This window comes from Papio anubis, chromosome 15, assembly GCF_008728515.1.
Source record: "Papio anubis isolate 15944 chromosome 15, Panubis1.0, whole genome shotgun sequence".
Classification (NCBI taxonomy): domain Eukaryota; kingdom Metazoa; phylum Chordata; class Mammalia; order Primates; family Cercopithecidae; genus Papio; species Papio anubis.
The window spans coordinates 57,517,358-57,589,446 of record NC_044990.1 but is presented as its reverse complement, the minus strand read 5'-3'; the positions used below and the strand labels follow the sequence as shown (position 1 = coordinate 57,589,446).

Genomic DNA, 72,089 nt, shown 5'->3' with positions numbered 1-72,089 from the left:
CTAAATGGCTTGAATGTGTGCTAAAACAAAAACAACGCTTCTCAGATAATTACAGTAGGACTCAGAGTCTACAGAACATCACATTCATCAATCTAAAATTACTCAGATCAAACAAACATAGCAGAAAAAGAACTAATTTTCAAGGGAAAGAAGAAAGAACAGATGCCAAACCCTAGATGACTCACATGTTGAATTAATAGACAAAGATATTAAAGAAGCTATAATGTCTATGATCTATGAGGTAAGGAAAAACATACATTTCAGCAGAGAAAAATTATAAAGGACAACCAAATGGAAATTTTAGAATTGAAAGTTAAATATCTGAAATAAATATTTCACTGAGTGGGTTCGATAGCAGAATGGAGATGACAGAAGAAAGAGTCAGTGAATTTGAAGACTGATCAATAGAAATTATTCAGTCTGGTACACTGTTGTCGGGAATGTAAATCAGTATAGCTACCATGAAGAACAGCATAAAGGTTCCTCAAAAAAAAAAAAAAAAAACCACAAAAAACAGAACTAAAAATAGAACTACGATATGATCCAGCAACCCCACTACTAGGCATTTACCCAAAGGAAAGAAAATCAGTATAGCAAAGAGACATCTGCACTCCCATGTTTACTGCAACACCACTCACAATAGCAAAGATATGGAATATGCCTAGGTGTCCAACAATAGATGAGTGGATAAAGAAAATGTGGTATATATACACAATGGAATACTATTCAGCCATAAAAAGAATGAAATCCTGTTATTCACAGCAACATAGGTGGAACTAGAGGACATTATGTTAATTGAAACAAGCCAGGGGGAGAAAGACAAATATTTCATAATCTTATTTCTATGTAGGAGCTAAAAAAATTTAACTCATTGTGATAGGGAGTAGAATTATGGTTACTAGAAACTAGGAAAGGTAGTGATGAGGGAGGATTAAAGTGATTACTAGAGATGGGAAGGATTAAAGAGGGGCTGATTAATGGGTGCAAAAATACAGTTAGATAGAAGGAATAAGATCCAGTATTTGATAGCACAACAGAGCACTGTAGCCAACAATAATTTATTGTGTATATATATCTATATGTATATATATATATTCATAGAGAAGAATTGAGATATTCCTAACACAAAGAAATGATACATACTTGAGGTGATGAGTATTTAATTACTCTGATTTAATAATGAAAAATGAAATATTTACATAAAAATATATTTACCTCATAAGTATGCATGACTATTATTTTTTTAAAAAAGAAATTATTCAAAATGAAGAGAACAATGAACAAAGCAGATTGAAACAAACAAACAACAAAAAAACACAGAAATTCAGGCACCTGTGGGACAATATAACAAGGTCTAACATGTGAAAATTGAGTTCCAGGGGAGAGGAGAAAGCTTGAAACAATAAACATATTTGAAGAAATAATAGCCAAGCCCAATTTGGCGAACAGTAAAAATGTACAAAACAAAGCTCAGTGAAGAGGAAATAAGATGTATTTTAAAAAATCGGGCTTTGACACATTATAATTGTATCACTGAAAATCAAAAATAAATAAGATGTCCTAAAAGCAGTTACATGAAACAACAGCTTGCATATAGGTGCACAATGATTTGAATTACTGTGGATTTCTCATCGGAATCTATGGAGGCCAGGGGACAATGAGACCTCTTTAAAGTGGTAAAAGAAAAGGGCTGTTAATTTATTAACAAAATTCTAAGTCCTGTGAGATATCTTTTGGAACTTTAAAGATATTTTTGGATGAAGGAGACAAGAAAATTTGTTTCTAGCATACCTGCTTTATAAGAAATGCTAAAGGATGCTTTTAAAATGAAGGGGAAAATGGTGCTAGGCATAAACTTGTCTTTAGGAATGTGAAAAGAACAACATGATGGTATATAGTTGGATAATTATAAAATACTACCATTTTCCTTTTTCAGTACTTTAAAATACATATGACCGATTGAAGCAAACAGTATAACATTGTTGGGTAAGGTTTTCAATATATGTAGATGTAATTCATGTAGCAACTATAACATAGACTTCAGCCAGAGGGAGACTATTTGATTTCAAGACTATTCTATTTTACAGGAAGTAGTACAGTATTAACTCTATGAAGACTGTGAAAGATAAGATACATACATTATAATCCCTAGAGAAACCCCTAAATATAATAAGAGATAGCTAAGAAAGTAACAGATAAATTAAAATTGAATACTAAAAATATTCAAGTAACCGAAGAGAAGGCATGAAAGAAACAGAAACAAAACACAGAGGGAACAACAGAAAACAAATTAAAAATGGTAGACCTAAATCCAACCATATCAATAATTATATTAAATGTTAATGGCTGAAACACTAAAATTAAAAGGCAGAGACTGATATAGTGGATAAAAAAGCAAGAATCTGGGACGTACTCCCTGTAAGAAATGCACGCTAAATATGAGGACATAAATACATACTTGAGGTGATGAGTATCTTAATTATGTAAATGTAATGTAAATAGATGGAATAATATATGGCATAAAAATTATAGACATATCAAGGTTGGAGTGACTTTTTAAAATTTTAGGTTAAGATGATTTCAAGACTCAAAGTATTAGAGATAAAGAGAGATATTTTATAAGGATTAAAAAGACAATCCCTTAGGAAGACAAAACAATTATAAATGTCTATGCATCTAATCATAGCTTTTTAAGTGTAATTTAATTTTTATTATATTTTACTTTAAGTTCTGGGATACAGGTGCAGAACATGCAGGTTTGTTACATAGATATACATGGGCCATGGTGGTTTGCTGCACCTATTAACCCATCATCTAGGTTTTAAGCCTTGCATGCATTAAATATTTGTTCTAATGCTCTTCCTCCCCTTGTCCCCCACCACCCAACAGGCCCCAGTGTGTGATCTTTCCTTCCCTGTCTATGTGTTCTTGTTGTTCAGCTCCCACTTATGAGTGAGAACATGTGGTGTTTGGTTTTCTGTTCCTGTGTGTGTTTTAAGAATGATAGCTTCTACTTCATCCATGTCCCTGCAAAGGACATGAACTCATTCTCTTTTATGGTTGCATAGTATTCCATGGTGTATATGTGCCACATTTTCTTTATACTATTATTGATGGGCATTTCGGTTGGTTCCAAGTCTTTGCTATTGTAAATAGTGCTGCAATAAACATATATGTGCATGTGTCTTTAGAGTAGAATGATTTATAATCCTTTGGGTGTATACCCAGTGATGGGATTGCTGGGTCAAATGTATTTCTGGTTCTAGATCCTTGAGGAGTTACCACACTGTCTTCCACAATGGTTGAACTAATTTATACTCCCACCAACAGTGTAAAAGCGTTCCTATGTTTCCATAGCCTCACCAGCATCTATTGTTCTCTGACTTTGTAGTAATCGCCATTCTAACTGGCATGAGATGGTATCTCATTGTAGTTTTGATTTGCATTTCTCTAATGACCGGTGATGATGAGCTTTTTTTCATATCTTTGTTGGCCACATAAATGTCTTCTTTTGAGAAGTGTCTGTTCATATCCTCTGCCCACTTTTTGATGGGATTGTTTGTTTTTCTCTTGTAAATTTGTTTAACTTCCTTGTGGATTCTGGATGTTTGTTAGATGGGTAAGTTGCAAACATTTTCTCCCATTCTGTAGGTTGCCTGTTCACTCTGATGATAGTTTCTTTCACTGTGCAGAAGCTCTTTAGTTGACTAGATCCCATTTGCCAATTTTTAACCATAGAGTTTTAAAGGTACTGTTCAGATCACCTGGTCACCTTGGGAAAGTCAATGCCAAGTCTGCTTTGTCTCTGTGAAGTATCCTCACTAGCATGGCTTCAGTGGTACCTGATGCATATGGCTCCTGAGTCACAGTTGAGTCTGGCATAGTTACAAAGGCTATGTCCTCTCACCATTAGCTAAATAGTAGTTAACTTTTCATTTTTAATTGTTCAGGTATTTTAAAGTGATGATCACAAATATAATACAATTTTTCAGAGAAATTCAAACTAAAGATAAAATATAAATGAAAATCTTAGCTTTTGAGTTCAGTCTACATAGTCTTAAAATTTTAACAGGCTTTTCTTGTTGACAAAATACCATGCCAAGTGATATAGAGGCAGACAATATAACTGTATGTAACTGAAAAATAATCTCCAGGTGTTATTGGCTGATTTCTGTTCCACCAAAATTCATACAGTGAAGTCCTAACCCCCAGTTCCTCAGAATGTGCCTGTATTTGGAGACAGGGTCTTTCAGTAGATAATTAAGTTAAAACAAGGTGAAACAAGGTCGTTAAGGTAAGGCTTTAATCCGATATGACTGATATGTTCATAGAAAGAGGATGTTGGGACACAGACATTCATATGCAGAGGGAGACCCATGTGAAGACAAGGGAGAAGGTGGCTAACTGTAAGTCAAGGGGAGAAGCCTCAGAAAAAAACAGTTTTCCTGACGGCTTGATCTCAGACTTCTTGCCTCCAGAATTGTGAGAAAACAAAATTGCTGTTGTTAAAGCCACCCAATCTTTGGTACTTTGTTATGGCAACTCTAGCAAACTAATACACTAGGCAAATGCCAGGGAAGGAGCAGGAGTAAAGTGAGATCCTTTAGGGATTAAGCAACACCTAAACTGTCTGCAAGGGAAAGCATTTCCTGCTTTGCAAAGGTGGTCACTCATATCCCAGGATTTTATTATTAATATGTGTGAAGTTTCTCAATATGTATAAGTACATATACAGGATTTTCTTGTGTAATGAGAATAATGGAAGTAAGTTATTACTTCCATAAAATGTTGGAGTGGATGTAATTGTAGCTGAAAGGGTGATTTTATTATATAAGAAAGATAGTGTTGGCTAAAGCCAATTCATTAGAATGGTACACCAGTCTGTTGCTATTATTTTTATTTCTAGTCCTTATAAGATTTCATTCTTTTAGATAAAAACATGCATATCAGCTTTGGAGTTTGATTGCCTTATGGGCATAAAGCTTTGCATATTTACTGCCCATGAATCATACCGGTATGTGAAATACAGAGAAGATTCAATTTTTTCCTGCTAGATGCACCTCCAGCCGTTTAATTAAAATATGTATTATTAATAAAACTATATTTAAGTCATATTTTTTACAGATATGACTGAAACATTAAGTGCAAATTGTTTCATACTTTCATGGTAATTTGCTTTTAACGTTTTGTGCCTTAATCAAGGTAGTACACTAGTCAAAGGTTTGTGGTACTGCAGACTTCTTGATGGCAAAAATTGAGAAAAACAAGTGGAAAGTCGTGATTAATGAAAGGATACATTTACTTTTCAGAAAGACTCTGGTTTTATTGCAAAAGGGTTCTGCACTAAATTGGAAAGAGCAATAAAAGAAAGAGCAGAAAAGAATATTTAATCTCTTTTAGTGCATAGCAATGCCATTTGCCATGTGCATGATAGCTTTGTGCATGTTTCCAACACTGTGTTTCAGCCTGGCTGTCTGCCTTTAGATGTCACAGTTGTTCTGCCATTGAACTGAACTGACTTCGTCTCTGTGTTTTCACAATTCTTCCACTTTCCAGAAAGCTTGTATAATCAGTAACACTGATTAGAGGCGTTATAGCTCACTTACATAATTCTTAGCATGGAATTGATTCACAATAGTTTTATTAAATAGGTGATGAAGGTGATGGCTGGGTGGCTTTGTTAGACACTACGTAGCTTGCTCTAAGAATGTAGCCATGGTGAATGGAGTTTGTTATTACAGATGACAAAATTTCCAAACTCTTGAATTTGGTACAAGTGACGACGGTGGGGAGTGGTGCAGAGTTAGCAGAAAGGAAGAAAGTATGTAATGACTTCCTACTATGTGCCAGGTCCTGTGCTAATCCATTTGCCAGTTGTTATTTCATCCTCATGACATAACTTCAAGGAAGAAATGTACATCTCATGGGGTTCACATGAGGAAATGTAGGCCCTGGGAAGTTAAGTAACTGCCCCAGTTTCGTAGCTGGAAAATGACTGAGTCTGGGATCAAACTTTTGGCTTTTTAACTCCAAAACTCCAGTGGGATCACTGTATAGTCTCTTGCATGTTGTGCCTCTACGAATCTATGCATCTTTTATGTCTGTTTCTAACTAACTGTATGAACATCACCACCAAGCCCTCGCCCCACCATGAGGTCCCCAAAAAATCAACACTGCTCCTTCCTGTGCACTTTCCTACTCCTGTCCTTTCATTATCCTGCAATCCTTCCCATTCTCTCACTGCTTTTTTCTCTACCTACACAAGAAAGTTCTACATTACTTCAAATGGAGTGATGATGACCTTCCTACTTTGACGTATTCTTTACCATAAGAATCATATATCTTCATGTTATTTAGCATTTTCAATTAAATTCTATTATGATAGTTTTTTGCTAAGTGACCTGGCTGCTAAAATTTAATTTTTAGAAGTAATTTATTTGTTATTCTAGACCTGTAATTATAGAGTTCAAATTAATGAAGCCCCCTCCTTTACTTTAAAATGAGCTAGATGGGAAGCCATTAGCTCAGCTAAAATGAAGACAGCATTTTAGCAAGTTTTCTTTCGATAGATAGATAGATAGAGATTCCAACTTTATGACATCTACTTAAATGGCGTTGGATTGGATAATTCTCCTTCGAGAAGAAGAAACAGCGTGGAGCTGACATAGGTCATAGAACAAAAACCCTTACGGAAATGTGTTTGCTGTAATACAGACATCTCTTTTAATACTGAATTCCCATTGCAGAGATACTTAAATATGACTTTTTGCTTTCAATTTTCCCATTTCTTTATGCTAACTATAGAAATTGAACTTAGCATCATGTTGCCTCCAGAAAAAATGGATGCTTCTGTCTTTTCCCTAACCAGTGGGAGAGTTTACCTGTGTTTAAAGTAACAATGATGGCTGTATTAGTCAGGGTTCTCTAGAGGGACAGAACTCTCTATATATGTGTGTATATATATATAAAATAATACTTAATGTAATACTTATAATATTTAATAAACTCATATATATGAGTTTATTTATATATATACATATATATATACACATATATGTGTGTGTGTATATATATATAAGTTTATTAAGTATTAACTCACACTCACAAGGTCCCACAATAGGCCATCTGCAGTGAGGAGCAAGGAGAGCCAGTCCAAGTTCCAAAACTGAAGAACTTGGGGTCTGATGTTCAAGGGAAGGAAGCATCCAGCACGGGAGAAAGACGCAGGCTGGGAGACTAGGCCTGTCTCTCTTTTCACATTTTTCTGCCTACTTATATTCTAGCCACGCTGGCAGCTGATTAGATTGTGCCCAGCCAGGTTAAGGGTGGGACTCCCTTCCCCAGTTCCCTGACTCAAATGTTAATCTCCTTGGGCAACACCCTCACAGACACACTCAGGATCAACACTTTGTATCCTTCAGTCCAATCAAGCTGACACTCAGTATCAACCAGCACAACGACCATGCTTGAAAACAAAGGGAAGCTAAGCAAAATTAGGTCTGATTTTCATTAATAGTAGAAGAATGTTTAGGCAAAGAAGCAGAAAGCCCCCATAGCCCAGGGCAGCCTAAATTCCAAGAAACAAGTGGCAAATCCCGAGTCTGGTTTTGCAGGTGCTGGTGAGTTTCTGTGTTCTGTATATTTTTAAATTTTATCTTTCACTGAGCATCCCTGAAGAGAGTTCCATTGGTTTCACAGTGGGCGTGCTGCTTCTTGACTCCACCGAACTCTTGGCATGGAAATTAACCAAACTTCAGAAGTTCTTTGTGTTCTAGAAAACAAACAAAACATACTCTGAGGGACTTATTTGCAACACTAAAACACATGCACATGCACACACATACTTACACATATTTCAAAATGTGATGACCTATCTTGAAAATTTTGTAACTACCCACCCCCTGCCAAAAGCAGCATGATATCTCTCAAGCCAGTTCAACCCATACAAAGTAGAAGATACCTAAAATAAATACAATTAACTGGGCACCACAGTTGCACAAACACAAATCTTCAAAGAAGAAAAACTGGAGAGGAAATAAACTAGAGCAAGCCAGCAACTCTGGCAGGAGTGGGTAATGGAGAAACCCTTTGCAGAGTGGCAGCTGTTAAAACACTCATCATACCAGACGGTCCAGTTGAGCAAGGCTTGGCCTCTGAAAATATTGCTGGGTTAGGTGGTATTTTTTTCTAAGGTGCCACATACATTTTTAGAACTGAAAGTGACCTAGGAGGACCTCATGACAGCAAAGTGACTGAGATCTGTTAAACAATGTGTTATCTGGTGCTTTCTTTATTTGTAAATTTTCATTCTGGTTTTAGAGCCGGGGGAGATTTAGTAAGTCTCATTTATGGGCAGATACGGATGAGACCAGACATGGAAATTTTACTTGAGCGAATTTAATCAGTTTTGCTTTTAAACTTACACATGGTTAAATAAAATATTTCAAATGCGGCAGTCACTTTCTTTAGGCCTCGTGACAGTCAACCTTGCGAGGTTGGACCATGATCTTCTGATCAATCTGTCTGCCCCGTGTCTGCCCCGTGTAAGTACCTACTGTTGTGCTTACACCCAGAGGGCAAGCAGCAAACAGGCATCATAATGCTTACCTGCGTCCTTGTCCTCTCTCCAGTCTGGTTTTTGGAATGCTAATTTTAAGACTGAAACTTAAAAAATGTAATATTGTGCTGCTATATATTGGTGCTTACCCTAAACGGCTGTTTCCAAAAACTCTGCAAAGTTTTAGGAAGGGCCTTGCAGGAGATGCCCCAGTGAAGTCCTTATTTCTGCTGATGACTCCCAATACAAGTAACTATTTTTTTTTCTTTCCCCTTTTTGGAATTGTCTTGAGCAATGCACTCGAGAAGTTGATAAATTACTTGTGAACTTGTTCTAGCTACTTCAGAAAAAATTCAGAGACATTAAACATTTTTAGTACATTTTGCTTGAATTGTGAGGTTTAGGTCATGTATAGGAAAAGTGATTTGATGCTTTAGGAAACCTGCATAGCCTTTTCTTTCAAGAGCCATTCTTGAACCCCATGCTGAACTAAGTGTCCATCCTCTGTGGTCCCATAACACATAGGGCAAAGCTTTGCACTTCTCACACTTGATTCAATCCATACATTTTTAGATGTATCTCTCTCAGTAGTCTAAAATCTCCTCGAAGACAGGCACTGTGTCTGATTCATCTGTGTGTTCCTATTACCTATTTTGGTGTTTACACATCTTAGCCCTTACGTATTTATTTAACAGAACTGAAATGGGGGCAGAGGATATAGGTAACTACATTTCCCTGTAAGAACCTACATTCATTTAGAAGCATTCTTTATTTAAAAGCTGAGATAGATTTGGCTGCAAATACTTGATAAGTTTTTGTCAGACTTCTCCTATCTCTGGGCATTTGCTGTATCTATTGATTTTTTAAAAAAATTCTCTGGTTGGACAATTTGTTGTAAAATAATGATCCATCATGAAAATTAACTTCTAAATCCTGAAACATAAATTTATAAAGGATTCTTCCACTTAGAAGCACCTCTACTGTGTTCCCTAGGTGGTCTCTACCATCTGTTGAATCCAAGTATACTTACTTGTCATATTCACGTCTAAGTATTTTCCAATTTCTATTATTTTTGTAACCAGTACATTATTTAGCATATTTTTCACTCTTCAAATGATTGTTTATTTAAGCAATATTTTACTATTGATATTGCTATTTATATTGTTGTTAGAGAATATCATCCAAGTGACATGGATTCCTTTTTTAACAGACTTTTAAAATAATTTTTACTTTAAGCTCTGGGATACATGTGCAGAATGTGCAGGTTTGTTGCATAGGTATACATGTGCCATGGTGGATTGCTGCACCTATCAATCCATCATCTAGGTTTTAAGTCCCACATGCATTGGGTATTTGTCTTAATGCTCTCCCTGCCCTTGACCACCACCCCGCCACAGGCCCCTGTGTGTGATGTTCCCCTCCCTGTGTCCATGCATTCTCATCATTCAACTCCCACTTGAGAGTGAGAACATGTGGTGTTTGATTTTCTATTCCGGTGTTAGTGTGCTGAGAATGATGGTTTCTAGCTTCATCCATGTCCTTGCAAAGGACACGAACTCATCCTTTTTTATGGATGCATAGTATTCCATGGTATATATGTGCCACATTTTCTTTATCCAGTCTATGCTATTGTAAATAGTGCTGCAGTAAACATATATGTGCATATGTCTTTATAGCAGAATGACATATAATCCTTTGGGTAAATACCCAGTAATGGGATTACTGGGTCAAATGGTATTTTTGACTGTAGATCCTTGAGGAATCGTCACACTGTCTTCCACAATGGTTGAACTAATGTACACTGCCACGAACAGTGTAAAAGTGTTCCTATTTCTCCACAGCCTCTCCAGCCTCTGTTGTTTCCTGACAGTTTTAGTAATTGCCATTCTAACTGGTATAAGATGGTATCTCATTGTGGTTTCCATTTGCATTTCTCTAATGACCAGTGATGATGAGCTTTTTTTCATGTTTATTGGCTGCATAAATGTAGTAGACTATTTTTTTAAAAAACAGTTTCAGGTTCACAGCAAAATGTAATGGAAAGTAGAGAAATATCCCATATATCCCTGTCCCCCAACATACATAGCCTCTCCCGTTAACAACAACCCTACTGGAGTCGTTCATTTGTTACAATCGATGAACCACACTGACACATCATTATCATCCAAAGACCATAGTTTACATTAAGTTTCACTCTAAATGTTGTGCATTCTATGCATTTGGATAAATGATAGTAACATGTGTTCACCATTGTAGTATCATACAGAGCAGTTTCACTGCCCTAAAAATCCTCTGTGCTCTGCCTATCTATTCCCCCTTCCCCTCTAACCTCTGGAAACCATTAATCTTTATACTGACTCCACAGTTTTGTCTTTTCTAGAGTGCCATGGAGTTGGAATCATGTAGTAGATAGCCTTTTCAGACTGGCTTCACTTAGCAATATGCACTTAAGTTTCCTTCATATATTTTTGTAACTTGATAGTTCATTTCTTTTTAGCACTAAATGAATTCCAGTGTCTGGATGTGTCACAGTTAATCTATTTACCTACTGAAAGATAATTTAGTTGCTTCCAAGTTTTGGCAGTTATGAAGAAAGCTGCTATAAACATCTGTGTACAGATATTTGTGTGAATGTAAGTTTCCAATTCCTTTTGGGAAATACCATAGAGTAAGATTGCTAGATTGTGTGGTGTGAGTATGCTTAACTTTGTATGAAACTACTAACCCAATTTCCAAAGTAGCTGTATCATTTTATGTTCTGCCCAGCAGTGAATGAGAATTCCTGTTGCTCCACATCCTCATCAGCATTTGGTGTTGCCAGTGTTCTGGGTATTGGCCATTTTAATATATGTGTAGCTTTATCTTATTGTTGCCTCAATGTGAATTTCCCTGATGACCTATTTCGCTGATTTTAAAGTTTATACGAAGGGGAAAAACTCCCAGAATAGCCAACACAATATTGAAAGAGAAGAACAAAGTTGGAGGACTGACATTACCTGATTTGAAGACTTAACTATAAAGCAATAGCAGCCAAGACAGTGTAGTATTGAAGAAAGAATAGATGAATAGATAAATGGAACAGAATAAAAAGTCCAGAAATAGACTTACACAGATATAGTCAATTAATCTTTGACAAAAGACCAAAGGCAATACAGTGAAGCAAAGATACTCTTGACATCTACATACCAAAATTAAGATGTACCTAGACACAGACCTCACACTCTTGATGAAAATTAACTCAAACTGGATCACAGACCTAACTCTAAAACACAAAACTATAAAACTCCTAGAAAATAACATAGGAGAAAATCTCAATGCTTTGGGTTTGCAAGGAGTTTTTAGATGCAACACTAAAGGCGTAATCCATGAGAGAAAAAGAGTCACTATAATGGAAAGTTTCTCTTCTACAAAAGACACTGCAAAGATAAGAAAAAGATAAGCCACAGACTAGAAGAAAATGTTTTCAAAAGACATATCTGATGAAGGATTGTTATATAAAATATCAAAATAACTCTTAAAATTCAACATAACAAACAATTGACTGAAAAAATGATGAGAGACCTTTACAGACTCCCCATCAAAGAAAAGGTATAGATGGTAAATATGCATGTGAAAAGATGCTATACATCATATGTCATCAAGAAAATCGATTCTTTTTTATTTGCTGATACTTCATACATGCTCCAGAACATAGCTGTCCACTGATTGTGAGATATGAGGTTCCATATACGTCTAGTGTTGTTCAAATCTTTTCCACCTTTGTTGTTAAAGTATCTTTATTTTTGTTTCTTTAAAAATTATAGCTTTGCTGGCTATAGAATTTTAATTTGACAGTTATTTTTACCAACTATTTGAAGTTAATCTTTCAATGTCTTTTGGCTTCTATCAGTATAATTTCTTTTCTGGCCTTTTTAATGGGTAATTTCCTCCTCCCTCTTTCCAGCTTGTAAGATTTTCTTCTAGAAATTCTACTTAATTAGTCATATTTCATCATGGTTTCTCTTTGTTACATGCTTATTATATTAAGCATATTTTAAATTTTTTTCTTCAAATTATTTTTTTATAGTGCCATTTCTCATTTGTTCTATCTGCTGACCCTCCCTGTTTCCTTGTGTTTTATTGTGTTTGGCAGATAATTTTTTCTCCTTATTTTCTTGGAAAGTTTCATGTGCCTTGGGTTGAATATATTTTCCTACGTTGCAACCACACAATTTTTGCCAAGATATTAGAGATTTTAATTTCTCAGTTTGGGATTCCAACACCACAGGGATAGCATTTAGCCTTCCATAACCGTGCAAAGTATAAGGTTGGAATTTTCATTTTTATGCATATTTTTTTCTCAATCTGCCATGATGTCAACACTGAGACTGAACTATTCTTTAAAAGAGAAAAGAAAGTTTGTGCATAATATTTTATTCAACTATATTAAGAAAAAAATATCTGATCATTTGCTTCTGATTCCTTTTTTTCTTGTTCTTTACCCTTTTATTAATGTAAGCTATAAGAACAAACTGTACTAGCATAATGAAACTTATTTATTGGTTTAGGATAATGGCATTGCACAGTTATGCACAATACATTCTCATTCCAGACCTGGTGAAAAATGACTGATAAGTATCAATATAAATTATGTCCTATGGTTAGCAGAAATTAAGTGAGAGGGTTATAAGACAAACACACACATATGCAATTTGTCTTCAAATACAGTTTACTGTTTTTGTTTTTCTTATCATAACTTCATTGGTAATTAAACTAAAGAACTTCTGCACAGAAAAAGAAACTATCAACAGAGAAAACAGACAACCTAAAGAATGAGAGAAAATTTTTGCAAATTATGCATCCAACAAAGGTCTAATATTCAGCATCTATAAAGATCTTAAAATGACAAGAAGAAAACCAAACAACTGCACAAAAAAAGTGGGCTAAGGACATGAACCGACACTTTTCAAACAAAGGCATACATGAGAAAATAAAAACTCAACATAAATGATCATTAGAGAAATGCAAATCAAAACCACAATGAGATACCATCTAACACCAGTCAGAATGGCTATTACTAGAAAGTCAAAAAATAACAGATGCTGGTGAGGTTGTGGAGAAAAAGATTCTTTTTTTTTTTTTTTTGAGACAGAGTCTCACTCTGTCACCAGACTGGAGTGCAGTAGCACAATCTCAGCTCACTGCAACCTCTGCCTCCCAGGTTCAAGTGATTCTCCTGCCTCAGCCTCCCGAGTGGCTGGGACTACAGGCACCTTCCACCACATCCAGGTAATTTTTTGTATTTTTAGTAGAGACAGGGTTTCACCATGTTGGCCAGGATGGTCTCGATCTCTTGACCTCATGATCCACCCTCCTTGGTCTCCCAAAGTCCTGGGATCACAGGCATGAGCCACTGTGCCTGGCCCCCTTAAAAAAAAAAAAAAAAAAAAAATCAAGAATTCACCAGAAACAGGGACGTATAGCAGTCTTAACTACATCTACAAGCCAATAGTTAGAATTTTAAAAAATTTCTTTTCAGTGACTAGGTGAGCTTTTAAGGATATTGGCTTTATTAAATGATCTTCATCCCACTTCTTCTCCCACGATAACATTTCTTGTCTTTGCATTGTCATTAAAACTGCAATCCTACAATTCTTATGATCATACTTGGCTTTAAAATGCATCCAGCATTTTGAATGAAACCGCTACCCTGGCTTTAAGTTCCCTCTTCACTCCTGCTTCTAGAGGTCTTACCTTCCTTTTCACCTTGGCTACATATTTAAACATAATTTTTAATATCATTAATCTAGTGTCTGGAATTTTATCGCATCTGTAAGTTGTAACTGGAGGGTGTGCCTACTAACCCGATCTGATGTAAGGTTAGCATTGAGGCTAAACTATTATTTAAAGGAAAAACGTTTATGGAAAATATTAAAATATTATATTATATATATGTAATAAGCTTATTAAACATATTAAGAATATACAAGAATAAGTTATTAAACATATTTATAAAAAAGTCTAGTTCTGATTCCATTAAAGAAATCAATTCATCTTGCTTTGAATATTTGCTAAAATTGTTTGCTTTTCTTCCCTGAGAACAACTATCCTCCTCAAGTTCACTTGAGAGGCAAAAAATATTTACCGTTTTTGAGGGGTACAAAGGAACTAATTGGGAGAAATTTGCTGTTATGTTACATTCTACGCTGGAAGAAGGAAGAAATAAATATGTTATAATTTTATATTTGTTTTCTCATTTTAAAATTGCTATCTGAAATCCTCAGTAGTATTTGCTGACAGGAACCATTGGAAGAATCTGTTTTCCAGCTGAAGCCAGTGATGCTAAATACATGCCTAGACTCAGGTTGTGCCCATTTGTTTACCACTCTAATTGCATAGGTGGTACAGTTCTAGCACATGGTAACTTCGAGAAATCTGTCTTAAATAAATACCATTGCATGAATGGATGAATATACCCACAGCAATTCTCCAAGTACAATAGCAAAAATGTGGTACATACACGAGTTATTGCCAGAGAATTGCTGCTTAAGAAACTGTCCCCACAACTCAGTAGTATAAAGTGATATTTATTTTTATATTAGTGTGATTTTGCTCATCTAGACTATGTTCAGCTGGGCACACTTGTGTATCTGTGTGTTGAGGATTAAAAAAAATCTTGGCTGGGCTCACTGAAGGCAGCTTGTATGAGCATTAAGTGTCTTTCTTGGAGCTTCAGTGATGAATTGGCTAGTCCATACATTTCTTTTAAGGTCAATGGCAGAGGCTAGGAGAGCAAGCTAATTGCTGGACTGTTAAGAGACTCTGTTTGCCTCATGTTTGCTGACATCCCATTGGCTGAAACAAGTCACATGGTCAGGTCCAATGCCAATGAAATGGGAAATATGACCCTCCTCTGAAAGTAAGGTAGAGAAAGAGAAAATTTCTGAACGATAATCCAATCTACCTCATGTGGAAGAGTTGAAAATATACTGAAGTCTGTTTCACCCACAGTGCATTTTCTGTTTAAGGGGTCCCTGCTCTTACAGACATCTGTTTGCAATTGCAGGAAGTTGTGAAACTCTCCTTTTACAAATTTGCACTATCTTCTCTTATTATGATGAATGGCTACTCTTTTCTGAGTGCCTACCATGTGCCAAGTGATTTATATATACTTTCAAATTAAATTCTTTAACATTCCAACAAATTAACTATTTTATTCATTGCCATTTTTCATGTTTTTTATTTTTTTTAAGTGTCTCAGAATACTTAGTAACTGGTATTAACAAGTAAATGGTAGAATCGGCATTCAAATTCAATTCTCTTTGAAATCAAAATCCATAATTTTAATCCATGCCATAGCTTAACTTTTATAATCCTAAAACTGCCTCAGAGGAATGAGTTTTGAGCTCTGAGTGATAATGATAAAAAAAAAAAAAAAAAAAACTAACATAAAGATGAGATTTGTTTTTTTAGAGGGCTTTGTTTTCTTAACTCCCAAAGTAAGAATTTTAAAAGTGAAATATCTCTGACATATTATTGGTTAGAATAGAATCAATTACTGGCCTTTTCTACGGCATGTTCAAAGTAATATCAATTTGTTGTTTTAGTTCCTTTTAGCAATACTGTCATCTTATTGAGTATTTCTACTTGATTACCTTTTTTTTCCTGGAATCTTGACTTGCACTTTTAAATACAAATCTATTTTGGTTCAGGATGTCCTGGAAACTCAGGCCTTCATATGTTTTCAGATGTCAAAAATGCAGCTATAATTTTTAAAAGTAATTTTCTGACCATTAAAACATAACATTATAAGTTTTTAATATTTTTCTTGTTGAAAATATCTGCAGTAAACAAATGTTGCCTGACAGTTTACAACTCCAGGAAAAAATGAATGTAGAATTACCAGTGGGGAGATATCTGTCTGTCTGTCTATCTATCTATCTATCTATCTATCTATCTATCTATCTATCTATCTATCATCTATCCATCATGTATCCATCTATCTATCTATCTGGATATTTACCAGTTTTTAAACGGTGAAAATATTAACATTTAATTGTTAATGTTTGAATTGATGATGGAGTGTGAGTAGAGATGTGTGAACTGATGATTGAACAGAGAGGTGAGTATAGAGCAGTAATTCTAGCTATTTTGGTTCTGCTACCAGTTTTGCTTCCAACTAACTCTACAATCTTAGAAAAGCAATGTCATTCCTTCAGTGAACTATCAGTTTACAGCCTCCCCTGTGATCAAGCCATCCTGTCATTTATTTTGAACTTGCTACTAGTTCCTTGCATTACTATTTTTGATGTGGAAAAACTTTACATGGAAAGTTGATCTTTTCTTTAGGCAGAAGGAGATAGAAAGGTCTAAATCGACAACTTAATCTCACATGTAGAGGAACTAGAAAAATAAGAACAAGCTAAAGCCAAAGCTAGCATAAGAAAAGAAATAACTAAAATCAGAGCAGAACTAAATGAAACTGAGACCTCAAAAAAAAAAAATACAAAAAAATAAATGAAATGAAAAGTTTGTTATTTTAAAGGATAAACAAGATAGATAAACCGCTAGCTAGATTAACAAAGAAAAAGAGAGAAGATCCAAATAAGCACAATCAGAAATAACAATGGTGACATCACAGTGAACCCCATGGAAATACAAATGATTCTCGGAGACTACTATGAACATCTCTATGCACACAAGCTAGAAAATCTAAAGGAAATGGATAAATTCCTGGAAATACACAGAGGTATGTGGATGGATAAATTCCTGGAAATACACAGAGGTTGATGGATGGGAAAATTCTATTGAGGTTTTTAAAAGAGCCACATGGATTGGGGGTTGTAGTGTCAGACATGAGGAATTTATTGATTTCAAATGTAGGTTTGTGAGAACACTTAGAGTGCAGAGTATCCCTAGCCCCTGTGAGTCCTACTTTATAACAGCCATTCCCTCTTCTTTCTTGCTAACAGAATTCCAATTTTGTTTGTGTAGCAATATAATAATTCCAGGCTTTTGTCCCGCTCAGATCACTGCTCTCTGAGTGTGAGATTCTTGGAGGTGAAGCAGCTCTCCTTTTCCTGCAAGTGCAAGCCCCATAGCATGGATGCGGGCCCAGCTTCCTGACTTCATTGAGCTCTTGAGCCAGTTCTGGAACCACTCACCTCCAGACTTCTTGTTATGTGAGGTAATCAAATGCTTTCCTTTATTTTAGCTTCTATCAGTTGGGCTTTCTGATATTTGCAGCTAAGTGCATCCTAAAACAAACTGTATGTGGGAAATCTTAATTTCATTGCTGAAGAAGTTTATGTGCGCTCTGTCTGGCCTTTTGAATGCATCATGATTCTTTTCATTTAAGTTCACCTTCTTACTTGTTTGTGAATTGGTGTAGGCAGTGGAAAACATTTGATGAGCAGTTTTGACTCCCCTATTCACCTGGCACTGGGTAGAGTGAAAGATGCCATCATCGTATCATAGTCTTTTTATCAAATATCATAATCATATCAAGAACTTCCAGAATGCATTGAGGACCTGGAATTAAATAATTTGGATAAGAATAAACTAAATTTTTATTTTCTATCTATTTTTTATCTTTTTTTAAATTTATTTATTGAGATGGAGTTTGGCTCTTGTTGCTCAGGCTGGAGTGCAGTGGTGCGATCTTGGCTCCCTGCAACCGCTGCCTCCTGGGTTCAAGCGATTCTCCTGCCTCAACCTCCTGAGTAGCTGGGATTACAGGCGCCCACCATTACACCCAGCTAATTTTTTGTATTTTTGGGAAAGATGGGGTTTCACCATGTTGGCCAGGCTAGTCGCGAACTCCTGACCTCAGGTGATCCACCCTCCTCGGCCTCCCAAAGTGCTAGGATTACAGGTGTGAGCCATCACGCCTGGCTAAATTTTTGTTTTTAAAATCTCAGTTGAAGGTGAATTTATTCTGGATATTCTCTACTATTTATTTATCTATTTTTACTTTAGAGGATGTGTGATTCTTTTTTCCCCTACTATTTTTAAATATTTTAAGTAAAACTAATTGTTAAAATACACCCTACTCCAGAGACACAATTTCCAATCAATTGGAAATTGAGGTGTAGGGAGAATGCAGTCAATACCAGTTTGCCTTTGAGGCAGTAAGCCTGCTCATTTAAATCTATGTGGACCAAATCCCTCTCTTGAAGAAACCTGATTAGATAGATGAGCAATTGTGTTTGTCTGACAGTCATCTTTTGCAGTTGGCTTAATGTGCCACCCAGCAGGTGAGGTTTGTGGAAGAAGACTAGATCTGAAAACAGTGGGAACTGGAATGATCTTTGTATAATGACACTGTACTTATTGCTAATGTGTTCTCTATGCCTATATAAATGGTAATATTTTTAAAAATCCATGGCTGGAATGACACTCAGCATTATGTCTTGGCTTAGTTGTGTCACCCCATGCCACACGTTCAATGAAAATCCCCTGTAGGTTATATATGACAGTTATCAAGTAGTGACTCGGTCTTCCCCTCTCCCGGCAAGTTATCATAATTACACTCACCTTAACGAAAACTGTTTCTCCATCAATCCAAAAGTATTCCTTAAGCCACAGGTTACAACATCATCCTTGAAAAATTTAGTCACATTTTCTGCATCTTTCATATTAAAAGAAGCCTGAAATTTGAAGGCAGTGTTTACCTCAAAGTTGTTCCACCCTGTACCATTCAACAATCAGGTATGAAAATAGTACAGTTTTGCAGGTGTGCTTATATTTGATGGTTCGTAAAGTTGATCATTAGATCTTTCTTTTTAAGTTGTGATTGGATCACCTACCAATATTAGGCATGAAATGGCTTCATGATAAAAGCTATCTGGCTGGGCACAGTGGCTCACCTCTGTAACATCAGCACTTTGGGAGGCTGAGGTGGGCAGATCATGTGAGGTCAGGAGTTGAAGACCAGCCTGACCAACATGGCAAAACCCCATCTCTACTAAAAATACAAAAATTAACAGGGCATGGTGGTAGGTGCCTGTAATCCCAACTACCCGGGAGGCTGAGGCAGGAGGCAGGAGAATCACCTGAACCCAGGAGGTGAGGTTGCAGTGAGCCGAGATCGTGCCATTGCACTCCAGCCTGGGTGACAGATCGAGACTTCGTTTCAAAAAAAAAAAAAAAAAAAAAAAAGAAAAAGAAAAAAAAAAGCTATCTACTAGCTACTGCTTTTACCAAGGACCCCTCATCAGAGGTCCAATGCCAAGGATTTCAGCTCAGATTCTAAGCAGGAAATTACTCTTTCCATCAAAAAAAGTGCTAATTTTTTTCCTATTGCTGTAAAAAAGAATGCTGCTGGTAACTAGGAGGATGCAGGCTGCACTGCACGCTCAGTCAATGAACGTGGGTTTAGACAGATGACCAGATAGCTCTGGCACCATAGGGCTGTTCTTTAGACCTAGTAAGGCAGATGCCAGCATTTTGCAAAGCACATTGGAGAAAATCAAAACTTATTGAAGAGAAGAAATCCTTTCTTGGTATCTGATTGATATAGGCTAAGTACTTAATGACATTGATTTGAACAAATGCATTAGCAAAGACTAGGGAATTTCTATAGTTAGAAATGAAGAGGCCAAAAGTAGATATCCCAGTGTAAGTCAGTGTGAAGTGCAAGAAGCAGTTTAGTACCCACAGAAGAGCATCTATATAGAACTAACACTAAGGGTCATCAACTATTCCTTGTGAGAATGAATAGGAAACTGTCATCAGAGCCCACCATATGTGCTTCATGTTCCGTGTATATACATTGTAGGTGAATTGTAATTATCATTAAAGGATGTGGTTTTACTTTGTAGTAAGATGAATGGAATCGTGACTATGTAGTGTATGTTCCATCATCTTATCATTCTCACATAGTACTAAGTGAAAAGGCTATAGTTTAGAGAATTATCTGTATTGCAGGTGATTTACTGGGGAATGACATATTAAATTTTAACAGAAGTGTTAAGACTTATTTTAAGTCCTATTGTATTTGCCTATGCTACATTTCTAGTTGCCTGCTACTATGCAATGGCATATAACAGCTGAGGGAAGTCTATTCAGCCGGCCTTGAGAAATGGGTAAGATTTGGATGGGCAGTGATGGAGAATGGGCAATTCAGCACTTGTGGGGGTGCACAGTGCAGGAGTCTCCATTATTCAGGGCAAAGCACTGAGCAAGGACATGGTAAGGGAAAAGGTGTATGGAGATGTATGTTATATGTTACACATATAACAGTAGCATTCCCTGCTACTACGCAATGGCATATAACAGCACTATTTTATTTATGCAATTAAACTTCTCCCTACTCAGTGTTACTATCCATTGATTAATGTACCATTTATTTTTACTGCTAATTCATTTAACAAACATTTTTTGAGGTCCAATTATGAGTCCGAAATTTGGTTGTGGCTGTACATCCAAAGGATTCTATGGTCCAGTGTGGAGATAAAAATTCACAAATAATTATGCTTCAGAGTCATATATGCTGATTAACATATGAGCAGGGGCAGAGACACTTCTAAGAGGAAATGATAGTTAAACTTTACTGTGAGTGATGATGAGTTTTAAGGGGGACAAGACAGAGAAGGGGCATAAAGGAAGACGGAACAATAGTGGAGACACAAAAGGGGAGTTAAAAGTTGCATATTCTGGCTGAGATGTTGGCTGCCTGTGGAGGAGGTGACACTGGAAGAAGGAAGCTTACCCCAGGCTCCTGAGATGTCAATCAACTTGTAGATGAGGCTGTGAGATTTGGGCTTTCTGTTGCAGGTGGAGAGTCCCTGAAGGCATTTGTACAGGGAAGAGATATATTTTGATTTGTGTTTCAGAAAGCTGTCTCTGAGGGTAGGATGAAGAATCAGACCTCTAGCAAGCAGAGAGGATGAGAACTTAAATTAAGATGATGGAAATAAGGCTGTCCTAGTTGCATTGTTAGCATATTAGGCTGCAAATAATAAGTACTAAGCATTGGTCCTCCACTGGAACAAAGACTTTTTTAAATATGAGGACTGTATTTTATTCATCTTTGTGTGATCAATAATGGGCGATCCATGGCATGATGAAAAGAGTACAGCAGTTTTGAATCAGACAGGCTCAGGTTCAAATGCCACCTCTATAACTTGGTAGAGTGTATTGTCTTAGCTAAGTCATTTTGCCTTCTCATCTATAAAGTGGGGATAAAAATACTTTTGCAGAGTAAGGACATTATGTAAAATATAATATGCCCATATGTCATTCTTATTATGGCCATAACTATGGTACACTCCACAAGTAAAGGAAAATATTAGGTTGGAACAAAATTAATTACTGTTTTTGCCATTAAAACTAATATTAGAGAATTTATAGGAAAGCCATTTCCCTTTGATATACTTTGCTATTCACTAGAGCGCTCTTGTGTCCAATTTTCTATACAGAAAATGACTTTTCTCTCCATCTCCACCTGTCCAAAAGCTTCCTATCCCTCGTGTTCTTTTTTCCCCACAGATTCTTCTTTTAATTACCTATTTCTTAAAAAGCTGTCAGATTTCCATTTCCTTGGGAGATATTTTCACCGGTTTGTTTTTTGATTCCACAGGTTAAGCTTCTTAAGAATTTCATACATATTAGAAAGATTGCCTTCATTGCTTTCTCGTCTTTTCAAAAGGACACAGGCAGACTTACTAGACTAAAGCCAATGTCTTTAAAGGCATGCAACAAGAACATCCCCACAATGATTGTGAAGAAGCCACTCAAAGTACCAATAGCATCATCAACAGGCATAACTTGCCACTCCTTAGAAAGGATAGCTGAACAAGTTCAAACCGATGTTGTAAAGATTGCATAATACATTGGAGTCACAATGGAAGTGTTGAATACATCCAGGGCCCTATTTAGGTGATTAAGCTGTGTGCTCACACAGATGATGATGCTCAGCAGCAGAACCCAGGCCAGGGGATGCCGCAGCACAGGCTTTCCAGCAAAAAGCTCCTTGCCTATCCCTCATTTTCAAATGCAAATGTCGCCTCCACCTTAGTGGCTTTAGAGCTTTCTGCCTCCCTTAAGCCTCCGTGACTCTCAGAGCGCTTATGGTGCTTCTCACTTCCTACCTAATACCAGAAAGATATTTAAGAACCTAACTTGTATACCTCTGTAACTTTAAGAGGCTTTTCCAACTCTTTCCTTTTCATCTTCACTTGGCACCAAAAGTGGTATCATTCACATGGTAGACATTATGTCAATGTTACATGAATGCAAAGATAATCATTTCTGGGAAGAGAGAGGAAAAAGCTGCAGGAGGGGAGTCCATTCAGCTGGACTTGAGAAATGGGTAAGATTTGGATGGGCAGTGATGGAGAGGGGGCAGTTCAGCACTTGTGGGGGTGCACAGTGCAGGAGTCTCCATTATTCAGGGCAAAGCACTAAGCAAGGATGTGGTGAGGGAAAAGGTGTATGATGAGGGAAAAGGGGTCCTGTGGAGAAAACTGGGAGGAAAACACTTTTGGTCAGTTGGGAAAAATGAGAGTCAAACATGAGGGTCTGGAATAAAGTTTGTAATCTATAGTCAAGTTCAAATCTTGGAGGCATGTGCAGGATAGACTGTGTGGAAGGAGAAAAGATTGGAGGCCTATCTTGGTATATTATGTTTTTACGAAGTAATGTGGGCTGAACCACATTGGTGTGATAAAAATTAAAATGATAGGAAATGGGCTAGTGCTCATGTGACATTTAATAGGAGTTGGTAGGTGATTGCTTGGGGGAAGAGAAAAGGCTGGAGACGTTGAAGTGAGGATGATCGTGCCATTAGGAGAAATAGGAAATTTTCTGGAAGACATTTGTTCTGTGGAAGGTGATGATTTCTGTCTCCAATAGGTTGATTTTGAAGTCATCGTGGTAGAAATCAAAAAGGTAATGGGATTTTGGGAGAGAAATCAGTGCTCAGGTGAAAGTTTTGAAAATCTTTTGTATTGACATTATGGTTGAATGGCAGATAGTCTCAATTCAGACACCTGACTCTCATGGTGGGTGTGCCTGCGAGTGGATTGCCAGTCGGTGGAATAAAGTGGGAGAAGCTTAAACCATTTGTGATTATTCTTGGATCTTGTTCAAGGCTTTCTGTATTTCTTTAGCACCTATATGCTGAGGGTGCTAAACCTGGACTTACACATTTTTATAAAGTCCACATAAAAAAAAAAAACAGGAAAAAAGTTTCTTTCAACTTGGATGGAACTAACAGGGCTACCGAGAATCAGAAATTATCCTCAATTCCCTTAAGCCTTAGCTTCCAGAACTTATGTCTTCCACATTTGAGGAAGATGTATGACTTTTGGGGTATTAGTATTAAACATTTATAATATAACTCTCAATTTAAAAACAAATTCCCTTTCTCACTTTGGTTTTCTCCAGGAAAACACTCCTTAGGCATATTCATGGGTGAAGTTCTCTTGATAAGCTGTTAGCTTCACCAGAAATTTGCCTGAGCAGTCCCCAACTCTAATATTGAATAGTTAGTCCCCGCTGACTCTTATCAATTATGCCTTTAATGCATAAAACTGTTTTTGGTGGTTTTGTTTTAACCTTGTATTCATAAATGAAATAGTACTCAAAATAAAGTCTAATAATAAAGAATGTGAATTGGGAACTAATGCTTGACTTTTGAGCAAGTATTCTTTTTATTAACGATTGAGAGAATGCTTAGTGATTTTAGTTTACCAACATTGAGGACAGTCATTAAAAGAAAAAAATGAAATACTGAGTTCATATTGTCCCAATTATGTTACTATGTCATTTTTTCTGTTTTTGTTTTTTTTGATGCATTCAAAAATTTTATTTTTCTCTAAGAAATGCCCTAATCAAATCTTTTTCTAGGACAAAAATAATTTTTAGATACTACCAAACACAAGTAGAATTCACATTTATTTTATTTTGTTGTAGAAAGGTTTTTATTTGCTTATTTATTTTCTTCAAAGAATTTGAGGCTACTAGGTCAAATTTAAAGACTTCTTTTCTTTTCTCTCTTCTCTCTCTCTCCCTCCTTTCTTTTTCTTTATTTTTTCTGAAGACTTGGGAGTGTCTGGACTATCTATGTGAGAAGTAGGACCAGATGCTTTTGGAGTTGCTCATATGCTCTGGGGGGAAGAGGAAAAGTCCTTCATTTGAATAATTTGGTCCTTGCTCCTTTAATCAATTCAACGTGTAATTGTAGGCTCACTTGAGAACAGTAGATTATTTATTTTGACAAAACAGTGGTCTGTAGGAAGCATACAATACTTCCTCTGCCTTTTTAACACTTTAGGTCAAGAGATCTACAGTTTGGTAAGGTCCTTGACCTGGGAGTTAGTGACCTGGGGTCAGTTCTGACCTAGACACATCTGAAGACCCCAAGGAGAAGATTCTCTTTCTCTGCTTCTGTTCCCTCTTCTGTAAGTTGAAGTGGTGGGATTCAATGATCTATGATCCTTTTTGTTTTTACTTTTAAAGATTCTTTGAAGGTATGGTTTCCAGGATAGCTGGAACTTTTCAAGATGATTCTCTTCCTTCCTCCCTCCCTCTTTCCCTCCCTTCCTTCCTTCCCCTTCCTTCTTTCTTTTCTTTTCTCTTTTCTTTTCCTTTCCTTTTCTATTCTTTTCTTTTTGATTAAAGCAACAGCGCTCATTCTGAGGAAAGAGGAAAGACCCTGGCTAGATATTCCCAGGGAAAGCAAGTTTCAAAGTGTACTCAGAAATCTGTATAGACAAAGCAGCTTGACCCATGTCATTGTAAACCTTGCTAAAATGTATTACGAGAGGAAAATGATCAGCCAGGAAGATCCTTCTAGATTTACTTCTTAGTGCTTACATTAAAATGTGCATTTTAAACTTGATATTAACATTTAGAATCTAGATTCGTACCTGATAGAATATTGCCACAATTAGCTAGTTATTTCCATATTAGAGAGATGGAAAATTTCTTCTCTTAGGGTTTGCTGTTTTTACAGATGCAGCTACTGGAAATTTGAAATGGGTCAAACTGCTTTTAACCTGGCTACCATTGCTCAATTTTATCAATTCTTCATTTTGTATTAGCAGAAAATCTGTTTCATGACTTCAATATATAAAAGAACACAAAGCAGCCTGAAGCAGATAAATATTGAACTAGTCAAACACACATGCTGCTGAGAATTAGAATAACTTGTATTTTTGCTCTGGGACTAGGCCGGGAGAATATTGAGGCTATTCATACCTAACTCACCTTTCTCGATCTATTTTACCTGCTTCCATTTTTTTTTTTTTTTGTTTAGTAAACATCTGCTTTCTATTAGATTGTTTTATCCCCTTAACCTTCATAAATGACAATTAAGTCCATCTAGTCTGTCAATAGCATGTCATTTATTTGTTGCTACAGCTGAGCCTGACCTTCATTGATTTTATTGGAGTAATTTGCTGGAAATGATTTTTTAATGTTAGATTTATTGCCCAGGCACTTCATTGTCAGATAATTGAAGTAAATTGTATTTTTTTTCAAACCAAATGCAAGAAGTGCAGGAAAGAAATATACGCTATTTTGAATAATTGTTTCCTATTGGGAAATATTATTATTGGGGTAGAGAGACATTAAATGTGATGTCATACACTTTTCAAGTTTGCAAACATAGATTGTTTTTGAGTCATGTACATTTCTCTCCCTTTTTGGCTTTTCCTTAAGGATAGCTGAGGTAGAAATAGGAGTTGGTAATGAATTACAATCAAAAATGATGTTGCAAATTAGATTTGATATATACATAAATCTATCAAGTAGCTACAACACCACCTCTTACATAAAGTGCCTTGCTATTTTGATTTAACTGCAGGTTAAATTATAAATATGCTGATGTTGCATAGTTAATCTTAGCTTTTACAAGGTATCATCTTATTCCCTCAGTATCAGTGTTAACAAGGCTTTTTTATGTTGTGCGTTTGGTTCTCCAAAAATTTTGATTGTCTGCCCAGATGATAATTGTATTTCAGTCCCTAAATGAGACTGTATTGGTATTTGTTTATTCTGGTGGTGTTGTACTATGTTTATACAGTAAAGGAGATACTGAGCGATGTATTTTACATTTGGAAAAGTGTTGTGAATATATGACTTTTTCCTTGCTGTGCTGTTGTGTCCCGGTGTTAGCAGGGACATGTCAGGAAAGGTTTGACAGCAAAGCTGCTGCTCTTGTTATTCAGAAAATGGACTTGGTTTGACATAAAGGAGATCAACCTTTGAACTCCACTTTAGATACTAGCAAATGAAACATGCTACTATTCACACTCTAAATGATCATGCATTTTTGAGTAGGAAGTTTTCCAACATATTGAAACTAGTTAAGGAAAAGTGGATAGAACTTGAGTCATATTGTTTAAATGAACTTGTTGGTTTTTGTTTTTTTCTCCCGTGTGAGCAGAATCAAAGAAAGTCATCGTGTAATCAAAAGCAGAAAGAACACTGGATCAAAATTCTCTAGAAATCTGTTCTAATGGCTGCAATTTCTCCATGTATTCATAATTGTTTTGAAGCCCCAAAAAAGTAAAAACTATAATTTTTAAGGGTTTAAAAAACATTTTATATAGTTAAAAGATTTTTGGAAATAATAGCCCTGTTGTCAGTTTATAAGCTAAAACTATAACAATATGAATGGACATTGGTGATGCAGTGGTTCTCACTCATGTTGCCAATAACTTCCTCTCCTGCTGTATTCTTTAACGTGAACTTCATGTCAGTTTTAATGAAGAACAGATAGATTATCACATTCCCAGGTTTTTTAAAATTCAAACTTGCTGCATCTGGAAAGGCAGTTATACATAGGCTTAGGAATGATTGTTCCAAATAATATTCCTGGAATAAAGTTCAGTAAAAGTAGAATCTGCTTACAAATTAGGAGTCTGATGTAGTAATTTCAGAGTAAAGACGGTAAGCAGCCAACAGTGTCCTTCTCAATAGAGTGGACCCTGAGATTCAATTTGAACAGAAATTGTGGGGAGAAAGGGCTGCAAAGACTTCAGGGAAAAACTTCTTGCTTTTAAATTGTCACGTCTCTTTTCTGTCACTGTTCCTGTCACTATTATTGATATAAAGAATCCATCAACACATTTTTATGGGGTGATTAGGAAAGGCTGACCTTTCTTTTGCAGGTACAAATAGGTAGTTCTTCAGAGGCTGTTACTGAATGACAAGATAATTCTATCCATTTAATATTGAAGTGATGTTGATAGTATCATTCTTCTGGAGTTGGAAACAGGACAGTGTAGAGGCCTTTTCTGCTTCAGCCTGTTCTGCCCTGGGTGATGGATTTTTCCTCTGACTAATCGCTGTCACATTAACCCGCACTATTTCATCCTTCAGAGCTGTCAAGATAATGACGATAATCCAAGTGGCTCATTGTAGGTAAAGGAAATTATATGAGCAAAGTAATATCATAAAACAGTGTTTAAATATTTTAATTTCATTTGTCAGGGCTGCCCCAACACTTCATTACACATATAACCATCTCTCATCAGTGGAATTAGTGCATTATTCATTACTGTTAATTATTTTCACATAATGGCTGCCCTGATATATTTAACCTCCACATTATATCTCAGATAATGGGTCTGTAAAATTGAATTGTGTGAAGAGTGGAGTTCTAAAGCTCATTTGCAGAACATCAAAGAACAAAGAAGAGGAAAAGAATTTTAAATGGGACATTTTGCCCAGCTGGGGCCAAACATTTGTTTCTGTCTGATTTGCATACAGAAAATAGGTGGTGTAGAAGTAGCTTAACACTATATAGGCTGTCTGCTCCTATTACGAAACCAATTAGGATTTGTTACTATCACACATGTCAGAAGCAACTTGAGAATTATAATATGGAAAATGAAATAGTTCAGAGGATACATAATATATACAAAATGTAATTTCCTTTTTGAGACAATTGTAATGGGCAAAAAAGAAGAGAGAAAGAGAGAGAAGGAAAGGATATTATCAAATTTTAGATTAATTATTTATTTTTATGAATGACTTTAATAATAGACACTAAGTTTTGAAAAGTAGTAAAACCTAAGAATAACCGTAAAAGTCCATTTAGCTTTTAGTCACTCATTCTTATCATGGCTAGTACAAAATTTGCCGCTTGTATTTATGATGATACTTTCTCAGTAACTTAAAGCCTTTCAACATTCATGCAAACAAAGCATCACTTTAGAATTACCAGCATCCTGTGCATACAGGCCAGGTTTTTGCAATTTAATTCTTCATGATTTTGGATTACTATTCTTTTATAGAGCATTTGACAAGCTTAATGATCTGGTTAGCAATGACTAAATATATCTGTATCCAGGTGTATTTTCCTTACAGTTTTAAGTGTAATTAAGTGAACCAAAACCAACTGAAATTGGTAGAATCTGAGTCAGAATCTCCTGAGGGTGAGACTTAGACATGCATATATTTTGAAAGCGCTGCAAGAAATTCTGAGGGGCTTCCTACGTGCACTCTTGGTGTTAGAGGTTAGGGGAGTGTGAAGCTCATCGCAGGCTCGGAGCCTCCCTTTATTGGTTTTGAATGACTCCCTAATTTTTGTATTTTTAATAATCTTTTCCTTTACATTTAAAAAAATTATTTAATGTTTGTGGGTACATAGTACGTGTATATATTTATGAGGTACATGAGATATTTTGATACAGGCATGCAATGTCTAATAATCACATCAGGGAGAATGGGATATCCATTCCCTCAAGCATGTACCCTCTGGGTTACAAACAACTTTTGTGTTTTTAAAACATGCTTTAAAATTAGTTTTTAAAATAATACATTTTATTATGCATATTTGAGGTTTATAACACGATACTATTGGATACATATAGGTAGTAAAATGTTCACTATAATGAAACAAAATAACATACTTCTCATCTCATACAGTTTTTTTGACAAGAGCAGCTAAAATCTACTTATTTAACAAAAATTATTAATCCAATACAATTTTATTTTATTATTAATAACTATAGTCTTCATGTTGTGTGTTAGATGGTTAGACTTGTTCATCCTACATATCTGCTACTTCATATACTTTGACTTACATCAGCATCTCTGCTCCCCAACCTCCTAGCCCTGATTACCACTGTTTTATTTTCTACCTTTATACATTTGACCTTTTTGTTTGTTTGTTTCCACTGATAAGTGAGATCATGCAATACTTTTCTTTCTTGCTTGGCTTATTTCACTTAGCATAATGTCTTACAGGTTCATCCGTGTTGTGGCAAATGGCAGGATCTTATTCTTTTAAAAGCTGACAGACTCTTAGTTTGTTTTCACATCTTGGCTATTGTGAATAATGCTGAAGTAAACATGGCAGTGCAGCTGTCTTTACAAGGGAGTGATTTCATCTCCTTTGGATGTATACCTAGAAGAGGGATTGCTGGATCATATAGTAATTCTATTTAAAATTTCTTTAGGAACCTCTATACTGTTTACTATATTGGCAGCACCAATCTACATTCCCAACAACAGTGTGCTAGGGTCCCATTTTCTCCACACCCTTGCGGACATTTATCTCTTGTCTTTTTGATAATAGCTGTCCTAACGGGTGTGAGGTGATATCTCATTGTGATTTTAACTTTCAGTTCTCTTAGTGATTAGTGATGTTGAACACCTTTTCATATACCTATCAGCTATTTTTATGTGTTCTTTATAGAAATGCCCATTCAGGTCCTTTGGCTATTTTTTTCTATTTTTCTTTTCTTTTTTTTTTTAAAAATATTTCCATTGGTTATTGGGAAACAGGTGGTGTTTCGTTACATGAGTAAGTTCTTTAGTGGTGATTTGTGAGATTTGGGTGCACCCATCACCTGAGCAGTATACACTGTATTCAATTTGTAGTCTTTTATCCCTTACCCCCTTCCTACCCTTTCCCCCTGAGTCACCAAAGTCCATTGTGTCATTCTTATGCCTTTGCATCCTCATAGTTTAGCTCCCACTTATGAGTGAGAACATATGATGTTTGGTTTTCCATTCCTGAGTTACTTCACTTAGAATAATAGTCTCCAATCTCATCCAGGTTGCTGTGAATGCCATTAATACATTCCTTTTTGTGGCTGAGTAGTATTGCATTTTATATGTATGTATACATACACACACATACATACACCACAGTTTCTTTATCCACTCATTGATTTGTGGGCATTTGGTTCCACATTTTTGCAATTGTGAATTGTGATGCTATAAACATGCATGTGCAAGTATCTTTTATGCATAATGACTTATTTTACTCTGGGTAGATACCCAGTAGTGGCATTGCTGGATCAAATGGTAGTTTCACTTTTAGTTCTTTAAGGAATCCCACACTGTTTTCCATAGTGGATGTACTGGTTTACATTCCCACCAGCAGTGTAAAAGTGTTCCCTGTTCATGACATTCATGCCAACATCTATTTATTTTTATTTTTTTTGATTATGGCCATTCTAGTAGGAGTAAGGTAGTATTGCATTGTGGTTGTGATTGTGTTTCCCTAATCATTAGTGATGTTGAACATTTTTTCAAATGTTTGTTAGCCATTTGTATATCTTTTTTTGAGACTTGTCTATTCATGTTCTTAGCCCACTTTTAATGGGATTGTTTGTTTTTCTCTTGCTAATTTGTTTGAGTTAGTTATAGATTCTGGATGTTAGTCATTTGTCAGATGTAAAGATTGTGAAGATTTCCTCCCATTCTGTGGGTTGTCTGTTTACTTTGCTGACTGTTCCCTTTGCTGTGCAAAAGCTCTTTAGTTTAATTAAGTCCCAGCTCTTTGTCTTCGTTTTTATTTTATTTGCTTTTGGGTTCTTGGTCATGAAATCCTTGCCTAAGCCAATGCCCAGAAAGGTTTTTTGAATGTTGTCTTTTAGAATTTTTTTTTTTTTTTTTTTTTTTTTTTTTTTTTTTTTTTTTTTTTTTTGAGATGGAGTTTTGCTCTGTTGCCCAGGCTGGAGTGCAGTCATGTGATCTTGTCTCACTGCAACCTCCACCTCTCATGCTCAAGCAATTCTCGTGCCTCAGCCTCCCAAGTAGCTGAGATTACAGGCTCAAGCCACCATGCGGGGCTAATTTTTGTATTTTTAGTACAGACGGGTTTCACCATGTTGGTCAGGCTGATCTGGAACTCCTGACCTCAAGTGATCCACCTGCCTCGGCCTCCCAAAGTTCTGGGATTACAGACGTGAGCCACTGTGCCCGGCCATCTTCTATAATTTTTATAGTTCTAGGTCTTTGATTTAAGTCTTTGATCAATCTTGAGTTGATTTTTGTATAAGGTGAGAGACGAGGATCCAATTTCATTCTCCTACATGTGGCTTTCCAATTATCCCAGCACCATTTGTTTAATAGGGTGTCCTTTCCCCACTTTATGTTTTTGTTTGCTTTGTCAAAGACCAGTTGGCTGTAAGTATTTGGGTTTATTTCTGCGTTTTCTATACTGTTCCACTGGTCTATGTGCCTATTTTTATAGCAGTTCTATGCTGTTTTGGTGACTATCGCCTTATAGTGTAGTTTGAAATCAGGTAATGTGATGCCTCCAGATTTGTTCTTTTTGCTTAGTCTTGCTTTGGCTATGTGGGCTCTTTTTTGGTTCCATATGAATTTTAGGATTTTTTTTTCTAGTTCTGTGATGAATGATGATATTTTGATGAGAATTGTGTTGAATTTATACATTGCTTTTGGTAGTTCGGTCATGTTCACAATATTGTTTCTACCCATCCATGAGCATCGGATGTGTTTCCATTTGTTTGTGTCATCTATGGTTTCTTTCAAAAGTGTTTTGAGTTTTCCTTGCAGAGGTATTTCACCTCCTTGGTTAGGTATATTCATAAGTATTTTATTTCATTTTTTGTAAATATTGTAAAACTATTGGGTTGAGTTCTTGATTTGATTCTCAGCTTGGTCGCTGTTGGTGCATAGCAGAGCTACTGATTTGTATACATATCCAAAAATTTAGCTGAATTATTTTATCAATTCTAGGAGTTTTTTGGAGGACTCTTTGGGGCTTACTAGGTATACAATTATATCATCAGCAAACAGCAACAGTTTGACTTCCTTTTCACTGATTTGGATGCCCTTTATTTCTTTCTCTTGTCTTATTGCTCTGGTTAGGACTTACAGTACTATGTAGAAGAGAAGTGGTGAGAGTGGGCATGCTTGTCTTGTTCTAGTTCTGAGTAGGAAGGCTTTCAACTTTTCCACGTTCAATATAATGTTGGCTGTGGGTTAGTCATAGATGGCTTTTATTACATTGAGATATGTCCCTCGTATGCTGATTTTGCTGGGAGTTGTAATCATAAAGGGATACTGAATTTTGTTGAATGCTTTTTCTGTGTCTATTGAGATGATCATGTACTTTTTGTTTTTAATTCTGTTTATGTGGTGTATCACATATATTGACTTGCATATGTTAAACCATCCCTGCATCCCTGGTATGAAACCCACTTGATCATGGTGGATTACATTTTGGATATGTTATTGGATTTGGTTGGCTAGTGTTTTGTTAAGAATTTTTTCATCTATATTCATTAGGGATATTTGTTGGTTATTTATTTATTTATTTATTTTGGTTATGTACTTTCCTGGAGGGTGATACTGGCTTCTGTGGATAATTTAGGGAGGATTTCCTCTTTTTGTATCTTGTAGAATAGTGTGAGTAGGGTTGGTACCAATTCTTCTTTGAATATCTGGTAGAATTCATCTGTGAATCCGTCTGGTCTTGGACTTTTTTTTATTGGTAATTTTAAAATTACCATTTCAATCTCACTGCTTGTTATTGGTCTATTCGTGGTATCTAATTCTTCCTGATTTAAGCTAGCAGGGTTGTATCTTTTCAGGAGTTTAGTAATCTCTAGGTTTTCTAGTTTATGTATGTAAAGGTGTTCATAGTAGCCTTGAAAAATCTTTTGTATTTTTGTAATATCTATTGTAATATCTCCTATTTTATTTCTAATTGAGCTTGTCTGGATTTTCTCTCTTCTTTTCTTGGTTGATCTTGCTAATGGTCTATCAATTTTATGTATCTTTTCAAAGAACCAGCTTTTTGTTTCCTTTATCTTTTGTATTTTTTTGTTTCAATTTCATTTATCCTGCTCTAATCTTGGTTATTACTTTCTTATGCTGGATTTGGGTTTGGTTTATTCTTGTTTCTCTAGTTTCTTCAGGTGTGACCTTAGGTTGTCTGTTTGTGCTATTTCAGTCTTTTTGATGTAGGCATTTGGGGCTATGAACTTTCCTTTTAGCATCACCTTTGCTGTATCTCAGAAGTTTTGATAGGTTGTGTCACTATCGTCATTCAGTTCAAAGAATTTTTAAATTTTCATCTTGATTTCATTATTGACCCAATGATCATTCAGGAGCAGATTATTTAATTTCCATGTATATGTTGGTTTTGAAGGTTCTTTTGGAGTTGATTTCCAGTTTTATTCTGCTGTGGTCTAAGAGAGTGCTTGATATAATTTCAATTTTCTTAAATATATTGAGGCTTATTTGTGGCCTATCATATGGCCTATTCTTGGAGAAAGTTCCATGCACTGATGAATAGAATGTATATTCTGTGGTTGTTGGGTAGAATGTTCTGTAAATATCTGTTAAGTCTGTTTGTTCTAGGGTGTAGTTTAAATCCATTGTTTCTTTGTTGACTTTCTGTCTTGATGACCTGTCTAGTACTGTCAGGGGAGTATTGAAGTCCCCCACTATTATTTTGGTGCTGTCTATCTCATTGATTAGGTCTATTAGTAATTGTTTTATAAATTTGAGAGTTCCAGTGTTAGGTGCATATATATTTAGGATTGTGATATTTTCCTGTTGGACAAGGACTTTTATCATTATATAATGTCCCTCTTTGCCTCTTTTAATTGCTGTTGCTTTAAAGTTTGTTTTGTCTAATATAAGAATAGCTATTCTTGCTTGCTTTTGGTGTTCATTTGCATGGAATGTCTTTTCCCATCTTGCCTTAAGTTTATGTGAGTCCTTATGTGTTAGGCGAGTCTTTTGAAGGCAGCAGATAGTTGGTTGGTGAATTCTTATCCATTCTGTGATTCTGTATCTTTTAAGTGGAAGATTTATACCATTTACATTCAACATTAGTATTAAGATGTGAGGTACTATTCCATTCATCATGCTATTTGTTGCCCGCATATCTTTTTTATTTAATTTGTATTTTTGTTTTATAGGTCCTGCATGATTTATTCTTTAAAGAGATTCTGTTTTGATGTGTTTCTAGGATTTAGAACTCCTTTTAGCAGTTCTTGCAGTGCTGACTTGGTAGTAGTGAACTCTCTCAGTATATGTTTGTCCGTAAAAGACTGTATCTTTCCTTCATTTATGAAGCTTAGTTTCACTGGATACAAAATTCTTGCCTGATAATGGTTTTATTTGAGGAGGCTGAAGATAGAGCCGCAATTCCTTCTAGCTTATAAAGTTTCTGCTGGGAAATCTGCTGTTAATCTGATAGGTCTTCCTTTATAGGTTACCTGGTGCATTTGCCTCATAGCTCTTAAGATTCTTTCCTTTGTCTTAACTTTAGATAACATGATGACAATGTGCCTAAGTGACAATCTTTTTGCAATGAATTTCCCAGGTGTTCTTTGAGCTTCTTGTATTTGGATGTCTAGTTTTCTAGCCAGGCCGGGGAAGTTTTCGTCAATTATTCCCCAAATATATCTTCCAAACTTTTAGACTTTCTTCTTCCTCAGAAACACTGATTGCTCTTAGGTTTGGTAGTTTAACGCAATCCCAGACTTCTCGGAGGCTTTGTTTATATTTTCTTATTCTTTTTTCTTTGTCTTTGTAGGATTGGGTTAATTCAAAAATCTTGTCTTCAGGCTCCGAAATTCTTTCTTCTGTTTGTTTTATTCTATTGGTGAGACTTTCCAGAGCATTTTGTATTTCTACAAGTGCATCCATTGTTTCCTGAAGTTTTGATTGTTTTTTAGTTATGTTATCTATTTCACTGAAGATTTCACTCCTCATTTCTTGTATCATTTTTTATTTCCTTAAATTTTCTTTCTTTGGTGCCTTCTTGATTAGTTTAATAACTGACCTTCTGAAATCTTTTTTGGGTAAACCAGGGATTTCTTCCTGGCTTGGATCAATTTCTGGTGAGTTAGTGTGATTTTTTTTTCTTTTTTTTTTTTTTTGAATGTTAAAGAACCTTGTTTTTTCACATTACCAGAGTTGGTTTTCTGGTTCGTTTTCATTTGGGTAGGCTCTGTCAGAGGGAAGGTTTAGGGCTCAAGGCTGTTTTTCAGATCCTTTTGTCCCATGGGGTGTTCCCTTGATACGGTACTCTTTCCCTTTTCCTAGGGATGTGGCTTCCTGAGACATGAGCTATAGTGATTGTTATCTGTTTTCAGAATCTAGCCACCTATCAGGTCTACCAGGCTCCAGCTGTACTGGGGGTTGTCTGCACACAGTCCTGTGAGGCAAACTGTCTGTGGATCTCTTAGCCGTGGATACCAGCACCTGCTCCAATGGAGGTGGCAGGAGGGTGAAATGGACTCTGTGAGGGTCCTTAGTTTTGGTTGTTTAATGCACTATTTTTGTGCCAGTTGGCCACCTGCCAGAAGGTGGCACTTTCAACAGAGCATCAGCTGTGGTAGTACGGGTAGAATCAGGTGGTGGACTGTGCCCTAGAACTCCCAAGAGGGTATGTCCTTTGTCTTCAGCTACCAGGGATGGTAGGGAAGGACCGTCAGATGGGGGCAGGGCTAGGCATATCTGAGCTCAATCTTGCCTTGGGTGGGTCTTCCTGTGGCTGCTCTGGTGGATGCAGGTGTGGTTCCAAGGTCAATGGAGTTACGTTCCTAGGAGGATTATGGCTGCCTCTGCTGTGTCATGCAGGTGTCAGGGAAGTGGGGGAAAGTTGGCAGTTACAGGCCTCACCCAGCTTCCACAAAACCCAGAAGGCAGTTATCACTCTCACCATGCCCCCTACAATAGGACTGAGTCTGTTTCCAGGCAGTGGGTGAGCAAGAGAACTTGCCCCAGGCAACCAGCCTCCCAGCTGCAAAAGCAAGTGGGGCTTTTGTGCTTCCCCACCTGTGGAGTCTGCACACAAGATTTACAGCTTCCCCCGAGTTCTGGCCAGGAGACTTCTCATTCAGTTGGAATTGTTACAAAGCTCAGCTGGAAGTTTTCTTCTCTCTGTGTCCTTTTCTCATTTCCACTGACAGCCCCCTCCAGGTAGCCCTATAAGACAAGTCAGAAATGGTTTCTCTGGGAACCCAGAGATCCCACAGGACTTTTCCCACTGCTTCCTCTACTCCTGTATCTCACTCAGCTCTCTAAATTGACTCAGCTCCAGGTAAGTTCAGAATCCTCTCCCATGATCTAGACCTTTAAGTTCCCAAGTGAGGGTGTGTGTTTGGGGGCAGACAATCCCCCTTTCCCACTTCCACAGTTTGGGCACTCACAGTATTTGGCATGTCTCCCAGGTCCTGCAGGAGCAATCTTGTCTGTGGGTTCTCGGCTTTCCTGAATTATTCCTGCAGCAGTTCTGGAGCAAAAGTTCATGATGTGAGACTCCACATGCTGCTCTCTCCATCTGAGTGGGAGCTGAAATCTAGTCCTGCCTGATCCTCCTTGTCTGTTTTTTAATCGGGTTATTTGTTTTTCTGCGATTGAGTTGTAAGTGTTCTTCATAATATTTGCAAACCCCTCATTAGATATGTGGTTTGCAAATATTTTTTCCAGTTCATAGGTTGCCTTTTCATTTTGCTGATTGTTTCCTTTGTTATGCAGAAGTGTTTTAGTTTGGTGTAGTCCCATTCATTTATTTTTTTCTTTTGTCGCCTGAGCTTTTGTTGTAATAGCCAAAAAATTATTGTCAAGGCCAATGTTAAGGAGTTTTCTCTCTGTTCCCTACTAGGAATTTTGTGGTTTCAGGTCTTACATTTAAGTCTTTTACCCATTTTGAGTTGATTTTCGTTTATAAGGTATGATAAGGGACCAATTTTATTATTTTGCATGCGGAAAAAGAATTTTTCTCCCAACACCATAGTTATGAAAGTGTCTATTCTCCATTGTGTCCTACTGGTGCTCTTGTCAAAAATTAGTTGACTGTATATGTTTGGACTTATATTGGGGCTCTCTATTCTGTTCCATTCATCCATGTTTCCATTTTTATGCCAGCATCAAACTGTTCTGATTATTATAGCTTTGTAGTATAATTTTAAATCAGGAAATGTGATGCCTTCAATTTTATCTTTCTCAGTATTGACTTCAGCTATTCCAGGTTTTTTGTGATTCCATATAAAGTTTAGGATTATTTTCTATTTCTGTGAAAAATGCATTAGAGTTTTTAATGGTAAAGGATCATGGTTTACAATTTTTTAATTTAATTTTTAAATTGACAAATAATAATTGTGTATATTTGTGGGGTACAATGTGATGTTTTGATCTACATATACATTATAGAAACATTCAATCAAACAAATTAACATATCCATCATCTCACCAACTTATCGTTTTTGTGGTGAGAATATTAAAAATCTAGTCTTTTAATTATTTTGAAATATGTAATACATTATTATTAACTGTGGTCACCATGCAGTGCAATAGTTCCCCAAAATTTATTCTTCTAGTGTAACTGAAGCTTTGTCCCCTTTGATCAAGATCATCCCTTTGCCTTTCCTTTTGCCTCCTTCCACAAACCTCTGGTAACCACCTTCCATTCTCTGTTTCTATGAGGGCAACTGTTTTAGATTCCACACATAAGTGGCTAAGACAATATTTGTCTTTCTGTACCTGGCTTATTTTACTTAGCATAATGTTTGCTGTATTCATCCATGTTGTTGTGAGTGACAGAATTTCCTTTTCTTTTTTTTTAAGACTGTGTAGTATCCCAAACACTATATATACATATATAGTATCCCAAACACTATATACACATATGTAAAATATTTTTTAGCCATTCATTTGTTTCTGAACACTTAGAATGCTTCCATAGCTCTGCTACTGTGAATAATGCTGAAATGAACACAAGAGTGCAGCTATCTTTTACATACTAATTTTAATTTCTTTGGATATATACCAAGAGGTGGAATTGCTGTATCACCCGGTAGTTCTATTTGTTTTCTGAGGAACTTTCATACTGTTTTCATAATGGTTATACTAATTTACATTTCCACCAACAGTGTACAAGGGTTCCCTTTTTTCCACATTCTTATCAACATTTGTTATTATTCATTTTTTTGTAACAGCCATTCTAACAGGTGTGAGGTGACATCTCATTGTGGTTTTAATTTACATTTCCCTGGTGGTTAGAGATGTTGAGCATTTTTTCATATATCTGTTGTCCATTTGTATTTCTTCTTTTGAGAAATGTCTGTTCAGATTCTTTGCCCATTTTTAAATTACGTTGTTTTCTTCCTGTTGAGTTGTTTGAGTTCTTTATTTATTTTGGATATGCCAGATATATGGTTTGGAAATATTTTCTCTCCTTTTGTGAGCTATCTCTTCACTTTATTGTTTTCTTTGTGATGCAGAAGCTTTTCAGTTTGATATAATTAGATATGGCTATTTTGCTTTTGTTGCCTGTGCTTTTGGAATCCTATTTGGGAAGTCATTACCGAGACAAATGTTGGGGGAGATTTTCCCCTAAGTTTTCTTTTAGCAGCTGTAGTCTTTTTTTTTTTTTTTTTTTTTTTTTTTTTTTTTTTTTTGAGACGGAGTCTCGCTCTGTCACCCAGGCTGGAGTGCAGTGGCCGGATCTCAGCTCACTGCAAGCTCCGCCTCCCGGGTTCACGCCATTCTCCGGCCTCAGCCTCCCGAGTAGCAGGGACTACAGGCGCCCGCCACCTCGCCCGGCTAGTTTTTTCTATTTCTTAATAGAGACGGGGTTTCACCGTGTTAGCCAGGATGGTCTCGATCTCCTGACCTCATGATCCGCCCGTCTCGGCCTCCCAAAGTGCTGGGATTACAGGCTTGAGCCACCGCGCCCGGCCTGTAGTCTTAAGTCTTACACTTAAGTCTTTTATCCATTTTGAGTTGAGTTTTTATATGGTATTAGTTAAGGGTCTGGTTTTATTCTTTTGCGTGTAGATGTCCAGTTTTCCAAACATTATTTATTGAAGAGACTGTCTTTCCCCATTTTGTACTCTTGGCATAGTTTTTCAAAAAATCAATGGACTGTAAATAGTTATGTTTAGTTTCCTGCTTTCTCTACTGTTTTGTTGGTTGAGATATGTGTGTTCTTATGCCAGTATTATGCTGTTTTGATTACAATAGATTTATAATCTATTTTAAATCCAGGTAGTGTGATGCTTCCCAGCTTTGTTCTTTTTGTTCAGGATTATTTTCGGTATTAAGGATCTCTTCTGGTTCCATATTACTTTTAGGATTTTCTTTTTCTATTTCTGTGAAAAATGCCATTGGAATTTTGATTCAAATTGTATTGAATTTTTAGATTGTGTTAGGTAATATGAACATCTTAACAATATTAATTATTTCAGTCCATAAACATGGAATATCTTTTTTTTATGTTTTTCAATTTTTTTTCATTAATGTTTTATAGCTTTCAGTGTACAGATCTTTCAACTCCTTGGTTAACTTTACTCCTAGTACTTTATTTTATCTTTTTTTTTTTTTGATGCTATTGTAAATGGGATTGTTTTTTCATTAATGTTTTATAGCTTTCAGCGTACAGATCTTTCAACTCCTTGGTTAACTTTACTCCTAGTGTTTTATTTTATTTTATTTTTTGATGCTATTGTAAATAGGATTGTTTTCTTAATTTATTTTTTTGGATTGCTCATTTTTGGTGTATAGAAATGTTACTGATTTTTGTATGTTGTTTTTATAACCTACAACTTTATTGAATTTATCTATCAATCTTAACTTTTTTGGGGGATGGAGTTTTTAGAATTTTCTGTATATAAGATGATATCATCAGCATCAAAGACAATTTTGCTTTTTTCATTTCCTACATGGATGTCTTTTATATTTTTTTCTTGCCTAATTCCTCTGGCTGGTACTTTCAGTACTATGTTGAATAAATGTGGTAAGAGTGGGCATCCCTACCTTGTAGTGGGTCTTAGTGGAAAAGCTTTCAGTTGTTTCCCGTTTGTTTGGATTTAAGCTGTATTTCAAAAATGAACTTCATTATGTTGGGAAATTTTCCTTCTATATGTAAACTGTTGAAAGTTTTTTTTTTTTAATCAAGAAAGGAGATTGAACTTTGTCCAATGCTTTTTCTGTGTCAGTTGAGATGATCCTGTGAATTTTATGTTATTCTCTTAATGTGACATATCACATTGATTGATCTACATATGTTAAATCAGACTTGCACACCTGGGATAAATCCCAGTTGGTCATGATATATATTATTTTTGATGTATTATTAAATTTGGTTTCATAGTATTTCATTGAGGATTTTTGCAACAATTTTCATCAGACATACTGGTCTGTAGTTTTCTCTTCTTGCAGTGTCTTAGTCTGGCTTAGGTGTTATCAAGGTGATCTTGGCCTTGTAAAACATGTTTATATATGTTCCCTTTAGCTCTATTTTTTAAGTAAAAGTTTATAAAGTATTGGTGATACTTCTTTTTAAATGTTTGGTAGAATTCAGCTATGAAGCCATCTAATATTGGGCTTTTCTTCTTTGGTAGGTTATCAATTACTACTTCAGTGCCTTTATTTTTTAAATGGTCTGTTCAAGCTTTCTATTTCTTCCTGATTCAATCTTTGTAGGTTATATTTTTCTAACAATTTATTCATTTCTTTTAGATTATTCATTTTTTTTGCTATATAATTGTTTATAACGGTCCTTTATGACCTTTTTAATTTCTGAGATATCTCTATTGTAATATCTCTACTTTTACTTCTGATTTTATTTGAGTCTTCATTATGTTTTATTTAGTCTAGCTGGAGGTTTGTCAATTTTGTTTATGTTTTAAAAAATAATCTTGCTTTTATTATGTTTTCTATTTTTTTGTTCTTTATTTGATTTATTTTTGTTCTGACTTTTATTATTTTATTCCTTCTGCTACTCTGAATTTAGTTTGTTCTTTTTATTATTTGAAAATGTCCTTGAGGCATAATTTTAGGATATTTACTTGGAAACATTCTTCTTTTTTAATGTAGGCATTTATTGCTATAAACTTCCTTTTTAGAAATGCTTTTGCTACATCCCATAGGTTTTGCTAAGTTGTGATTCCATTGTTATGTGTCTCAAGATATTTTTAAATTTCCCTTTTGATTTATTCCTTGACCAATTGGTTGTTCAGGAGCATATTTAATTTCCACATATTTGTAAATTTTCTAAGATTCCTCCTGTGGTTATTGATTTCTAGTTTTATATCATTGTGATCAGAAACAATACCAGATGTGATTTGAATCTTTTTGAATTTTTTAAGACTAGTCTTATGATCTAACATATGGTATATCCTAGGGAATGTTCCATGTGAGGCAGAGAAGAATGTATATCCTACTGCTATCAGATGGCAAGTTCTATATATGTCCATTAGGTTCATTTAGTGTAAAATGCAGTTAATGTAAATATTTTGTTGTTAACTTTCTGTCTGGTTGATCTATCCATTTTTGAAAGTGGGGAAGTTTCGGCTTTTGCTGCCGTTGCTTTTGGTGTTTTAGACATGAAGTCTTTGCCCATGCCTATGTCCTGAATGGTACTACCTAGGTTTTCCTCTAGGATTTTTATGGTATTAGGTTTAACATTTAAGTCTCTAATCCATCTTGAATTAATTTTCGTATAAGGAGTAAGGAAAGGATCCAGTTTCAGCTTTCTACTTATGGCTAAACTAAAGAGCTTCTGCACAGCAAAAGAAACTACCATCAGAGTGAACAGGCAACCTACAGAATGGGAGAAAATTTTTGCAATCTACTCATCTGACAAAGGGCTAATATCCAGAACCTACAAAGAACTCAAACAAATTTACAAGAAAAAAACAAACAACCCCATCAAAAAGTGGGCAAAGGATATGAACAGACATTTCTCAAAAGAAGACATTCATACAGCCAACAGACACATGAAAAAATGCTCATCATCACTGGCCATCAGAGAAATGCAAATCAAAACCACAATGAGATACTATCTCACACCAGTTAGAATGGCGATCATTAAAAAGTCAGGAAACAACAGGTGCTGGAGAGGATGTGGAGAAATAGGAACACTTTTACACTGTTGGTGGGATTGTAAACTAGTTCAACCATTATGGAAAACAGTATGGCGATTCCTCAAGGATCTAGAACTAGATGTACCATATGACCCAGCCATCCCATTACTGGGTATATACCCAAAGGATTATAAATTATGCTGCTATAAAGACACATGCACACGTATGTTTATTGCAGCACTATTCACAATAGCAAAGACTTGGAACCAACCCAAATGTCCATCAGTGACAGATTGGATTAAGAAAATGTGGCACATATACACCATGGAATACTATGCAGCCATAAAAAAGGATGAGTTTGTGTCCTTTGTAGGGACATGGATGCAGCTGGAAACCATCATTCTTAGCAAACTATCACAAGAACAGAAAACCAAACACCGCATGTTCTCACTCATAGGTGGGAACTGAACAATGAGATCACTTGGACTCAGGAAGGGGAACATCACACACCGGGGCCTATCATGGGGAGGGGAGAGGGGGGAGGGGGGAGGGATTGCATTGGGAGTTATACCTGATGTAAATGACGAGTTGATGGGTGCTGACGAGTTGATGGTGCAGCACACCAACATGGCACAAGTATACATATGTAACAAACCTGCACGTTATGCACATGTACCCTAGAACTTAAAGTATACTAATAATAATAAAAAAAAAAAAAAGTGGGGAAGTTTCATGCTACAATTATATTTGCTATCTCTCCCCTTGTGTTCATTAATGTTTCCTTTTTATATTTAGTTGTTCTGATGTTGGATGCATATATATTTACAATTGTTATGTCCTGTTGATAAGTTGACCCCTTTATCATTAAATAATGTCCTTCTTTGTCTCTTTTGCCAATTTTTGACTTAAAGTCTATTTTACGTGATATAACTACTCTTGCTCTTTTCGTTGCTGTTTGCTTGGATTATCTTCTTCCATCCCTTCACTTATAGCCTATGTGTGTCCTTAAAGCTAAGCTAGATCTCTTGTAGGCAGTACATAGTTGGATATTATTATTTTTTTTCTTTATTCATTCCGTTTGGTTGCAGAGTTTAATCTTTATGTGCTTTGGTTGCAGAGTTTAATCCATTTCCATTTAAGGTTATTTGTAGGTAAGAATTTACTCCTAACATTTTGTTGATTGTTTTGTAGTTGTTTTGTAAATCTTTTTATTCCTTTCTTTCTTTGTTATGTACATTTTGTGTTTGGTGTTTTGCTACAGTGCTAAGCTTTTGTTTCTTTCTCTTTCTTGTTCATGTATCCATTGTGGCTTTTTTCTTTGTGATTACCATAAGGTTTATATGATGCTTAGTTTTGAACAAGAATAATAAGTGCTGCCTGATGGCAGTAGCTATGTATTCTTGGCTTCCTTTACTGCTATCATGCAGGGCAATATAGAAGGTCACCCGGTAACTGCTTGTTAAATCTACTTTGCCTTTTTCAGGTATTCACTGTTATAATTATACTGAAATTAATTTCAAATCTATACATTTTCTTTCTTTTGTATTAAAAAAATTTTTTTGAGACAGGGTCTTGCCCTGTCACCCAGGCTGGAGGACAGTGGTGTGATCATAGTTCACTGCAGCCTCAACCTCCCAAGCTCAAGAAAATCTCCCACCTCAGCCTCCCAAGTAGCTGGGATCACAGGCACACACTACCATGCCCAACTAATTTATTGTTTTAGTTTTGATAGAGATGGGGTCTTGTTATGTTGCCCATGCTGGTCTCAAACTCCTGGGCTCAAGTGATCCTCCTGCCTCAGCCTCCCAAAGTGCTGGGATTACAGTCATGAGCCTTTATGCCCAGCCTGGATTTTTTTTGGTTTTGTTTTGTAGATAAAGTTCCATGAGTGGGATTTACCATTTTTATGACTCTTGGTACATTTCGTTAAGTAGATTTCTAAGAGTTGCATCAGTACTCTAATAACAATGTATAAATATAATAATTTTATTGCACTCTTGGCAGAATTGGCTATTGACATTAAAGCATAGTTTTTGTTAGTTTAACACTGTCTGTAGAAAATGGCATTTTACTGTTTTAACATGTATTTTTTTTTTTCTTACTACCCTGGTTTAACACTTCTCTTTTTTATTTATAATTTGTTTTCTGTGAATCATCTCTTAGTTATCTAAGACTTTTGGGTATTTATCTAATGATTTCTTAGTATTTTTCTTTTTTCTTTTTCTTTTTTTTTTTTTTTTGAGCTGGAGTCTTGCTCTGTCGCCTAGGCTAGAGTGCAGTGGCATGATCTCGGCTCACTGCAAGCTCTGCCTCCTGGGTTCACACCATTCTCCTGCCTCAGCCTCCCGAGTAGCTGGGACCACAGGCACCCACCACCACACCCAGCTGATTTTTTTTTTTTTTTTTAGTAGAGACGGGGTTTCACCGTGTTAGACAGGATGGTCTCGGTCTCCTGACCTCATGATCTGCCCCCCTCAGCCTCCCAAAGTGCTGGGATTATAGGCATGAGCCACTGCTGCCAGCCTCTTAGTATTTTTCTTAACAAGTTGAATGATTTCTTCGTATAATAAATGTATTATAGGTTTTATTGCTGTTATTTACTACAAACATCTTTTACTGTATGTTGTTTGCATTCTTATTTAGCCTTTGTTTACTTGCATCAAAGTTTTCTCATTTTGTATATAGCCAAATACATTGATGTTTTTTCTAGTAAGTTTTGTCCCCATCTGTCTTCAAGACTTAAGACATAATCACAATCAGCTATTTTTAAAAATAAATTAGATTGAGTCCAGAGATGTTTGAAAATATAGTGGAGAAAGTCTAACAACATAGCTGAAAATTAAATTATGATAATTTACCTTTGTACGTTACACCGTTCTTTTATTTTAATGAATTAGGTAAACTCCCTTCCTGAATACCCACTGTGAGAATAGACCGAGTTGGTGGGATATAAACAGAAGAGAAGTTCATCTCTTCCACTAACTTCCCTCTTGTTCTCATTCATTTTGTACCATATGGTTAAGTTGTCCTATAGTATCAATCTATCACATCATCACATAAAATAATATCTGAAATTTTGGCCTGGTCATTGAAATATTTCTTTTATTTGTTGCCTCTATGTGGTGTTTTAATTGTGTATCCATTGCCTAATGCCAAGTGAACATTGTCCAATATTTATTTATTAAACATTTATTGAGCTTTTGCCATGAACCAGAAGTGTTGAAAATAAGCAAAAGCAATCCCTACCTTCAAGGAACTCGTAGTGCATTCAGCTCATTCCTCCTAGAATATTCTCTGTATTCTGCTTCTGGAAACTTGCTCCATTTTCTTAGTATACTTAAATATTCCTATACCTTAAATATTCCTTCACAGCAGTACCTATTTTTTTAAGGCTCCCATTCAAATCCTATTTTATCTAGTAAACTTTCTATGTTAACTACACCCATGTTGGCAAGAATGATGTTTTATCTACATTATAACATTTCATTTTTATGAGCTTCATAATAAAGTTACAGATATATACCTCTGTCTCCTCTGTAAGACTTTGACATTTATGACAACAGCAGTTTGATCTTATTCAACTTTGTATACCTCCTAATGCATAGCAAGGCTTGTGCTCATGGTAGAAATGAGTAAATATTTGTAGTTTTTTTTTTTCTGTTCATTGAAAGGTCAAAATCCAAGATTATAATCAACTCCTCCAATATTGAGTCACAATTACCGCGATTTTTGCCGTTCTTCAATTTGTGTGTTTATTGACACTGTAGAGATGCTGTGCTTTCCACAGGACTCAGATTTAGTATCCAGTAAGTGTTCAATAAGTTTTCTTGACTGACAAGCTGAAAGGGTGGCATTAAGTCTGTGTACAGAATCTGTAATAACATTTGCTATCCACTTATTTCTGTATTCTTGCAATTTAAAAAAAAAAAGGGCACAAAATTTAGTCAATGGATGTTTGATAAACCAGTTTTTTTTTTTTTTTTGGTTGAAAATCTTGCTTTAGTACCATGCCAAGTGTTAATTTACATAACTTCCTGTTTTTGTCATTTGCTAAAAAGGTTTCTTTCACAACTGCCAAGTGGCAAAGGGGTTTCGGCTCTTTCCATTAAGTTTTAATAAAACATCCTGGAGTACAGGTCCCCTTTACCTGGCTCATCTGGGAATTGTTTGGAAGAGATCCATTTATTTTACTTAAAGTTTGTTACATCCTTCCATTTCGGTAGCAAATCCCAGGGTGCTGTTATAGCCCAGAAAGGTTGGTGTTCATTTGTTTAGAGACTTATGAAAGATTACTCTTTGTGGTCAGTGTCAGAATGTGTCATAACAGGGGTCCTCCTTTTATTTTTACTTGGTAAACCCTGTGAATGAAGACAATCTGATGCTTCTAATGAAAGTGACTTTTATAAACAAGTCATCCCCCACCGATTGCTTGACAAAATACCAAGGCCAATCCTAGGGAAAATTGGGAAGCTGAGAAAGTTTGCTTTTATTCCTTGCCTGTCATTGTTCTCAGAGCTACTTTGTCATCTTGGAAAGCCTCCCTTATTGTGTGACTTGCCTGTTTCTTCCTTCTGGGTCCTTTTATCCAGACTTTATCTCTGACATTTATTCTAGAGACATCTCTCTATCCTCTCCCACTTTCCTCAGCTCCTGTCACCTTAATAGGAAGGTAAATAGGAAGTGTTTCTGATCTCTTACTATGACTCTGGCACTGCACTAAGCACCTGATATGTACTATCTCATCAATCCTTAAAGCTATCCCATGAGTTGACTATTATTATCACCATCATTTTTCAAATGAAATAACTGAATCTTAGTTTAAAAGATTTGCCCAAGGTCACACAGCTAGTGTGGCAGATGGTAATTTTTACAGATGACCACAGCACCATCTCTCATCCTGCATGTTCTTCCATAATGTGACCTTGCCACTCTGCCCATTAAGGGTTTGGGTCTGTGTCCTTTCCTTCTTTTGAATCTAGGTGAGTTTATGATGACTCCACCTAAAGGAATCTGGCTGATGTGATGTGGACTTCTGCACCTGGAAGATAAAAGGCACAGTAGCTTCTGCCTTGGTCACTGAAACACTTGTGCTTGAAGCTCTGAGCTGCAAAGTGAGAACTCTAATTACCCTGAGATGGCTACATCATTGTGACGAAGTCGAATCACATGGGGATGTCACATGTAGATGCTCTGACTGGCAATCCTAGCCTTTGAGTCATTTCATCTCCAGTGCCAAACGTGACCATGAATGAAGCTGTCTTGGACCTTCCATATCAGCTCACCCACCAGCTGACCTTAATCAGTGCTACAAAGGGCAAAAGTATCAATGAGATGAACACTTCCACAAATTCCTAACTCACAGAATCTGCAAGAAAACAAAAACAAACAAACAAAATCATTGAGTTTTGGAGTATTCTGTTACATAGCAAAAGTAACTGGAACAGCTAGTAAGTGGTAGAACCTGAATGGGAGCTGGGCATTCTGACTCCAGAGTTCTCACACTTCATCCCTAAAGATGAACAGTCCCACAATAATCTGTGATACCAATGTTTGCATATAACAGGATCTTGCTTTAACTGCAAGGGCTAAATTTCTAATGACAAAATTTCTGGCACCAATGGAAAGGTTGATGGTGTCCTCACATCAAATCAAGGTGCTTATTATCTGTTTCATACTAGAAAGACATTAGCCCTGATCATTGAATACTTAATATAATTTATTTTATTTCCTACTTATTAGAAAACACATTTTCCAACTTTTTATTGGAATGTAACACACATATAGAAAAAAGCACAAATCATAGGCGTATCATTTAATAAATCATCATAAAGTTAATTCTCCCATGTAATCACCACCCAAGCAATAAATAGAAGGGAATAAGGAGTTGTCTCTTCATTGCTATAAGGGTTCCTGTATATAGCAACTTATTTGTTGCTTTACACTACCATGAATTTAGAAAACGAGTAACAAAATGTCATAGACTTTTTAATGTAAGAAACAAATGGACTATTATAGATTTAGCTTTGGGTTTGGTGACATCTATTTGGCTCTGCCGGGACTTTCGTTCTTATTTCCAAGTTTACACACATGTTGGCCCCCACTTAGTCCCCCTACCTATTTGGCTACTGGCTCTCCACAAAATGGTGTGCTCAAATAGAGCTAAGTTTGCACATACACCTTGCATACTTATGACCATCTGTGTCAATCATGATTTTCTGTCTTAGAATGTCTTGCTCCCCCTTCTTGGCCCTTGTAAGGCTACTCCTCCATTCCTACCTCTGGAAGGTCTTCCCTGACCTTTCACTGCCCCCACCCTAACCTTCACAGCTCCCAAGGACTCCAGGGTGATGTAGTACTGCTCTCCTCAGGACTTCCTGACCATATATGATTATCTCAGTTATGATGTTTTTCTCACTGTCTTGCAATTATTTGTACACATTTCTGCCTGCCAAAGAAATTGTGAGCTCCTAAAAGGCAGGACTTACCTAGCATATTTCTTGCCACATTGCAGGAATCAATACATATTTACTGAGCCGCCTGGAAAACTGTAGATGATTATATCCTTTAAATAAATAAGCCACAGATTAAAGGATAAACATTAGGTAATGAGAACCTCAACTCAAGCAATTTTTTAAAGATATTTTACAACTTTAAAGTCTGCTCAATCTAATCAATTAAAATATCAGACTAAATGTAACTGGCAACACATACATGCAAAACTAGCATATCTTTTTTTCTAACACAGGTCAAATGTTAATTTGGTAAAAACTCTGTAACAATGAGAACATTTTTTCCTTTGATATGTAACAGTGTATGTCTCAGTTTCATCAACTCTTCAGAATAAAAAGTATATCTAAATGAGGTTATATTTCTTTTGGTATTGAAATTATAATGATTTTGAGTCTCCATTTCCCAGTGTAGATAGCCAAGATATTTCTCCATGTCTCACAGTCTCCTCTGAAAACAATTCTTCCTTCAACCTTGGGCCCACAGATACAGATTTCCTGTCAGCTACTGATTCCTTCTTATTCTCCCTCTCCCTCTATCTCTGTCTGTCTCTCTCTCTCTAACTCTCTGTCTCCCTCTATCTGTCTCTGTTTACCTCTGTCTCTCTGTTTTCTGTTTCTCTCTGTCCCTGTCTGTCTGTCTGTCTGTCTCTCTTCCTTGCTCCCTTTCTTTCCCTATTTCTCCTTCCTTCCATTGCTACCTCCATCCCTCCCAGACTCCCAGAACAGGCACAGAGAAGACTCAATCCATAATGAGAAAAATAACATTTCTCTGAAGAAAGCATAACTTGCAGAGATCCAATGTTGTCTACACCAGAGGCAACTTTATATATAACACCCAGAGCAGTTTAGCTCTTTGTAACTGCTGGCCTCAAATAGTTCTACTTCAGAAGAGGGTCTTTATATTTAAAAACTGAAAGGGCTATTAGGTTGATTTTCCCAGAACACAAGGAAAACTCTGCTCTCAAAACAGCATTCAAAGAGTATTAAATGTTGCTTTTAAAAGCAAAAATTTTCCAGATATTTTAATATTTAAATATCTTTTAGGGCTTAGTTTTAACAATAGCCCCCCAATTCCATGTGGGAGAAGAGTGAAATAGTGTATAACATGTCCATTCCTACGAGACTGTCTTCTCTTGTATAAAATTCTCTCTAGACTATCACCAGGACATATTAAAGGAAGGAATCTAAACAAATCCCTTGATGATTTTGTCAGAAACTTGCATTGAATTAAAATTTTAGTAAATCCATTTTTTTCTTGGCATGGAGAAGAAATTTCATCTACATGAAAAATGAAACATCAGTCTACTGGGGAAATGTACATTACAAAATCAAATTAAGATCAAGAAGTTGTAAGACAGGTTCAGTGTCAACGCCCAGATCCCTGAGTGCATTTTGCCTGGACAGAAAACTTCTGAGAGTGGATCTTAGGATTCTTTCCAAATAAGCAGCCTTCTCCTCCCTAAATCTCTACATATGGTTGAGGATCAAAGTCAATGCTCAGCGGAGACTTGTGATCTGAATACCACCATTTTCTGGTAATAAATAATTCCTTATTTAGATCAGAAATATAATAGAACAAAAAGGTTAGAGCTGCTGAGCTCTATAATCCGACACAAAGGAAAACCTCATTCTTCAAATTGTTGCTCACCCGTCTTTTAGATGAAGCTTGAAAGATTTTGTTTGCAAAAAGCTGTTGAGAGGTTAGAAGGTCATCCTTAGCTACAAAGCTCCTTAGGGTTTTCAAAGTACTTAACCATTCCCTGAAGGTGCCCTTTCCCTGGGCAGTGTTCAAAGCCTCTCCAGAAGATTCTTCAATATTTCTCTTTCCACAGTCAAACTAGGCTTATTGTTTAGAAGAAATGGATTCAGGTGAGTGTCTTTGAACTGCATTTTGAATGGACTATGAAGTCAAGTGGCCTTAAACAAACACATATGAGCAACTTGCGGCTAAAAAAAGGATTTTTAAAATGTTACCTATTTCTACGAGGGAAAGGTGGTTGAGGAGAGGTGTTTTATGTCAGTTAAAAAGCAAACATGCCTTCTTAGTAGATCTGAATTTCAAGGTTCTATCTTGTATTTTTCATGTATAGTTTGATTTTGAGATATAGGCCAACACTGCCTTTTTGAAGTATTGCTGTTTAATTTGTGGGAGATCTTTCATTCGAATAGCTACATAGACAGAGTAGAGGTTTAAAGCAATATCAGGATTAATCAGGCCAAAAGATCCACTGCTATAAAGTAACTAATTAGTAAGTAATTAGGGAGCACAAACTATGTGTAAGGCAATAGTGTATTTTGTGACCTTGTTTCTCTAGATCAAAGTTTAATTCTATACTTTCCAAGGCTTGTTCTAAGAAAGATATGCCTCATTTCTATAATTAGAAATGAATAAATGGTCCAATTTATTCATGAGTCAGTTTTCACAGGGTTGAGGCAGAGTCATGATTAGTGCTTATCCTGCAGCTCTTGTAGGTCACAAGGAATGCCTCTTCTGTGAAATGATATAATTCAGAAAAGCTTTGTCCTTCCCTCTGTTGCTCTAATTACAGTTGTCACATACACTTTAGAGTCCCAGGTGTTGGAAGGTAAAGGGATATATGTAATTGACAAAAAGTGAATTTTAACTGAATTCCTATTTGTACTTTTAGCAATTGCAGAAAATGAAGGAAATTCTTTTACCATCCCAAGAGACCCAGATTATCATCTAAAAGTGCTTATTTAACTGTTTTCAACTTTTCCCATATTTCCAAGCAGATTTTACTTCACATATATAAAGTATGGGCAACGTGTGTGCACACACACGTTTGCACACACAAACACACATACACGCTTATTCTCAACGCTTGTCTTGGAGGCAGGAGATGGCAGGAAACATCAGGGACTGGTTGTAGACTTATCAAGTCAGAGATCATTTGTTTCAGCTGTCATTTTGTTTAGGAGACTCAAGACTGATTTGTGCAAAAGCAGTTAGTTACCTCGGACAGAACTAAAACCAGAACCCAGATGCCCTGACTCCCTATTAAATTTTATTTTTCTCTACTTCTCATTAAAATCCAATTCACACAAAAGGTAAAGATCAAAGGCAAAGAAAAGCAAGAGTCTATTTATAGTTTTCTCCAACTTGAGATTTCAGCAGTACAATTTTGGATAAATTTACAAAAAATATTGATTCCACTTACCCTTCTTACCTGCTGGAAGCCAAAAGACTGATAAGCAACGTATTAACAGGTTGCACAGCTGAGCAATAACCAATCAAAATGAATGCTGACAGCTGGGAGGGAAGTCTTGGCAACCATTTAATCTGCAGATCCCATTATTCTTTACCTCCTACCATGTTGCTTTATATTCCTTGCCTAGAGTTCCAGATGACCTCTGGAGAGTTGCACTGAACCTGTAGCCTCTAGGACAAGGGCTATGAAATCCTTTCTCACTTTCCCTAGATCAACTTTCCCATGGTACTGGAGTTGGAAGTCACTGCCCCACACCTGAAGTTTCTGGTGTGGGTCTTATACTAAACTGCCCATCACCCAGAACCATGGCACTGCCTTATTATAATACTATCATGAGGACTTTGCTGTCTTATCACAATACTATCTATCATGAGTACTTCACTGAAGACTTTTTTCCATCTGTTTCATTGAACTTAATTTTCCCCACCTTCACCATGGCTACAAATCTACCTGTGACTGCAGCTCTTGAACCACCCTAGTACCCTCATGGGGACCTGCCGCTATCCCTCCCACTGTCAATCCTTCACCTGACAACCCCTATATTCCCCTCATGCCAAATCTTAGCCTCCTTCCGTCAGAATCTGCCTAAGTTCCAACTCGGTGTGTAAGGACTTCATGTGCCTTTATTCTCATTTGTCTGTGAGAGATAAATGGGTGGAGATTATATTTCATTTGGTGGTTATTCCTCACATGTTATGTCCATTCTGTATTTGTACCTTGACAAAAAAACTTTAAAATACAATGTTGATATCTAACTCAAATATCTATTATTTGCAGACTGGGTAAACAAAAAGTTAATTGTTACATATTTCTTCACGGAATACTATTAACAATAACCTAAGAATAAATGAGTTACAGCTGCCTGTAGCAACAGGGATCAATTTCACAAACATAATAATGCTGGGTAGAAGAAGCCAGACTCAAGATAATCCCCATTATGTTTTCACTTAAATAAAGTTAAAAAGCAGACAAAACGAATCTATGGTGTTAGAAGTAAAGATAGTGGTTACCTTTCCAGGGAAGAGAGAAGGGATTAGGTGGTTGCTTAAGGGGGGATTCTGGGGGCTGGCAATGTTCTTTCTTGCCCTGGATAGTGATCACATGGGAAAGTTCACTTTATGATACTTTATCAAGTCAAACACTTAGGATTTATGCATTTTTGAATATGATTTACACTTCCACAAAAAGCTGAGAAATGTGTATTTTCTAGTCAATGGGACGTAAAAACAAAATGAATTATATTCATTATTCAGTGACCAGGGCTAATGTTTCTTAATTGTGAGACAAGCAATGAGTACTTTGATTTAATTTGAGGAACCTATCAGCACTTTCACTGGTGTTAGAAATTTCACTATTAGAAAGTTGTCCTCATGGTTAAAGCTAAATCCTGGTATATGCAAATAGTGGTAGAAAGCATGTCACAGGTTATTGTGGGTTTGTTCATCCTTAAAGTGTAGGGATGAAGTGTGAGAGCTCTGGAGTCAGAATGCCCAGTTCACATTTAGGTTCTACCACGTACTAGCTGTTCCAGTAGTTCCGACACACACTCTCTGATGATCCTTTGAGGAAGAGCCAATAAGATCGGATTTGTTCTTTGTCTGAAAATTTCCCCACATAAACAAAATATCTGGGAGTAAGACCCATATTTTTGTTGTAGATGAGAAAAGAACCATAATTTTATCTCACCTCCTTTTCCTGGTGGTTTGAGAAACCCTATCAGTGAATTTTCATCATAACGATATATATAAAAGTTCAATATTTATGTGGTTGAAGCTATAGTCAATAATCTGTCCATTTGTCATGTGTCAAGTTGCAAGTGTGACAAGGCAGAAACACCACTAAGTGCACCTCAGTTTTATAAAGAGACAAATTTCACCATGTCATGCATAATTTAAATAATAATAGTAACTAATCAAGGGTCACAAAATTGCACAGAGACTATCAACCCTGCATGAATTCTCCATGTGATAAAATACCTTCACGTATTTCTATTTAAAGCCTTTGCTCACTTTTTAAACTTAATGCCATGTTAAAACATGCACAGGGATTTTGAAATATGCTTTGCTGGGCGTGATAGCTCACGCCTGTAATCCCAGCACTTTGGGAGGCCAAAGCGGGCGGATCACGAGGTCAGGAGATGGAGACCATCCTGGTCAACATGGTGAAACCCCGTCTCTACTAAAATACAAAAAAATTAGCCAGGCCTGGTGGTACATGCCTGTAGCCCCAGCTACTCAGGAGGCCAAGGCAGGGGAATCGCTTGAACCCGGGAGGCGGAGGTTGCAGTCAGCCGAGATCGTACCACTGCACTCCAGCCTGGTGACAGAGTGAGACTCCATAAAGAAAAAAAAAGAAAAAAAAAAACCAAAAGGAAAAGAAATATGCTTGAGTTTGTAGCTTGCTTTCTCTCAAAACAAAAACAAATCAAACCAAGTTTGTTAAAGTTATTGCTTAGAAATTGTCTTCTAAAACTTCCTCATGGTAAAAACAAATATAGGGTAGTACAATTTGTATCTGAAAACAGTTTTTATAATTTTTTATTTCTATTTCATTTGTTTTTGCTATAGGTTAGATAGTACAGAAATGTTGGGAGCAAAGAATGATAGAAATGCCATTTTTCCACTCCCCTCCAGAGGCAGTCAAGATCGTGTAGGAATGAGAGCTATGGGAATGGGAAGGACTTCGGATTAATGAACTGAGAGAAAATAAGGAGAAAACACGACTGAGAATCATACTAGTCAAAAAAACAGTTAAAATATATCATAAAAAGATATTTATTTAAAATAGCTTTTACTAATTTAAAAAATAACACATGTTCATCTTAAACTTATTTATAAAATGCAGGGAACTGTAAAGAAGAAAGTAAAAGTCACTGACAGTCCTATTGAGTTAACCACTGGTGACATTTTGTGATATTTTCTTTTCAGTTTTTTCTCCACTTCTGTATACAAAATATATGTGTGTCCTTTACTGAAATAAAGTCAGTCTATATACAGTTTTTAAAATTTTGCTATTTTCACTACACATATCATGAGCATTTTCTCCCTTTGTTTAAACATTTAAAAAATTTTTTTTTGCTATATTCAGTGCTATGGCATTTTAGAATTTGATCTTTTCCTATATATATAACTTATCAACTAAAAGGAGTCTTCCATTTAGAATACATTGCTTACTCAATGGCATCTGGTTAATAAACGTACTTCACTGAAGTAATGTTTTTCTATGGCAGAACTCATGGGGTTTCTATAGACCCGTTCGGAGAGGGGATTGATGGCAGGGATGCAAGTGACTCCATAGGCTGTGGATGAAACTAACTGAACCCACATGGTGGTGACCCAGACCTTAATTCTCTCTGATGGGATGGATAAGTCTTATCTGCCCCAATTCAAATCTAAAATCTTTCTTCAGAGCACCCTGGATTATCTATATTCCAATTGTTTCTTTTCAAACTCCCATGATGAAATAAACCCTACACCTGCATTGTAAGTTTTTTTAGTTTACTTTCTTCCCTCATTCAAACAAACTCTCCAAATCCTACCTCAATCTAAACAGTTTCTCAAATCCCAGAAATCACTGTGAATTTTGCTAGAATGAAGATCTTAAACCTTTATTTCCCATCACACAAATTCAGTTTCCTCTTGATGTTTACAGTGCAAATGTTTGTTAGCTTTATATATTTCTCTAGGCTTTTCCTTTGTGTGCTTTTAAATCTTCTGCCTTTGCTGAATCAACAAAGTCAGGGTCTGCATAACATAGTGGACAGATCTGTGCTAGAATTAACACACTGCTCCGCATTGGGGGGGGTGTGTGTGTGTGTGTGACTGCATGTGTGTGTGTTCACACGTGCCATGCCAAAAGCGTCTTAGTTTCTTTCCTCCATATTTTTTCTCAAATACTCTTTACAGCTATAGTTTCACACGTTATCTTTGGGCTCAAATGCATTCTGGGAAGTCCTCTTTTTGTTGGACTAAGCAGGGGTGAAGCTGGAGGTAAGAATGGGCATTGACCTAGGAGCTAAGTTTGTTTGTTATTGTTATGTATATTTTTTTTTGTTTCAATAGTTTTAGCAGTACAAGTGATTTTTGTTTACATAGATGAATTGTATAGTGGTTAAGTCTGGACATTTAGTGTACCAGTCACCAAAATAGTGTACATTGTATCCAACAGGTAAGTTTTCAGCCCTGGCTTCCATTCCATTCTCCCTGCTTCTTAGTCTCCAGTGTCCATTATACCACTCTGTATGCCATTGCATACCCATAGCTTAGCTCCCACTTGTAAGTGAGAACATACGGTTTTTGGTTTTCTATGTCTGAGTTGCTTCACTTAAGGTAATGTCCTCCAGTTACATGCAAGTTGCTGCAAAAGACATTATTTCATTCCGTTTTATGGCTGAGTAGTAGTCCATGGTGTATGTGTGTGTGTATATATATATCACATTTTCTTTATCCACTCATCAATTGATGGGCACTTAGGCCTTTGCAATTGCAAATTGTGCTGTGATGAACATGAGCATGCAGGTGTCTATTTGACATAATGACTTCTTTTCCTTTGGGTAAGATCCCAAAGTAGTGGGATCGCTGGATCAAATGATAGATCTATTTTTAGTTCTTTGAGAAACTTCCATACTGTTTTCCATAGTGGTTGTAATAATTTATATTCCCACCAGTAGGATATAAGTATTTAACCTGAGAGCTAAGTTTGGACTAAAAAGAAATTGCCTCACTTAATCCAGTAGTCATTTTAGGATATCAAATGTTCTACTCTACAATGATTAGTTGCATGGTTAGTCTAGCCATATGGCCAAATATAACTGATTGATGTTGGTTGAAGTTGTTAAATCTCAATGGATACATTATTATATGCTATGCCTGGGTTGCTAGCAAAAAGGGATTGGGAGGCAGGTTCTAAGAGGCAGTAATTGGCCAAAAGGAATTTAGAAAATATGAAATACCAGATTTATCTGGGAGAACAATATATGTATCATTTATGAATGAAAAATATTCCTAATATACAAAGAACTCCTAAACATTAAACATAAAAAATGGCAAAATGAAAGGCAATTCCTAAAGAAGATATGCAAATACACAATGGATTGATTTAATTTCATTAGCAGGTAGAGAAATGCAAAACAAAACAACTGTGAGATACCATTTTTTGCTTGAATCCTAATCCTAATTCTAAACCTTTTCTGTTGGTAAATATTAAAAGGATTGGTGATGTCCATTATGGTCAAGAGTGTAGAGCAACAGAAATACAAATATATTAATAGTAGGAGGATGACCTACCAAATATTTTGGGAAAGTAAACTAGAGGTATCTTTAATAATTAAATTTTGCAAAATTACCTTTAACTATGGAGTCCTACTGTGGGAATCTAAAATAAATTAAACTATGACTATGAAAGGACATAGATAAGTGTATCTGTTGTAATATTGGTTATCACATTGTAGTAAATGGTATCAAGAAAAATACCTATCAATAGAGAAATGACAACAGGCATACCAGACCACCACAATAAAGTGAATATCACAATAAAGCAAGTCACACAAGTTTTTTTTTTGTTTGTTTCCCAGAGTTTGTAAAAGTTATGTTTACACTCTACTGTAGTCTATCAAGGGTACAATAGCATTATGTCTAAAAATTTACATATTCTAATTTTAATATATTTTATTGGCCGGGCATGCTGGCTCACGCCTGTAATCCCAGCACTTTGGGAGGCCGAGATGGGTAGATCGCCTGAGGTCAGGAGTTCAAGACCAGCCTGGCCAACATGGCAAAACCCTGTCCCTACTAAAAATACAAAAAATTAGCCGGGTGTGGGGGTGCATGCCTGTAATTCCAGTCACTCGGGAAGCTTAAGCAGGACAATCACTTGAACCCGGGAGGTGGAGGCTGCAGTGAGCCAAGATCATGCCACTATACTCCAGCCTGGGCAGTAAAGCAAGACTCAAAAAATAAAAAACAATTAAATAAAATAAAATAAAGTGCTTTATTGCTTTAAAAAAAAATCCTAACAATCATCCGAGTCCTTAGTGAGTCATAATCTGATTACTACTGGAGGATCTTGCCTCCATGTTGATAACTGCTGACTGATCAGGGTGGTGGTTGCTGAAGGTTGGGGTGGCTGTGGTAATTACTTAAAATAAGACAACAACGAAGTTTGTAACAAAGATGGACTCTTCCTTTCACAAAAGATTTATCTGTAGTGTACAATGTTTGATAGCATTTTACTTACCACAGACCTTTGAAAATTGGAGTCAATTCTCTCAAACCTTGCTGCTGCTTTAGCAACTAAGTTATTGTAATACTATCCATCCTTTTGTTGTTGTTTCAACACTTCACAGCATCTTCACCAGAAGTAGATTATATCTCAAGAAACCACTTTCTTTGATCATTCATAAGAACCAACTCTCATGCATTTGAATTTTATCAGGAAATCACAGCAACTCAGTCACATCTTCAGGCTCTACCTCTAATTCTAGCTATCTTGTTATTTCTACTACATCTGCAGTTATTTCCACCACTGAAGTCTTGAACTCAGACTCACCCAAGAAGTTTGGAATCAAGTACTAACTCTTGCTAATGTTGATATTTTGACCTCCTCTTATGAATCATGAATGTTCTTATTGGCATCTGGTAGGCTGAATTTTTTCCAGAAGGTTTTCAATTTACTTTGCCCAGATCCATTAGCAAAATCACTGTCTATGGCAGCTACGGTCTTATGAAATACAGTTCTTTTTTTTGTTTGTTTGTTTTTTGTTTTTTGAGACGGAGTCTCGTTCTGTCGCCCAGGCTGGAGTGCAGTGGCCGGATCTCAGCTCACTGCAAGCTCCGCCTCCCGGGTTTACGCCATTCTCCTGCCTCAGCCTCCCAAGTAGCTGGGACTACAGGTGCCCACCACCTCGCCCGGCTAGTTTTTTGTATTTTTTTAGTAGAGATGGGGTTTCACCGTGTTAGCCAGGATGGTCTGGATCTCCAGACCTCATGATCCGCCCGTCTCGGCCTCCCAAAGTGCTGGGATTATAGGCTTGAGCCACCGCGCCCAGCCTGAAATACAGTTCTTAAATAATGAGACTTGAAAGTAAAAATGACTCCTTGATCTATGGGAATAGATGTTCTATTAGCAGGAATGAAACAATGTTTATTTCCTTTACATCTCCATCAGGGCTCTCAGGTGACCAGGTGCCTTGTCAGTGAGCAGTAATATTTAGAAAGAGTATTATTTTTTTTCTGATCAGTAAGTGTCAACAATGGGCTTAAGTGATTCAGTTATCTCTGCTGTAAACTAAGACACTGTCATCCAGGTTGTGTTGTTCCATTTATATAGCATAGGCAGAATAGATTTAGCATAATTCTTAAGGGCCCTTGGATTTCTGGAATGGCAAATAAGCATTGGCTTCAACTTAAAGCCATCAGCTGCATTAGCCCCTAACAAGAGTCAGTTTGCCCTTTGAAGCTTTGAAGCGAGTGTTGACTTCTCCTCTCTAGCTATGAAAAGTCCTAGATGGCATCTCCTTCCAATAGAAGGCTGGTTTGTCTACATTAAATAGCTGTTATTTAGCGTAGCTACCGTCATCAATGATCTTAGCCAGATTTTCTGGATAACTTGCTGCAGCTTTTACATCAGCACGTGCTGGTTCACTTTGCAATCTTTTGTTACGGAGATGGCTTCTTTACTTAAACGTCATGAACCAACTTCTCCTAGCCTTCAACTTGTCTTCTGCAGCTTCCTCATCTCTCTCAGTATTCAGAGAATTGAAAAAACTTAGGGCCTTCCTCTGAATTAGCCTCTGGTTTAAGGGAATGTTGTAACTGGTTTGATCTATCCAGACCACGGTAACTTTCTCTACATAAGCAATAGGGTTGTTTCATTTTTTTTTTTTTTTTCTTTTGAGACAGAGTCTTGCTCTGTCACCCAGGCTGGAGTTCAGTGGCGTGATCTCAGCTCACTGCAACCTCTGCCTCCCAGGTTCAAACAATTCTCCTCCCTCAGCCTCCTGAGTAGCTGGAACTACAGGTGCATGCCACCATGCCTGGCTAATTTTTGTATTTTTAGTAGAGGCAGGGCTTCACCATGTTGGCCAGGCTGCTCTCGAACTCCTGACCTCAGGTGATCTGCCTGCCTTGGCCTCCCAAAATGCTGGGATTACAGGCGTGAGCCACCGCTTCTGGCCCACTTTCTTATCATTTGTGTATTCACTGGAGTAGCACTTTTAATCTTTTTCTTTGCATTCACAACTTGGCTGTTTGACTTGAGGCCTAGTTTTCAGCCTGTCTTACCCAAACACACCTCCCTTGCTAAGCAGAATCAGTTCTAGCTTTGATTTCAAGTGACAGATGTGCAACTTTTTCTTTCACTTGAACACCTAGAGGCCACTGAAGGGTTATTAATTGTCCTAATTTAATATTGTGGTGTCTCAGGGAATAGGAAAGCCTGAAGAGAGAGAGAGAGAGAAGGGGGGATGGCCGGTAGGTGGAGCAGTCAGATCACACACAACGTTTATCAATTAGGTTTGCTGTCTTGTAGGGGCACAATTCATGGCACCTCAAAATTAGTACAATAATAACATCAAGGATCACCACTCACAAATCACTATAACAAATAAGATCATAATGAAAAAGTTTGATAGTGTGAGGATTACCAAAATATGACACAGAGACACAACGTGAGCACGAGCTGTTGGAAAAATGGCACTGATAAACTTGCTTGACACAAGGTTGCCACAGATATTTAATTTATTTTTAAAAATGCGTTATCTGTACAATAAAGCACAATAAAGCAAAATGCAACCAAATGAGGTATGCCTATACTTAAATTGTGATGGAGCCACACCATAGAATTTTATGTAGTTATCAGAAAAATTAGTTGGTTCTGCATGTATGGTTGTATTAAAAAGTTACAGAAAAAAGTATAGAATAAATAGAAATGTACCCTCATGTATTTTAGAGTATATGTTTATATGCTTTGTAGGAACATTGGAACAGATATGTAGACTCGACATGATGGAGGAAAAATGGATGGAGCTTGTTATCAATTCTTGCTTGAGGCCAAAAATCACTTTTAGCTCAACCAATGAGCAATTACTGAAAATTTAATGTACATAAAGCTGTGCTAGACCCTGGAGAAAACACAGATATGTGAGATATAGTTACTGATCTCTAAACAAGTAAATTGAGTTAGGATAAAACAAACATATACGTGTACATGATTACATGCTATGATATGAATTCCAGGTGCTGTGGAAATTCGAAGAAGAAGTTGATCCGGGTGGACAGGGAGCAGGTTTTGGAGAAAAAGAACTCAAATTGTGTTTAGAGAGCCCACTACTTGCATTCTTTTTGCTTCTTTTTGCTCCACTTTCCTTTATTTAGACTTTCATTACTGTGTACCTGACCTTATCATTTGCCCTTGGTTGTCCACCTTTGTTAACACTTGCTTAGTATTTTGGACTTTTGAGTAACTTGGGCCCCAGTTTGTCCTCAAGTGTACCTTTCAGCCCATTTCCGTGTCTTAGTCCCTCGGAATAAGAATTAGATGGACTTCAGCCAACCTGCCCAAGCTCAGTCGGTCTCCACCTTTGTTGACATGGGTCAACATGACAAGCACCATAACAGTTGGTTGTCATGATTAATCTCCATGTTGGAAATCCAGGTCAGGACACAAAAGAACTTGCTCAATTCTTTCCTCTTAGGCTGTTAAAATAAATGAGGGTGAACCATGCTGGTCGAGTTTTGCCGCTCTATGTCTAGTTCATTATGATTACACAGACCTAGCCTCAATTAAGTAATATTCTCTGCAGGGGGAGGGGGCCATTTTGTGAGTGAATTTGAATGTCTGCATAGATCAGCATTATTGTTCATCACATCTGCACTTACATATATTTATATGCACACTCATAAGTGCAAAGATGCAGTTTCAAACTTAATTAAAAATAGGAAGCAACCTAAAGTGTGCTAGTATTTCCCCTGACTTCAGCATGATCTACCACTTTGACAAAATTTCATAAATCTCCTGCAATAGGAAATTCTACTGCATAGAACCATTTTATGTAGCAATATAGGTATTTAAAATATTCAACAACTTTCATCATGTTTTGCCTCATAGTACATAGGATTTTTATGTATTTAATAGTTACATATGTTATATATTTTAAACAGTATTTTTTACTAATGGTCCCCAACAGTACATTTTTCTGAAACTCTAACATCTGTGTTTTGTTCTTGTAGCTTATGATAATAATCTTGAATTGAGCACATCCAACCATAGAGGATGAATTAGTAGCTAGCTTTCAAAGGTGGCTGGATCCAGCAACCAAAGCGTCAAAACTTATCAAGTCCTGGTGACAGAAAGGCCTCCTTCTTCACTTTTTGAAGGGCAATTCCGGATCTGGCATCTGAGCGGCTCCTGCTGTTGCCAGGCCTGCAGCAGGTACACAGAAACTCAGAGGAGAGGAACCGTGGGGAATGTTCATTTGTTATTTATTTATAAACTTGCCGTGCCACATCATGTAAAATTAACACCTTTAATGGACTCCTGCCTCAGTTGCTTGAAGGACGAGCTTTCACCAGCCAAGGCCACCCACTGGCTTCCAGGAAGTATTGCTGTGTGTTTGCTTTGGGCTTCGAGTTCCATGGAGTATACCTGCTGAAGTCGTGCCTGTGCCCAGCCGGTCAGCAAAGGTCTGTCCCATTAGAGAGAATGTTCAGGAAGTGGAATCTTTGGGGTTTTTGTGCTGAAGAGATGAGTGATTACTTTGGAGCATAAATTCCTTTCTCCATCTAGTTAATGAAGAGATTTACTTCAACATTCATTTATTATAAATTGGAGGGGGGGATGGCTTCTCCCACGTGCCAGCATCGAGAGGGTCCCTTTCCTGTAAGAGTTCATAAATAATCAACGTTTACAATGAAAAGGTTTTGTAAGCATTATCTTTTCCTGTCACAAAAATCCCCTCATGTTTCTACGGGAAGACCAATATAGTTTGCAGACAATGATTCTGGAACAAAAATGGCTTTATACATAGGGAATGGACGTAAGCATTTGGGGATTTCTAAGGAAGAGCTCACCTTCTATACACACCCCATTGCTCCAGCTTCAATGCCTAAAGTTCCAGTCTAATTCTGTAACATTATCGAAATGCAAATAATGTCTGTGAGAGTGGAGGAACAGGTTAGGTTATTCAACAAACATTTGTCAGCTTACCATGTGCTGAGTATTGCACTTGATAGATATAAAGGCTGTAGAAGAGATCATGGTCTAATGGTAGCAAGAAAAAAAGTGACAGATAATTAAAATCCAACTTTAAGTATTATAGTTGAGGCCAGTGCTGAGTGGTAGGGAAATAGAGAGGAAGGAGGATTAATATTGCCCAAAGAGATTGGAGAAGGCTTCAGAGAGAAGACACTTTCTGAGCTTGAAGAATGGATAAACTTATATCCAGATGGGAAGAAAAAAACAATTCCAGTTAATTTTTGAGGGAGCAATGACAATATGTATTTGAATCCTTGCTGGATGCCAATTGTTGTGTGAAGGGTCAGGCCCCGTGTGAAGTGCTTTAGACCCATCATCCAGTTCAATTCTTACAAGGGAGGAGCATTGTCAGTGCCTTATGTGTCAGAACACAGAGAAGGCCCCCAGAGGTTAACTAACCTGCCCAGTGTTGGAATTCGAACATAGGGCTATATACTCCCCAGCCAGTGCTCTTATTGTGGCCCTGCAGCATTCACCGCTGCCTTTTTCCAGAGCCATGGGGAAGTATGACCTGTTGGGAGATGGCAGAACCATGGGGAAGTATGACTTGTTGGGAAATGGGTGAGATCTAACATGGCTGTGAGTTGAGAGAGAGAGGGTGCTGGGAAGTCAGGTTGTGACCAGATTGTGAAGAGCTTTGAAGGCTGTAAGACGTTTGAACTTTGTACTGTATCCTGTAGGCAATGGGAAGCCAGCCATTGGAGGTCTTTGAGTGTGTGTGCTTGCATGAGGGAAAGAGAGAGAGAGAGAAAGACAAAGACGGGGTGAGATTAAGAGAGAGAGAGGGAGGGAGGGGGTTATGTTTATCTTTTAGAAGGACAACTATGGGCTGGCACGGTGGCTCATGCCTGTAATCCCAGCACTTTGGGAGGCCAATACTGGCAGATCATGAGGTCAGGAGATCGAGACCATCCTAGCTAACACGGTGAAACCCCATCTCTACTAAAAATATAAAAAAATTAGCCGGGCATGGTGGCGGGTGCCTGTAGTCCCAGCTACTCGGGAGGCTGAGGCAGGAGAATGGCGTGAACTGGGGAGGCAGAGCTTGCAATGAGTCAAAATGGTGCCACTGCACTCCAGCCTGGGCAACTGAGCAGCAAGACTCCAACTAAAAAAAAAAAAAAAAAAAAAAAAAAAGGACAACTAAGGCAATGTGTGGCAGATGAACTTCAGAGAAGGGTAGTAGTGGTGGGTGGGGTAGTGAGATGAGGAGTGAGTTATGTTATATCTTCTGCGAGATACAGCATAGGTTCGAATGTAGGCCTTCCACTCATTGTGGTACAGAAAAGTTGACCAATTTTCGGTTTAAGAACATGTAGATTTGAAAGGTGGACACGTCTGTAAATGACTAGCTGTGGCATCCTAAGCAAATTAGGTAAGCTCCTTTTACATAGTCACAATGCCAGCCTCAGTCTCTTCACCTGTAAAAAGGGGATAATAATAGTATTTTCCTCACTAGACTGTTGTGAAGATTAAATAAGATAGTGATCTATGGTCCAACGCCTGGTTCATTGCACATTTCCTATTATTGATAGCTATTACTCTATGAGCACTTTCCAAGGAGAGTTATTTTATCAGACTACTCAGCCACCCATGAAGGCCATGAGGAAATGGAATTTGAACACTCATTGATGTGTACAGTGGGTGGCAGGTAGAGTAGAAATGAAGGAGAGTAACAAAGTTCTAGAACATTCTCCCAGAGTGAGAGCTGGGCCTGGAAGCTGTGCAATGATGTCTACAGTTAGATGGGAAAGAGGAAACCAAGAGAAAATTGAAGGCAAGCATTCCTTCCCAGAGTGGCACTGGAGATGAACTTAGGTAGTGCACAGATGAATATCGACCTTGTGATGATGTTATATTTATTCTAGTTATTGCCAATAATTACTTCTGTGTCTTTTCCTCCATTCACTGTGATGTTATGAAGTGGGTCTGTCTGAAGATAAATATTAAACAAATAATAGTGCATGTGATGTGTGGATATAGCAAAAATTGTGAATATGGTCTGAGGTTGGGGACATGTGGTGCTAGAGAATGTGGCCTTCTCCAGGACAGAGAACTTACCTGATGCACGATTCTCTCTCACCCTGGTATGTAGCACCACAAGCCTGGCAGAATGGATGCTTGGTAGATGTTTGTTCCACCAAATCATGTTCCCTGCTGGTACTCTGGGAGCACTGTGAGTTTTTAGTATCAGCTTCATGCACTGCTACTGTCATTCTTTCTTAGAGGTCGTCTCTTGCCTTTTCTATCTCTCAACAAGGGGATTTCCACTAACAATACAGATTCTAAATTCTATGGTGTATAATACATACATGCTGAATTTACACCAAATAAATGAAGGAGGTGTGCGATGCTCTCTGTAGCCTTCAGCAGGGAACATAATAAAATGATTAGGAGCAAGGGCTTAAGGTCACACAGACCTGGTTTCAAGTTCCTATTCTACTGTTCATAGCCACTTAACCTAGGGTAATTCATTTAATTACTCTAAGACTCAGATTTCTCATCTGTAAAGCAGTGATCTGATAATAAAAGTACTGAACTCATCAGGCAATTATGAACAGTAGATTATATAAATGATGGAAAGTACTTGCACAGGACTTGTTAGAAATACTTAGTAAATATTTATTATTATCATAGTAATATCATGCTAGCTATGGGGACTGTAAGTTTCTGGTTTCTGCAGGTAGAGTGTCCAGTTTATGTCTGTTTTGGAAGATAGTACATGCTTCATCTGTTGCCTACCACAAGACCTGGCACATAAATGTTTACTAAATAAAGGGGGTAATGAATAAACATGAAAAGAGGAAGTGGAATGAGCTGATTTTAGGTGATTTGAAGACATTTTGCATACATGGTTTAGTAAGCTTTGTTATTAAACACAAGGCAAGATGACTTGTGTTTGCTGACACAAAAGTAAATGGCCACTCTCCTTTTAAAGAGTGATAATCTGTCAATATACGCATCAGTCAATATCACCTTTGCTTCTCTGCTTTTCCCACTCCCAGAGATATCATAGGTGAAACTAGCATAGGAGTTAGATACCTTTTAAGCAAAAAGCACTTGGGGCAATACAGGACTTGGCAAGTATAGCATAGCTCATGCAGTGTTATAACTCTGGAGTCTGAGAGGCTGAATGTTTTTACTCACCTAAGAAATGCAATAATCCCTTCTGAATATACTGCCTCAAGCATAACACTGCTCATAAGATAAGAAGTGCATTTTGACCAAGATAACCAAAAGGTCCCCCTCAGCTTGACTCAACTTTAGCCAGGCAACGCTCGGGCCCTGACCTCCCTTTTCTTAGAGTATTTTACTTTAGAAAATTTGCAATTGTAAATTCTCTCTCTGCCTTTATGAGATGTAAATCTCTTACAACCTAGCAATGTGTTTCTCCCTGAGCTGGGATCTATCTCTCTGAAATGTAACCATTGAAGGTGATAGCACCCCTCTCGTGGTCTCTGCGGGGAGGATAGGAGCCTAACTTCTACAAAGGACAATTAGCAAATACAGATGGCCTAATCACATTGACTACCCTCCCCCTAATGTCTTGTGGTACTTTTCCATCAGCTTACCTCAGGGTTAAAGTACTCCTGCCTTTTGTTTCAGTGAAGTTGAGTTCAGCCTCTCTCCCCATTGCAGTAGTCTTGATTGAATAAAGTCTCCCTTGCTATTTTTAGCAAGTGTACAGTGCAATTTTTATTTTATAGTTCCTTGAATTAAAAAGGGGGGAGGTGAAGACTCACCCTGTGAATTTACTGACTGTTGCTAAAATCAGCATGTTGCCCATCACTATCAATCAGACAAGTCCCACAATATCCAAAGCCTTCTGATAGTGAGTTTCACAATTAATTAATGAGACAGAATAGGGTGTGGATTGCATGATTTTAATCTGCACAGAAGAGGGTGCTGAAAAGCCTCAGGTTGAAGACCCAGCACTCTGAGGTCAGCCAATACAGAAGGAATGCTGCTCAACTTTCCAAGCCAGGGCTTGACTAATATGCTAATGTCTTTAAAAAGCACACTGCTTTAAAAAAGTAAAGAATGAGGTTCAGTGGATCTGAGATGGGATGAAAGACAAAGAATTTGAAATATCTTTGCCAGGGTGGGCTCAGTGAATTCCGAAAATTAGTCAGATAATTGATTTTATCAATGTGTTTTTATCAAAATATTCAGATCCAACTTCTTGTTGAAATAACAAGTTTTGAGGGGCACATCACTCCTTTCCCTAAAACTTTTTCCTGGTTTATGTTGGACTTAAAGATATCATTCAGCCTTCTTGAAGTGGCTCGTGGTCTTGTCTCTATCTCTCTCTCCTACTTTCTTACTGACCCCCTCTCATGCCTTGTGGTCCAACCATTCTGACCTGCCTAAAGTCCTCTGGATGGGCCATGTGCTCTGCTGTTATGACTGCTATTAGCTCTGTCTTAAAGACTTTTCTACCATTTTTCACCTGTCAAACCTAGCCAATCCTCTTGGAAGCCTCCAGCAGCCTCACAGGGTTGGGGTCTCCTTCTTGATACCCTTAACCATCCAGTTCATAGCCCCATGGCATGAGAGTCATAAGATGTATCAATGTTGCTTTTTTATGTGTCTAAATTCTCCACTAGGGTGAGGACTCTTCCTTGTCCATTCTATGTATTCCCAGCGGAGTTGCTAGACCCAAGAGAAGTACTAGATAATACTTTCTGAAATAACTTACAGGTGCATAGTATCAAGAGTTCAGGCTGAGTCTACAAAGTGAAGGGAAAGATGGGTCTGCTTCTAGTGCTAGCAGTGACTATCAAATGCTAGCAGCAGCTGTAATAAGAGCAATAATTTCCCAGGTCTTCTTGACTTTAGCCAAGTTTTAGTAAATCTGTTTTTACTCTAAATATCAAAAAGTAGTAGCTTTAAAGGGACAGACTCTTTATTGACCTTAGGGACACTGAATGTTCCTCAAAAACCTACTTAGAGGGCATGATTTGAGCGTACAGATTAATCAGTGTGATGCTTGCCTGATAAAGAGACCCATTTCACTGAAATAGAAAGATCTACTTTTGGGTCTTGATGTTTTACTTGGCTGGTCTCTGAGACAGCCCTAACCATTACACCCCATGTGGGCCATGCCTGTTGGCCTTAAGTCTCATGAGGGATTGGAGTTCAGCTACCTGCAGCATTCTTTACTTTGCTCTTTTGGTTCCTTTCCTGTCATCATTGACACCCTTACTTCTATAACACCTACCCTTTCTCCCATTCTTTTCTTCCTGTAAATTCTGGTGATCTTATGTCATTACATTGAAAAAGAACTACTCTGCTCACCATAAATTAGCCATTCCTGCTAAGACAGAACAGAGACATTTCAGATGCCGTGGATGTCTTTTCCCTGCAATGTACAGGTCAGCTTTGCTGCAGTTACGCGTGTCTGGTTGAAATGCTTCATGCCTGGGCAAAAGGAGAAAGGAAATTTTTTTGAGTGTCAGCCCAAAAGTGATGCTTGAAGCGCTCTCAATATTCCAACATCTTATGGCACTTTCTCAGTTCAGTTTGCTTGGTAGTCATTAGATGTCTTCAACTTGATGACTGGGTGGTAAAAAGAAGTCTTAATAAGTCAGCATTTTTATTGTATAAAATAAGAGTTTACCAGTAAATACTAAATTTTTTAAATAAACAGTATGATTGATGCCCTAAGTTCTAAGTGTTATTTTGGATCAAACTCTACGTGTACTGATGAAAATGCGCTTGAGGAATGACAACCTGTGTGCTTCTCTATTAGAGGTAGGCAGTAATTCCAGGCACAGAGCTATTAAGGATTAGGGAGTCTGATGGATTGGCAGCCTCCTCAGTCAATACCTGATGCCTAAGTGCAGAGAGGATTCAGTCCTTGGCATGATGTGAAAGGCCTTTTATGATGTGGTGCTTGCCTGCTTCTCCAGCCTCATTGGTGAATGTTCCCCTCCTTATCTCACCTTCTTCTGAGTCTCAGCTGTGTGTTCTCTCCCTAAAGATTTGTCGTATATGCACCCACAGAACCCTGTGAGTATCGCCATCCTAGAACTGAGAATAGCATATTGTAGTTATATATTTACTTTCCTTTTTTTCACAGGATTGTGAACTTTCTTGAGACTAGAGGCTGTATCTTATTTATCTTTGGATCTTCAGAAACTAGCACAGTCCCTCTTTCAAGGTTAGCACTGACAGAATCTAATTTTTTAAGATTCATCAATAGAAATATATTATTATTATTATTTTTAGTTCAAGATTTGTATATATTAAGACTTTGGGCCGGGCGCGGTGGCTCAAGCCTGTAATCCCAGCACTTTGGGAGGCCGAGACGGGTGGATCACGAGGTCAGGAGATCGAGACCATCCTGGCTAACACGGTGAAACCCCGTCTCTACTAAAAAATACAAAAAACTAGCCGGGCGAGGTGGCGGGCGCCTGTAGTCCCAGTTACTCGGGAGGCTGAGGCAGGAGAATGGCGTAAACCCGGGAGGCGGAGCTTGCAGTGAGCTGAGATCCGGCCACAGCACTCCAGCCTGGGCGACAGAGCGAGACTCCGTCTCAAAAAAAAAAAAAAAAAAAAGACTTTGGTACTATTTTGGATATTTACTTATCAAATATTCACAAATTAAAATTTTTACTATAAATTTCTTTTAAAAATCACAGAAATGTTTGTAAAATAGAGAATAGAGAAAAATCACCCATATTCACATTTTTTTCTGCTTCTTTTAGCAATATTTTAAAAATACTTTCTCAAATGAATTTCAGAATAGTTTCATCAAATTTGCATTCTAGAAATTCTTACTGGGACTAGAAATGCATTAAATCTATAATAGATTTGGAAAGAACTGTTCATAGTTTTTAGTCTTCCCATTAGACACATCATTGCTCCTGCCAGTTTTGCAAACCTCATTCTTTTAGAATGTTTGGAAGTTTTCTTCACTAAGATTATTTTAAGGTATATTGCTTTTCATAGCTTTAGATTCTGATTAAAAGTACACTGGCCTCAGGCGGGTGCGGTAGCTCACGCCTGTAATCCCAGCAGTTTGAGAGGCTGAGGTGGTCGGATTACCTGTGGTCAGGAGTTCGAGACCAGCCTGGCCAACGTAGAGAAACCCTGTCTTTACTAAAAAAAAAAAAAAAAAATACAAAAATTAGCTGGGCAAGGTGGTGGGCGCCTGTAATCCCAGTTACTCAGGAGGCTGAGGCAGGGAGAATCCCTTGAATCCGGAGGTGGAGGTTGCAGTGAGTGGAGATCATACCATTGTACTCCAGCCTGGGTGACAGAGCGAGACTCACAGAGTGAGACTGTCTTAAAAAAAAAAAAAAAAAAAATCACTGGCATCAAATATTCAGCACGCTGTTTTCACCAATCCACCTACTGAAGTGCAAAGTCCTGAGCCTCCCTTCCTCCAAATCTCCAGTCTACTTGTGGAAGTACCAGGACTCCGGAGAAGAGTGGGGAAACTGTGGGAATCCATACCTTGTGGGGCTCCTGTTCCTGCATCACCACTCTATGTAATATAAGTTGGAGATCAGTATCAGTTTGTGAGATTTCTTTACCCTGCTTCTGGATTGTTGTCCTAGTGAGTGAGAAAGAGGTCTCTAGTGGGAGACTCTTAGGGTATGAGGAATAGCTCATCCCTTCTCTATATACAGTTAGGAAGTAACAATGGATAGAGTGAGCAGAAAATTGGTGTCCCAACTCTGATAGTCTGTTCTATTGATTTCCCCCCTAAAGATTTCTACAATGCATAGATTTGTGGGTTTTTTTCCTTCTTTTCTTTCTTTCTTAAAACAAAACAAAACAAAACAAAAAAACAGTTCATGGTTCACTCTACTAAACAGGTTCAATTTTGCAGGCAAGTGCTGTGTCATCATTATCAAATCTCACTTTCTTCAAATATCTTAACAGGTCATTCTGTGACTCAGACCTGCTTTTCTCATGAAACTTCTAAACCCAGCCTAAACTGCCAATCTGTGGAACCCATGAGCAAATAAATAGTTGTGGTTTTAAGTCACTTGAATTGGGTGGTAGCTTTTTGTACAGCAATGACTAACTGATACACTCTTCTTATTTCCAATCACCTTTCATACTTTATGAGAAGGAAAATAAGATAGTACTTGAAAATAGTAGTCACTGAATGAATAGTTGTTGAATAAATAATTAAATGAATGCACAAATGCATGAATGAAACAGTGTAATTTTTTTCTTAAATTTCAGGTTTAAAACAATTCATCTTGATACCTTGAATGTTGGTTTTCCCCTCCATTGCTATATCACCTGGTGCACACATTTCTAGTAGCAGCAATTACACTGAATTGCAGTTATTTATGCATGTGTTTCTTTATATTATGAGGAATTTGAGGACCAGGACTATTTTCTAGCTATTTTTGTATTTTTAGTGCTCATATACTCAGTGCTCCCAAAAGGTTGATTCTCTGGGGATTTTAGAAATTGGAAGTTTTGACCTTCGGAAGCTGAACAGCAGCTCTATAGGCTGCAGTGATTCTAGACTATGACTGAAAATTAAAATAAT

General features: G+C 37.1%; 1 pseudogene; it reads right to left on the bottom strand.

Moving 5' to 3' along the window:
* Nucleotides 1–19,722: 19,722 nt before the first annotated feature.
* On the bottom strand, nt 19,723–65,787 carry LOC101017588 (annotated as a pseudogene).
* Between the last annotated feature and the right edge of the window lie 6,302 nt (nt 65,788–72,089).